This window comes from Quercus lobata, chromosome 4 (genome assembly GCF_001633185.2).
Source record: "Quercus lobata isolate SW786 chromosome 4, ValleyOak3.0 Primary Assembly, whole genome shotgun sequence".
Taxonomy (NCBI): Eukaryota; Viridiplantae; Streptophyta; class Magnoliopsida; order Fagales; family Fagaceae; genus Quercus; species Quercus lobata.
Genome location: NC_044907.1, coordinates 5,477,526 through 5,549,614, shown reverse-complemented (window position 1 = coordinate 5,549,614; position 72,089 = coordinate 5,477,526). Strand labels below are relative to the sequence as shown.

The following is a 72,089-nucleotide window of genomic DNA, read 5'->3' as shown; positions in this document are numbered from 1 at the left end:
TAAGGTCCACATTTTTTCTTCGTTCATGAATCAGCTTGATCAGGTCCGTGATGCTTGGTGCACCAAGTTGGCTTCGATCTTGAAATCATGGAGTACTATCCCATATTTCATCCAATGTGGAGGAATTCCAAAGTGCATGGGCAGCTGTTCGGCCTCCACTCCACAATGTTCACACCTGTCCTCATTCAGAATTTTCCTTCTCATCAAATTGTGCTTAGCTGGAATGGCTTCTTTGCAAACCTGCCACATGAAGTTCCGCACTTTATTAGGAACATTGAGCCCCCAAATCAGATTCCACACCTCATTTTGCTGTTACGGATTATCTGCAGAATCAAACATAGAGTTTAGTTTATTTAGGAACTTAGAGCCCGAATTTACCGTATAGTTACCTGAGGGGGTGAAGGGCCAAATTATTTTGTCCTCCACTGGAGTACGGCTCAATGGGATACTAAGGACCATTGCAGCTTCTTTAGGTGAAAACAGGCCTTGTACTAAATCTACCTCCCATTTTCTTAAACTTGGATTGATGAGGTCAGAGACTCTACCATCTTCAAAACCTGGAACAATATCTGAAAGAATCTGTGGATGCTCCTGTGATGGTAGCCATGCATCATTCCAAATACTAATATCCTCCCCACACCCAACCCTCCATCTTGCACCCTTTAATAGGACGTCTATTCCCTTCAAAATGTTATGCCAAGCGTGTGAACCAGAGCTAGAATCTTAGGCTTCCCATATACTATAGTTTGGAAAGAACTTCATTTTAAAGACTCTATAAAATAGGGAATCTTTATTCTGAAGTAGTCTCCATACTTGCTTAGCCAAGAGAGCATCATTGAAATTGGCTAGATCCTTAAAACCCATTCCGCCTTCTTTTTTTGGAAGGCAAAGTGTGTCCCATTTCACCCAGTGGACTTTCCTTCGTTCTCCTTTCTGTCCTCACCAAAACCTTCTTATTAGACTCTTAATTTCTAAACAGAGCCCTATTAGGAGTTTGAAGCAGCTCATAATGTAGGTTGGAATAGCCTGAACAACTACTTTAATTAATATCTCTCTCCCAGCTTGTGAAAGGAGTTTTTCCTTCCACCCTTGCAATTTTTTCCAAACCCGTTCTTTTATGTAATTAAAGCTTGCTTTTTTGTTTCTACCCACCAACAAAGGTAACCCTAAGTATTCTTCATACTGAATAATTTCTGGAACTCCCAAAGCCAATTTAATTTGGTTTCTAGACTCAACCTTTGTGGATTTACAGAAAAAGATTGTCGTCTTACTACGGTTAATCTGTTGACCTGAGCACTTTCCATACACATCCAGTATGTCTAGAACTCTTTGGCACTCCTCGATGGTGGCCCTGCAAAACAACAAGCTATCATCTGCAAACAAAAGGTGGGTTAGACGTGGACTATTTCTACAAAGAGAGTAACCCTTAATATGTCCTTGGTGGGCTGCTTTGTTGAGAAGCCAATTGAGACCTTTAGTACAAAGTAAGAAAAGAAAAGGGGAAAGGGAGTCACCTTGTCTGATGCCTCTTATTGGTGTGATCATGCCTTTGGGTTCCCCATTCACCAATATTGAATAGGTCACCGTCTTGACACATAACATCATGAGTCTGATCCAGTGATCTGTGAACCCCATTGTTTCCATGACTAATTGTAGGTATGCCCATTCTACTCTGTCGTACACTTTGATCATATCCAGCTTGACGACCATGTATCCTTCCTTCCCTGTGTGTCTCTGCATACTGTGTAAAGACTTAAAAGCTACCAGAATATTGTCAGAAATAAGGCGACTTTTAGTGAAAGCACCCTGATTCTCAGTGATAATATTAGGCAAAATTTTCTTAAATCTATTTGATAGAACTTTTGAGAAAATTTTATACAAAACATTGCACAAACTAATTGGTCGGAATTCAGATGCAAATTCAGGATTCTTCTCTTTAGGGATAAGTGTAATAAAAGTGTGATTTAGGTGTTCAGGTAGAGTGACAGAATTAAGATAATGCAATATAGTATTTGATATGTCATCACCAACTAAATTTCAATAGTGTTGATAAAAGAGAGGAGGCATACCGTCTAGCCCCGGGGCCTTAAGTGGGGCCATTTGATTAATGGCTTGCTTTACCTACAACTGAGTGAACTCAGAAGACAGCTTCGCGTTCATCTCCTCAGCAATCACTGTCTGGATAGAATCAGTAGCCGAGGCACAAAATTGCTGGTTTTCTAAACTAAGAAGTGTCTGATAATATTGCACTAAACGTTCAGCAATCCCTTCATTATCCTTAACCACACGGCCATTGGAGTCCTTCAAATTCCGGATTAGATTTTTCCTCTTCCTTTGTGAAGCTTGGCTATGAAAGAATTTTGAATTTTTGTCCCCAAATTTTGCCCACATGACTTTGGATCTCTGAAACCAGAGTCTATTTTCCTTGTCCACCAACTCAGCTATTTCCTTCTTCAATTCTCTGACCTGTTGATTATTTCAAGATCTCATGGCTCCCATTTCAGCCTCTTTTAACTCCTTTCTCTTTTGACTTAACACCATTCTGACATTGCCAAAACAATTCTGGTTCCAAACTCTTAATTCTTTACCACATTTTTCTATTTTGCGAATGACATGATCGTGAACCTCTCCATCTTCCCTTGATAACCACACCGCTTCTACAATATCTGAGCACCCACGATCCGAGAGCCACATTTCTTCAAACCTGAATGGTTTAGAGAATGAAGGAATATCCAAACCATCCAAAGTAATCCACAGTGGCAAGTGATCTGAGAAGTCTAAATGCAAGTAATGAATTTTGGACCCTGAAAATTTCATGAACCACTCATGGTTGGCCAAACCTCGGTCTAATCTCTCCCACAATGAGTGACCACCAGCAAAATGTTATCTCCATGTGAATCAATCACCCACGTACCCTAGGTCCAGAAAACCACACTCATCTATGACATCCCTAAAAAGTTGCATGATTTTGGCTTCGATTATTACCTCTCAATTTTTTTGAGTGTCTTGTGATTTCATTGAAGTCGCCAGCACAAAACCAAGGGAGGTTGTGTTTGGTATTGAGTAACCGAAGTTTATTCCATTCTTCAATTCTCTTATGAGTTACCAGCTCTTCATAAAAACCTGTAAACCTCCATACTTCATCACTGCCTTTATCGATTATAGAATCTATGTGATACTCTAAAAAAGAATCTACATGTACATCAATAGAGTTCTTCCAGTATAGGGCTAAACCCGCACCACCTCGGAGATTTCTTTCCACGTAGAACAGATTATCAAACTTGATATTTCTTTGAACTTCTTTTAGCCTAGCTTCATCCGCCCATGTTTCGGCTAAAAACACGACAGAGGGATCTTTTGTCTGAATCACTACTTCAAGCTCCTTTTCTGTACACAGGTTCCTAAGCCCACAAAAATTCCATACGAAAAGACTCATTAGGCTTGGTGGGGTTGTTGTGCAGCCTCCACCATTGTATTTTGTTGACAATCTTCCGTTGAAACTTGTAACTTCTTAGAAGGTAACTCAGGAAGAAATTCCATCTCCTCTTCTCTGTTTCTTTTTGTGACCATAGGTCCTTGATTAGTTTTAACTTCCATATTGTTATCACGAGCCAACCTTTTCCAAATGCACAAGGTTCTATTTGCTGGAAGGGGTGAAATATCTGCCACGTGAGTTGCATGCTCTTGAGTTATTTGATTATGAGCTAGCTGGGAGGAAGTTAACGTGGCTACATTTGTGGCTAAGTCATGAGAGGTATCATTTAAGTTGGGTGCCACGTTATTTACTAAGTCATGTGAGGTAATGTTTAAGCTGGGGGCCACATTATTTACTAAGCCATGTAAGGTAGTAGTTAAGTTGAAGGCCACGTTACTTGCACGGCTATCATATGTACCAAGTGCAATGTCTATTTCTTGAACCCGCGCATCAAAATCAACGGGATTAATATGGCAAGTAGATAACGTTGAATTTGGAGTGATTACCTCATTTAAGGTGAGTTTAGTTCAGCTTTTTGTAAAAGTTCATAATGAAAAAGTTGAGTTTTCAAAAAGTACATAATGAAAAAGTGCATTTTCAAAAAACTGAGTGTTTGGTAAAAACTGTTAAAAAGTACTTTTTGAAAAAGCTAAGTGTTTGGTTAACACTTATAAAAGTGACAGTTTGCGGGATAAATTACCAAAAATGACAATGTATATATAAGGGAGTTTATTTCATACTTTTTTTTTTTTTTTTTGGATGTGAGTTTAGTTCATACTTAAAAATCAATTACTTCATCATACTTAAATCAATTTTTCTCTTTCTAAAAAAATTATTTTTTTCTCACCAATATTAGCTAATAATAACCTACCACTTAAGATTTATTGTGAAAATATTGTGATAAAAATTGATACTGATTTTAGTTTTAACGTGCTATTAAAATTTTGTTTTTCTCTTTCTAAAAAAATTATTTTTTTCTCACCAATATTAGCTGATAATAACCTACCACTTAAGATTTATTGTAAAAATATTGTGATAAAAATTGATACTAATTTTAATTTTAACATACTATTAAAATTATTTTTTTCTCTTTCTAAAAAAATTATTTTTTTCTCACCAATATTAGCTAATAATAACCGACCCCTTAAAATTTATTGTGAAAAAATTGTGATAATATTTCATTATTCTTTTTTTCCTTTTTTTTCCACTCTTTTTTTATCCCCCACACGGCATTTCTTTCTTCTTCTTTTTTTTCCTTTTTTTTTCCCACTAAATTTCTCCTCCACACACGTACCCGTTCTGTTTTCTTTTTTAATCCTTCTTTCCTCCTTTTTTTTTACCTTCCCGGCCATTCCTCCAAACACCAGAACATTCAGAGCTCTCCTTCTTCGTCTTTTTTTTTTTTTTTTCCTTTTCTCTTAGCACTTCATCTATTGGTTCTTGGTGGAATCGATAGCATCCCACTCAGGTTCTAGCGACGTAGAATACATCGGAGTGCACGACGAAGATGAGGCGGTGGAGTTCGGAGACGGCAAGTGGCTGAGAGGGAAGGGCTTGGAGATCGAAAATGGGGTCGGAGTCGAAGTCGGAGGGTTTGATTGGGAGGGGTTCGCCGATTTGATCGAAGCCAGAGCTCGGTGTTGTTGACGCATTCGGCTTCGATTTTGTCCTGTAATTCTATCATTTTGCTATATTCTGATGTTTTTTTGTTTTGCATTTTGAGGAATCCTAATTTGCAAGGGATGATTTTTTTTTTTTCCTTAGCTGATTGGGAATTTGTTACAGATTTTTTTGTGTTTGGATTTGGAAATTTGTTGGGAGAGCAGAGAGATGAGATGAGAACTAATGATTTATCAAGGGTAGTTTGGTATTTTTTGGAAGAGCCCAACGGATCAAAATCAAAATGCGTATGAGCTTTTTGTTTATGGACCTCCAGAGCTCCATAAACTCAAACGCGCGTTTCTTCACAAATATAAAACGTAGTTTTTTCCAAAAAGTTGCGTTTTATACTTACCAAACACTATTTTCAGGCTGGCTTTTTTGAAAACGTGCATTTTGGGCTCCAAACGCTGAAACAAACGAGCGCTTAATAGGGTGCTATTATTGTGGGATTTTGGCGTGAATTGTGCCTCTATTTCAACGATTTCCATATCTGAAACGTGCATCCGATTAGCCCCTTCCTTCTCGCCAGAATCAAATCTTGCCATTTTCATTGCTGTTTTCATTCCCGTTGCCCTGTCCGCCATCTCAGTTGGTGTTTTACACTGTTTTGTGGCTCCCCCCAATCCGTCACCCATACCAGAGACCACGGTGAAAAGAATGTTTCCGGGGTTGAAAGGCATCGCTCTCAACCATGGCCGTATTCGTGAGGTTTAGTGTTTCTTATGTCCTTCCTTGCAAGCCAGATGTCGCAGTCCTTCCCGTCGTGTGATATGAGACCACACCAATAGCAGAAGTTGGGTAATTTTTCGTACTTAAAAGAGATCCAGATCTCTTCATTATCATCCAGTGCGACTCTTCGACCTCGACAAAGAGGTTTTGAGACATCAATCTCCACATGAACACGTAAAAAATCACCCCCCACCAACTCATTAGGATTCTCACATGGAGTTACCTGGCCGAGAGTTTCTCCTATTTTGATTGTCTTCTCTGGATCCAACATACGTATCAGCAAGCCGTATATTTGCACCCAGAATTTCAGTCTCGTGAACCTTAGATACCTCGTCGGCATTAACCCATCGAACCTCTGTAGGAGGACTGCATGTTTGTCGAACGTCCAGGGTTCATTAGCTAGAACATGCTCCGCATCTGCTTCTAGTTCGAAGACAAATAGAAGAACATGATCTCCCGCTTCGCACACTTTAAAATCCTTTTTGGCTCTCCATAGGGGTTTGAATGTGTGACCAATTGCTTCCACGTTAAGAGCTCTTTTGGTAAGGAACTTGGCCGCCAATATGTACTCCTTGTTTCTTAAATTTTTGGATCTTGAAAGACTAAGCTTGGCGTCTTCCTCGTCCATCAAGGATAATTTTTTCCAATCATATAAGATTTCTTCCATGAGGGTAAGCAGTATGGAGAGAATAGAGAGAGAAGGGATTAAGCCACGCGTACATGGGATGGAGGTCAGAGGAACCCAACTGCTATGGAGGCTTAACAGAGGGGAGGGTTTATCATTCCGAAGAAGATAAGGAAGATTCTATGCTCTAGTGTCTCAGAGAAAAGCTAGGGCAAGAAAAAAAAAAACAAATCGTTAGATTAAGTTAGAGTAGAATTTCTATCTTGTATAATAAATAAATAAATAAATAAAACTAAAATAAGGCATTAATTGACATTTAAGTATCTTAAATAAATAAATAAATTTCCTTCCAAAAAAAAAAAAAGTATCTTAAATAAATGGTCTCTCTTCCTTAAAAGATCAAACTAGTCAAAATAGTCCCATTTTGACAGAAGAGCCAACCAATATATACATATAAGAATATCCTTAAATTTCTTGTCATAATTGTCCCATTTTGACAGAAACACTATACATCCTCAAGAAATTAGACTCAATAAAATGGCCCCCTCATTTTGTGCCTCCTTGCTCCTCTCTCTTATGCTAGCAATCCTATTGATTTGCCCAACAAATGCATGGCTAAGTGTGAAGGTATCAAAAATATGCTTATCTCTGTGCTCTTGGCATGAAGATCCTACTTTTTGCTTGCAAACTCTCCAATCCAATCATCGTACACCCTTAGTCGACCTTGTTGGCCTCACCAATATTTCAATTCACTTAACAAATGTTGCTGCTAAAAATAACATGGCCCTTATTCGCTCACTCGTCAATAAAACCACAGACCCCATATTAAAAGCGCCATTTGAAGTTTACCTCGAACTCTATAACAGCATTCTTGGTGATCTAGAATATGCAAAAACTGCATTGACAACTCATGACTACTTCTCAGTAAAAGTTGCATCTGATAGTTGCATGATTGATACTGAAAACTGTAGGGATGAATTAACAAGTAGTGCACCCCCTTTCCTACAAGAGAATAATGAGATGCGTTATATTTGTGTAGATTAGGCTTGGAGGGCTTGGAGGGCTTAGGTACATTGAGTAGATTAGGCTTGGAGGGTCTTCTGCTGTTCATGTATCCCAACTACATTCTTTAGTGGATTGTTTACCGCTTGGAGGGCGACGAAGAGGTTTTACGCCAAAAGCTTTGGTTTCCTCTTCGATAATACATCGAGTGTTGTCCTTGTGTTTGCATCTCTCTTCCCTTAATCTTTTCCATTTAATTTCTGTTGTGAATGTGATTTTATTTGGTTTAGATTATTTATCAATTTTGTATTAAGCTTATGTTCATTTTCCGCACATTAATTGTTTGATATTAAGCTTGAATTGGTAATTTGTAAATTGGGAGTCTAAACATTCAAGGTGTTTTATACACTAATTGAACTTTCAAGTTTTTTTATGAAGATGACATTTGAATCCAAAATCTTTTATTTGATGACAACAGACTCTACTAGTACTTTTTTTTTTTTTTTGAGAATGAAAACTACTGCTTTTATAAAATCAACCAGGGTCGGCAAAGGGTACATCAACTAGGTGGGGTGGAACATCCTCCACCCACATTGATAAACCTCTGACATTTCTTGCATGTCTAGCTAGGTTATGGGCTACTTTGTTACCACTTCTATGTACATGGGAAAAATTTAAGCAAATACTTAAGCTAACTAGTATCTAGAAAATATTATATTCCTAATCAATAGTTTCTCATATAAATTATAGAAAAATAAATATGATAAATTATTTTATATAAATAATTAGTTCACCACATATAGTAAAAATGTGAAATAAATGCATGTAATTCCTTAAAAGTTTAAACTCTTCTTAATGACATTAATAAACTCCATTAGTACAATGAACTATATAAATTCAATATTTAGTGAGGTGGAAGCCTAAATGAGAAGAATTTTAAGGAATGTGTCACATGACAAAAACTTAAGATATGTACAACCATGTAAGATTTATATATAAACATACAAAATTGTTGACATGTTGTGCAAGGAATTTAAAATGTGTAATTTGTTAATAGAAGATCACATTGCCTCTTTAATTTCAGGTTTTTCCTTTAATAGCCATCTAACTAAATTGGCGCCAGTACTTGAGGATAGAGGAGAAAGGGTTCGTGCAGTAATTATTTCTCATTAAAAAATTTTAAAAAAAAAAAAAAAAAATTTGCTAGAGGCTACCAAAACGTCAAGAGCACAGCATGCTTGGTTGACAACAAATATTTATCTCACATGGGTGGCTATCAACAGTATCAAAAAGAAAATATTGACCATGTGGGTCTAATCATTCAAGCAAACGGAGAGAGATTTTAAAATTATAGATTTTTTCGTCCTCGTTTGCTATAGTATGGGTTTTCAAACAGGGGTGGAGGGAGGGGGTGGGGGCCGTGGCCCCCACTAGCTTTTTGAAAAATGCCCCTCTCCTCTGTTATAATGTCAAAATTTTAAAAATATGAATAAATTTTAGGTAATGGGAATTCATTTTTTTTTTTTTAAGTTTAAATACTCTTTAATTTATTGTTATCTTCTTTATATTCATTTTAATATTAACTTTTGGTTATATATAAATTATAAATTTTAGGAGCATTTAAAGCATATATTTATAAAAATATATAGGTAATTCTCTTTAGCTTTTTTTTTTTTTTTTTTTTTTTTTTTTTTTTTGCTTTCCAAAAATAAAGTCATACACACTTTCTTTCTTTTTTAGAGAGTTTCAGCTTATGGCGTCTACTCCTAATAATATTTCTTTAAGATCAGACCAAGATACTAATTGGTTTTTGGTGTATGCGGAGATTAAATCTCAAATCTCTTATACAACCATCATAGACTTTACCAGTTAAGCTAACTGGAACTCACAAAGTTATACACACTTATATTGAAAGAATTAAGGATATAGAGATATAATGATATACTTAGCTTGATCATCTTCAAAAAAATTTCTAGATCTGCCACTATTTGTATATTGTGTTCAACTAGTGCTGATAGCAGAATGCAACAAAAAAGAGAGAAATTTGGTAGATTTTGTTATGACTGTTTCCCATGGAAAATTTCATTCCTTTTGAATTGTTCCTCCTTTTACTAAACACGGCATGGACATTCTTTTTTTTTTTTCTGGAATTAATACATGGCTTTTAAGTTTTATCATCTACCATAAATACTCTTTTTTTTTCCTTTTGTAAAGAGAAATTTCATATTATTGTCATCTGTCTTACAAGATATCTTTTAGCAACTGTTCTTATGCAAATATAAAATGTAAAATAAAATAAGCCAAAATTTTAAACTTAAGTGGACAAAATAAAAATAACCCAAAATATAAATGGGTTCAATTTGCAAATTAGTACTGTGAAATAGGGGAGAATGATTTGGGTGATGAGTAATAACCCAAGTCATTCAGGTTTCTATTTGTTGCTGATCAATACATTACATGCAGATATCAGGCCCATTATAGTTGATATCGCCCCAGGTTTGATGGGCTTCAAACTTTTGTCAGCCATCAAGGTAAAAGCAAGTAAAAATAGCCTGGCTAATAAAAGAATTTTTTTTTTTTCAGGATTTTTCTCCAGTGGACAGTTGAGCATCTACAAATATAATATTTTCCAGGATTTTTTTCTAAAATTATTAAAATAGTTTATTGTAGTTAGTACATAATAAAAATGATATTTTGGTAGAATTTGAATGAAAGTGATATTATTTGAATTACAATAAACCGTATTAGTAATTATGAAAAAAAAATGGAAAACATGGTAATTTATCCCAGCAGTATTGTCGTTCTTATTGTTCATTAGCTCAGAAAAAGAGATCAAAAAAAAGAAAATTGATTATATAAGACAATAAACAGTGTACAATCAAATTTTTTTTGTAAAAATCTGGATAAAACAGTCTTGTATATAACATATGTATCACATATCATTAATCATAAATTATGAAAAATAAAAACAAGTATACCATAACCACATATATGAATCTCTTCATTCTCTCTCTAACCCAAAACAAAAAAAAATAAATAATAGTATATAAGAAACAAACGAAATACCCTCACAGCCCATCCTTCTAAACACCAAAAGAATAATCAATCAATCCATCATCACAGATCCAATCTTAGTGCTTCAACATAGCCAGCATAGACAGAACCAGAGACCCAAAAATCATAGCCCCAGAGACTGCATTAGAGTAAGCTGCACCTTTCTCTATTGCCGGTGTTGGTGCTGCTGCTGGTGCAAAATCTTGAGCCATCACACTTGAAGAGAAGATTGCTACCACAGCAAATACAATAGCCAAAGCCTTGAATGTGATTTCTTGTGCCATTGCTAACAAAAAATCAAAGTTAAAATACCAAAAAGATTATCTTCCTCTAAAAAGCACTGTTTGTATGAGATTGAACTGTGATGAATGTGAATTATGAATGAGAATGTAATGGTTAGGAGGGTCATATATATAGTGGTTTATGAAGGCGTGTGGGTCCAAAAGAAAACGAGGACTGTTGGGTTGGAGAGCTGGCCCCGTTGAGGGAAGAGAAAAGATCAAAAGAGAGACTTCTTGAAAAGTCTATAGAAGGAAACGGCAACTTGGTCTCTATGGTTGGTGAGCGAGGTGGTGAAATATTCTGAACACGTTTTTTAAAATTCATGGCTTGTGAATTCGAAGGAATGTGCATATTCTGTCTCTTAAACTTTTCATATAGGCTATAGGAAAAATTTGCCTAATTTTCATTCTTTTCATATAGCATCTTTCATAAGGGAGCAAATAAAATGTTATAATCGCATTGGTGTTACAATCTTACTTATGTGAAGTAAATGATACCCAAATGTCAATAGCATAAAAAGAAAGTTAATAATTAAATTACTTAATCTCTAAAATTAGCCTTGTGAGTTGTTTAAGAATTTTGTTGGATTTAGGAGTATTTTAGAGATATTGCTGGACCCAATGGTGTGACCCATATCAACTTAATTAGAATTTTACCAATCTAAACAAGATTCAAATCATTTTTGGGGTTTCTTTCATTTTGACAAACAAAAAATTAAGTTGTGTTGACTTGAATTGACATGAGCCATTGATATTGTACTTTTGTGTTTTGTGTTTCATAACAATTACAGAATTTGTGTTGGGGATATTACACAAAGTAATAATGAAAGCACAAGGTTAACACTAAAGACAAATAGAAAATAGATAACTTTGAGATACTATATCGTTTTCCTTAGACAATATTTGCCCCCTACACTATTGTTGCTAAAGGGTTATCGCAAATTTGTCCCCAGAATACAACCAAAATGTTGGGTTCTACAAATAGCAATTCTAGAGAATGACTATAGCAATTCAAGTGAACATAAGCCTCTATTTATACCCATAGGGTTATATTTCATCAAAAGGCATGTATGGAAAGTTAAAATTTTTCATAAAAACATCAACAATGCTTGAAACCTCTTCAACCTTTCTAAACAGTCACCTTTAATTCTGTTTCACGATTTTCAATTGATCAAAAATTACTTTCTAAAGGGTTATCGCAAATTTGTCCCCAAAATACAACCAAAATGTTGAGTTCTACAAATAGCAATTCTGGAAAATGACTATAGCAATTCAAGTGAACATAAGCCTTTATTTATACCCATAGGGTTATATTTCATCAAAAGGCATGTATGGAGAGTTAAAAATTTTCATAAAAACGTTAACAATGCTTGAAACCTCTTCAACCTTTCTAAACTATCACCTTTAATTCTGTTTCACGATTTTCAATTGGTCGAAAATTACTTTCAATCGATCGAGTGCTCTTTTTGATTGATCGAATAGGAATCGAACAGCGATCAAGACATCCAAAAACTCCATGATTTTTTCTTTACCATTTTCGATCAATTGAGCCAAAGCTTCGACCGATCGAAAATAATGATTTTCGAATTTTCACTTAGAAAATTCTAGAACTTAAATTTTTAATTAATGAAATCATATTCTCCAAACTCAAACATTATTATTACAACCTATCATTGTATATACCTATATATACAACAATTTGGCACCGACAATCTGAAGTTTGATCTCCAGAATTAGTTGAGCAATGCCATGATGAGTCTTGCCACATGCAATGAGGAACTCACAATTTGAAAAATTACACAATTTTTTACGACATAGATTTCTAAAAGATCAAATGATTAAAATGCTTTGTCATTATTGAATATCACTTATTGCTTTCCACCTAAGCTTGCCTCGTGGTTTTTTTTTTTTTTAATATCTTTTTTTGAGTCGGAACTAAGTTTAATTTTTAACACCCTACTAGAGGAGAAAATCAAATTATTCTGCCATTGAACTAAACTATCCGAATACTCTGCTAGAAAAGAAATGTGGAAGTCCAAGAACACCAAGCCATGTACTTACTACCCCCAAGAAATGATTCAAGAGATCAAGAATTTCTTTTACAATAGTACATCCATCTTCTTCCATAGCATAGAGCACAACAGGAGGAAATTGAACAGAATAAATAACAATATTAGTCATTAGAAACTGTGAACCTTATACTTAAATCAATAAATTCTTTTTAAAATTTATTTATTTATTTAATGAAAAGACTAGTAACTTTATTAAAATGAAGATAAATTCCTTACATTGTGAGCTAAAGCCGACTCAATGATAACTAGATTTTTCTTTATCCAAGCTACATAACTATCTAATCCCTTAGCATATTGAGCTAAAATATGCGTTGGTTTATTCCCTGCTTGCTTAACGTGCGAAATCTGCACAGAGTGAAAATCAAACAAATGAGAGTTTTTAAAATATATCATCCAATTGAAGTGGACATTTTTTTTTGGAGAAACAATTGGAGTGGAAAATTAAACGAGAATCATTAACAGTACAATTCTGTATTGATAAGTGTTGGGAAAGTGAGGGTTAAATTACAAATGATTAAATGTACCAATTTTCGTTAGTGGATTTAATCGTGTTTAGTTGCATGGGGTGAGTTTAGTGGTTTTTTTTTTTTTTTTTTTAAAGGAAGATGTATGTACAATTCAAAATTAGTAGGGAAATTAGTGTAGTTAGTGTAAACCTCAAGAAATGTCAATGCAATTTTCCCATAGATTTTAGAAGTTCACCTATTTGATATATAAAAAATAAATAAATCACTTGTGGACTCCATCCTCTATTCTCTCATTCTTAAAATTCTATAACTTAAAAACTCGTAATCATTTTCCCAATACTACATTACCCTTAAATTTGAACAAACAGTTAAAATGTGGGGGACTTCTTTTTTTTTTTCCTTTTCTTTAGTGTGACTTTATGATAGATTTTTTTATGAATGTCACCTATTGAAAATTTAAAATTGATTTTTTTTTTCTGTCGCTTTAAATTGCTCCTCCTTTTACTAAATAATTAAAATAAGGTATACCACCACGCATCTTTGGCGCAATAGTCACTCCACAAGTATAAGTATTTGTAGGGTATGGGGTATGGGGGGCAAGGACCAATATTCAAGTCTCCAGAAGAGAGTTTTACACACATATATACTTAGATTAAGTTAGAATAGAATTTCTATCTTGTATATAAAAAATAAATAAATAAATAAATAACTAAAGTAAGGCATTAATTGACATTTAAGTATCATAAATAAATAAATAAATTTCCTTCAAAAAACATATCTTAAATAAATGGTCTCTCTTTCTTAAAAGATCAAACTAGTCAAAATAGTCCCATTTTGACAGAAGAGCCAACCTATATATACATATAAGAATATCCTCAAATTTCTTGTCATAATTGTCCCATTTTGACAGAAACACAATACATCCTCAAGAAATTAAACTCAACATAATGGTCCCCTCATTCTATGCCTCCTTGTTCCTCTCTCTTATGCTAGCAATCCTATTGATTTGCCCAACAAATGCATGGCTAAGTGTGAAGGTATCAGAAAATATGCTTATTTATGTTTGCTCTTGGCATGAAATCCTCCTTTTCACTTGCAAACTCTCCAATCCGATCATCTTGCACCCTTAGTTGACCTTCTTGGACTTACCAACATTTCAGTTCACTTAACGGATGTTGCTGCTAAGAAAACCATGGCCCTTATTCGCTCACTCGTCAATAGAACCACAGACCCTGTATTAAAAGCACCATTTGAAGTTTGCCTCGAACTCTATAATAGCATTCTTGGTGATCTAGAATATGCAAAAACTACATTGACAACTCATGACTACTTCTCGATAAAAGTTGCATCTAATAGTTGTGATAGGCCATAAACTGAATGACCCCTTGTGATATAAATTAATTAGCCAAGTTATTAATTAATCAATTTATCATGCAAACGCGTGGTAGCACAAACAAATCGCCAATAGACTAATTATGCAGCGGAAAATAAATAACACGGTGATTTGTTTACAAATAGGGAAAACCTAACGACAAAAACCCCACCGGATGATTTTCAGGTCACCACTCCCGAAACTCTACTATTATCACAACAAGCGGTTACAAGTAAAAAAATCCCAAGTACCTTACCAACTTACAGTTAAACCCTTACCCCAATACCCAATTGGACTTGTTCTGTAGTGATAGTTCCCCTTTCTGATGCACGACTCCCAAGTATGTGACTAACCAATTGCGCGAATCCCAGTACGCAACTTCAATCACCAACTAAGAAGGTTGTTGGCTGTAAAGTTCTTCAGTTCATTCACACGATGAAGATCAAGAAGATGCTTGGTTACAAAACCCTACGATGCACATACACAACAACTTCTTCAAAAGAAAGAGATGAACTAGGGCAAAAACTTCGTCTCCGGTCACAATTTGCTTGAACAGAGTTTGCTCAATGCTTGTATAACTTGTGAACTGTTTGTCAACTAGGGCAAGAACTATATTAATTATGTCATCTATTTCTTGTCATAATTATTTCGAGAAAGACAACAAACTCTACTACTTAAGCTAACTAGTATCTAGAAAATATTATATTCCTAATCAATAGTTTCTCGTATAAATTATAGAAAAATAAATATGATAAATTATTTTATACAAATAATTAGTTCACCACATATAGTAAAAATGTGAAATAAATGCATGTATATCCTTAAAAAAAATTTAACTCTTCTTAATGACATTAATAAATTTTATTTAAAAAAATGTTTCTAATTAATATATGATTTACTCCATTGGTACAATGAACTACATAAATTCAACATTTAATGAGGTGGAAGCCTAAATGAGAAGAATTTTAAAGAATGTGTCACATAACAAAAACTTAGGTTAATACAACCATGTAAGATTTATATATAAACATACAAAATTGTTGACATGTCGTGCAAAGAATTTAAAATATAAAATTTGTTAACAAAAGATCACATTGCCTCTTTAATTTCAAGTTTTTTCTTTAATAGCCTTGTAACTAAATTGGAACCAATACTTGAGGTTAGAGGAGAAAGAGTTCGTACAGTATATTATATTTCATTAAAAAAAAAATTAAAAATTGCTAGAGGCTACCAAAACGTCAAGAACACAGCATGCTTGGTTGACAACAAATATTTATCTCACATGGGTGGCTTTCAACAGTATCAAAAAGAAAATATTGACCATGTGGCTCTAATCATTCAAGCAAACAGAGAGATTTTAAAATTATAGATTTTTTGTCGTTGTTTGCTATAGTATGGGTTTTCAAACAGGGGTGGAGGGAAGGGGTGGAGGCCAAGGCCCCCACTAGCTTTTTGAAAAATGCCCCTCCCCTCTGTTATAATGTCAGAATTTTAAAAATATGAATAAATTTTAGGTAATGGTCTACTTTTTTTAATAAAAAAAAAATTAAATACTTTTTAATTTATTGTTTTCTCCTTTATTTCATTTAATATTGACTTTTGGTCATATTATATAAATTATTAATTTTAGGAGCATCTAAAGCATAGATTTATAAAAATATATAGGTAATTCTTTAGCCTTTTTTTTTTTTTGGGCTTTCCAAAAATAAAATCATACACACTCTTTTTTTATAGAGAATTTCAACCTATGGTGCCCGTTTGTAATGATACCTATTTATCATTAGATCAAAACACTAATTAGTTTTTGGTGTAGGCGATGATTAAACCTTAAATCTCATATACAGCCATAAGAAATTTTACTAGTTGAGATAACTGGAACTCACAAAATTATACACACTTATATTGAAAGAATTAAGGATACAGAGATATAATGATATATTTAGCTTGGCCCTCTTTAAAAAAAATTCTGTCTCTGCCACTATTTGTATTTTAATTGTGTTCAGCTAGTGCTGATAGCAAAATGCACTCAAAAAAAAAAAAAATGGTAGATTTTGTTTGACTGTTTCCCATCAAAAATTTCATTCCTTTTGAATTGTTCCTCCTTTTACTGAACCTGGCATGGACATTCTTTTTTTTCTGAAATTACTACATGCCTTTTAAGTTTTATCATCTACCATAAACACTCTTTTAGCAACTGTTCTTATGCAAAAATAAAATAAGCCAAAATTTTGAACTTAAGTGGACAAAATAAAAATAACCCAAAATATAAAAGTATTCATTTTGCAAATTGGTACTGTGAAATAGGGGTGAATGATTTGGGTAATGAGTAATGACCCAAGTCATTCAGGTTACTATTTTTTGGGTAGTGACCCGTCCTTGTGATTAGTACATTACATGCAGATCTCAGGCCCATTATAGTGGATATCTCCCCAGGTTTGACGGGCTTCAAACTTTTGTCAGCCCTAAAGGGAAAAGGAAGTAAAAATAGCCTGGCTAATAAAGGCTTTTTTTTTTTCTTTTTCTTTTTTTTTTCTTTTTTTTTTTTCCGGAATGTTTCTCCAATGGACAGTTGAGCATCTACAAATATAATATTTTTCAGGATTTTTTCTAAAAATTATTAAAATAGTTTATTTTAATTAGTACATAATAAAAATAATATTTTAGTAAAATTTGAATGAAAGTGATGTTATTTGAATCATAATAAGCCGTATTAGTAATTATGAAAAAAATATGAAAAATATGGTAATGTATCTCATCAATATTGTTGTTCTCATTGTTTATTAGCTTAGAAAAAGAAATCAAAAGAAAAGAAGAAAAGAGTTAAATATGACAATAAACAGTGTACCATCAAAAATATAAAATAAAAAAAAATCTGGACAAAACAATCTTGTATATAACATATGTAACACATATTATTAATCATAAAACATAAAAAAAAAATATAAACAAGTATACAATAACCATATATATGAATCTCTTTTATTCTCTCTCTAAGCTAAAACAAAATAGTATATAAGAAACAAATGAAATACCCTCACGGCCCATCCCTCTAAACACCAAAAGAATAATCAATCAATCCATCATCACAGATCCAATCTTAGTGCTTCAACATAGCCAGCATAGACAGAACCAGAGACCCAAAAATCATAGACCCAGAGACTGCATTAGAGTAAGCTGCACCTTTCTCTATTGCTGGTGTTGGTGCTGCTGCTGGTGCAAAATCTTGAGCCATCACACTTGAAGAGAAGATTGCTACAACAGCAAATACAATAGCCAAAGCCTTGAATGTGATTTCTTGTGCCATTGCTAACAAAAAATCAAAGTTAAAATACCAAAAAGATTGTCTTCCTCTTAAAAGCACTGTTTGTATGAGATTGAACTGTGATGAATGTAAATTATGAATGAGAATGTAATGGTTAGGAGGGTCGTATATATAGTGGTTTATGAAGGCGTGTGGGTCCAAAAGAAAACGAGGACTGTTGGGTTGGAGAGCTGGCCACGTTGAGAAAGAGAGAAAAGATCAAAAGAGAGACTTCTTGAAAAGTCTATAGATGGAAACAGCAACTTGGTCTCTATAGTTGGTGAGCGAGGTGGTGAAATATTCTGAACACGTTTCTTAGCTATTTGGTTGAGACTGTTAACCAACTAGCAATTTGGTCTTCTTTGCGTCGAAGTAAAACTATATATAACTAGGCTAAGCTTGGTTCTATTTGGGCTAGACATACGTCAGGTTGTGGTATGTGACACCAAGATGATATGTACATGCGGAAATTGATGTCACACCTTTATTTTATTTTATTTTTAAGAGATGTAATAGGATTTGAAATATATCACATCAATTTCATTACCTAGGTGAAGTTGATAAACATGATGAAATTTGAATCATCATGTGAATATATTTGTTTTTACGATGACGGCTAATGTCTATCACGTGAATTTGTTATTAAGAATTAAGGCACTAGGAAGTTTCTTTTGATATAAATGAGATTCAAATTTAAACTTCATATTCAACAATAAATTTTTTTTTTTTTGTAAATGAAGTTAATTAAAATCCATGTGTCTCACACTATTATTATTATTATTATTATTCAGAAAATATAAATCCTGGTACAACTATGACTTTCGGTTTGGGAGAAAGAAATTTGCTTTTAGTAATAAAGGACCTTTAGCTTGTAATCTATATTGAGAGTAGCTTTGTTGGTTTCATCTTTAATTTTGATTTAAAAATTAAAATTAAAAGACACTCAACGTTTATCCTTAAAATTACTACATGCTTAAAAAGGATAAAAGATTAATTAAATTCCACTAATATTTCATTCAATCCATAAAGTCAAAGTAATATTTGGGATTATAGTGATAGCCTAGTAGTAATGACATATTTTTTTAGTATCTCATGTATCTAATCCAAATCCTACCCTCACCTCCCTACTAACTACTTATAATCCAAAAAAAAGGGCAATGTTTTACAACATTGTGGTCATATTTTGCATGAAGAGTATTAACATGCCAATAACATGGCAAATGTTTCATGACTTTGGAATGATGATCGGGGGATTAGCGCAAAGGAACAAATTCAATTGACACATAAAGTTATTAAAATACACAAATACCAAATTAATGTTTGTACAAAGAAGTGGCCCACTATTGTGGTATTGGAAGAAATTAAAATTTTATTATCCAAGATCATTGGTGTATTCCTCTTTCACTTTTGAGATTTGTAATTCAACTTAATGTTTAAAGGAATTTTGGCATGTGAATATTCTTCTTCTCAAGTGAAGAGACCAGTTACCAACAACCCTTAAAAAACTCTCTATAAAGAATTGTCCAAAATTGGAGCCAATAGCAGATAAGTTGTAAAATAATGTGTCTCTTGAACATTTTGACATAGAGCATTGTGAAAAGATCAAAATGTTCTTCGCGGCGGGGGTAATGAAATCGACATTTACAGTTGTTTCAATCTGGTTTCCTTCCCTGATGGAGGTTTGCTCCTAACCAGCTTGAAAGAGCTTTCGATTTGTGATTTCAATAAATTCAAGATCTTGCTTAACCACATGCACAACCTCACATCTCTTCAACAATCGATTATCGGTGAATGTTGACCAAGAATCATCTTTTATTTTTTTTTCAAAAGAGAGTTACCACATCTTTCTATCACAAGTGACTAGGTATTGCATATTTGCATAGACTCACATCTCTTAGACATCTCCATATTTCTTATGTACTTCCACATTTGTTGTTTCCTGAAGAGAAAAATGGGAAATTGATGATGCTGCCAAGCTGAATGTTGTAAACTTTCCAAATTTAGTATTCCTATCTTCGAAGGGCTTACAAAACCTCTATTATGCACTTGAAATAATGTATATTAGATTCTATCCTAAACTTGCATCCCTTCCAAAGATTGATCTGCCTCACTCGCTTCTAAAACTTAAAGTACTTTTTATTTATGATTGTTCTCTGTTGAAACAACACTGCATTGCAAAGGGACGAGATGTTTGTAAAACAAGAGGAGCAATAATTTTGCAAAACAAAAAGGAGATGTTTGTACAATAATTACATTCACAAGATGTCAATTTAAGAATTTGTACAATAACGAAAGAATATAATGTAGACAGTTGAATACAATAATATGCCTAAATGAAAGAATATGATTTTAAATTTTGAATCTTAATCGGTACATAAAAAGTCAAAATTAATGGAACTGATTTTGAATTCTAAGAGATGACAATTGGGTCAAGTGGGAAAAAAATGATGGTTTAAATAAAATTTGGAAGTTTTAAATATTAAAAAAAAAAAAAAAACTACATGGCACAATAAATTATGTATGCATGTATATAATTTTGAAATATATGATATCAACTCATAATGACTGCTCACATCTATCAAGATAGAATTTGTTAAGACATTAATAAATTTCTTTTTAGTATAGGTGAAATTTATATCTAATTTGTTTTTATTTGATAATAACTAGCTGAGAGACTTCAGTAGTTGAGTTAATTAAAACTCAAGTGTCACACATTATTATTATTATTTCATTAATAATAAAATAGTTGTAATAATATTTGGTAAGAATTCTGTGTAACAAGAGTGTGTAAGAAGAGAAAAAGGGTTTATGGGTAATGTTTATTACGCAGATAACACGTTACTTCATTAAAATTTAACCATTACTTGAAGTCAATTTTAGTTAAAATAATGTGTAATAGGAGTGTAGGAAAAGGAAAGTAGATTGCAAGTGCTTTTCATATACACAGTTTATGATTGACATTCGTTGAGCTGTATCTATCAAAGTGTAGACAGTCGATAAGTATTCAAACATTACATGCAATGGCTGCTTTTGCTGGCATATTTCTTGGTTATTGGTTGGCCGCGTTATATTATATACATCCGAGTAATAAGAATTCTTAATGTGAAAGAGAAAGAGACTGCTGGCCCTGCGGTTTGTCATTTGTGCTATAGTTGTCGGCCAAATTCAGCCCAAGACCAGAAGAAAGATAGAGATAAAACAAACAAAACAGAACAAAAAGCGTTTAGCCATGCACTCTCTCTCTCTCTCTCTCTCTCTCTCTCTCATTTTCGGTTTTTTTTTTTTTTTTTTTTTTTTTTAGTGTACAAATTAAGAGTGTCAATATATATTTGATTCGACCTGTGAACATGATAAGATTTTTTGCAAGTTTGTGTCCAGTGTCAAATGTTCATGTTAAAGCAAGTTCGTTCACTTTGACACGATTAATAAATTGGCAAATTCTGTGTTTACTTGTTTTACCTATAAGATAACTCAAAATGACTCCGTTTGAAGACTAAAGCTCGACAGGATTAAGCGTACTGCGGTGGCATATTCTTGGACAAAACGTAAAATACAAAGTGCTTTCTATAATACTACATTTGATCTATTGTGGCTGAGATGGCTTCTTCATTTCCTGCCACTCCTATCAAATGCAATAAGCCAATAATTGAAGCAGAATACAGAACAGACACAATAATGCCTTTCCTGAGCGAACCAAGGACAGTGTGAGCTGTTGTCACTTAATTTATTCAATTTCATCGTCACCTACTTTAGAGTACCTAACAGTTGCAATATATTCCCTCTCATGATCAACTGCCCGAAATGTTCGCCAAATTTCATCCATTTGGCCAATTCTATGATCTTATTCTTTTATCTAAACTCAAGTTGGTTTTCGACAACACATCTTAAATTTGAATGGGGCTGTTAAATTACAAGTTTTAGGTTCATCTAGAGCAAGGAAGTCAGTTTCGTACCGTACCGGCCGGTACGGCCGAAATTTTCCGTTCTGGCACCTTCTCCGGTACAAGTACACTCTCATTTCGTACTGGATTTAATACCGGCCATACCGAAGCTATTTCGGCCTTACCGGGATAAATCTTTGATTTATTTGTAAACCTTTTAAGAAAAGAGAGAGTTGCTTTGTAAATTTTGAGAGGGGGAAGGCTGACAAGAAGAAGAAAAAGAGGAAGAGGAAGCAATAAAAGCAAGAAGCAGCACCGGCACGCCATTTGTTGCCGTTGTTGATCACCAAGCTTCTTAAGCTTCTTCTTCTTAACAATCAGTTCATCTGTGGTTGTCTCCTCTCCTTTATTATTGTTGCTTTTTGCTTTTACCTGCTCAAGACCTCAAGCCCATGTGAAAATCTGACACTAATTTGAAACGTGATGGGACTTTGTCACTGATATTATTATTATATTATTATGGAGAATTTTAGAATTTATTTTTTCTAAAATTGAAAACTGAAGACACTGTAGTAAAATAATTTTTAAATGTGTAAATAGTATCGTGAGACTCATTTTTAATGAAAAAATTGCTAAAAAATGTAATTTGTGAATCTGTAAACAGTACACGTATACACTGTTCACTATAAAAAGTCAACATTTGCGATTACTGTTCAATAAACAGTGTATAAACAGTAACCGTACTACACCAAAACGCGTGAAAACAAAAAAAAAAAAAAAAAAAAAAGAACGGAAACGCAGCTTCAAATCGCATACGCAACTTCAGTGGAATCCAAACAGCCACTAAGAAAAAACAAAAAAATGTTTACCAGAAAAAGTAAAAAAATACCCTAAAATAGCACTTATAAATTGAAAAGGTAACATAAATTAAGAAAGAAAACAAAATTTTTTTCAGAAAAAAAGTGTGCTTAATGGGCATCACACCCGTTAACACAAAATACAAAACTCAATTTCACCACTTTTTATTTTAGTCTTCTAATTTTATATTTTATCATTTCAGTCCACTAAATTTCAGTCATTCTCAATTCAGTTTTCATTAACATTTGTCAATTACTACCGTTAACTTACCCAAATTAATTTAATATTTAATATTTATTTACTTCTTAACTTTTTTAAATGTTAATAAAAAAAAAAAATCAGAACATCACTCTCTACTTCTGAAGAACACAAGATTGAAACCCCACCCACCAAAATATTAGGGAAAGAAGGAGAGCTAGCAGTAGTAGAGGAAGGCAAGGCAGGCACTAGACACTAATGAAAGAAAGAATTAGATGGGTTGCCAAGCCTTCGCCAAGCTAATTGGCTCGATCTCTAGAGCTTCTTCTTCTTCTTCATGGACTCAGACTCAGAAATATGCCGCTGCGGCTATGCATCCTCCGCTGGTAGTTTTCATGGATAAGAACACTCGCGTCATTTGCCAAGGCATCAAAGGAAAGAATGACACCTTCCACACCAAACAAGCCATCGAATGATTCCAGGGATTTGCAATGTCAATTCTTTCTTTTCCAAAATTTATTTATTTTAAATTTTGCCTTTCCTTTCATGACAGATACATCTTTTTATTTTATGATAAAAAATAATGATGATTTCATTATGGGTGGGGTATCAATTTTGAGTTCTTCGGATGTGGAGACTGGAGAGTGACCTTGTTTGAGGTATTTAATTTCTGGTTCTTTTAATTAAGATTTTAAAAAATATATATTAAATAAGTTAATGGCAACAATTGACAGAAACTTAATTGAGAATGAATGAAATTTAAAGGACTGAAATGATAAAATAAAAATTTAGAAAATTGAGATGAAAAATTGTGAAACTTAGAGAGTGAGTTTTGTATTTTGACATTATTATTATTATTATTATTATTATTATTAAAAAGATTCAGAAAGTTAGTTATTATTTTTTTTTTCTGTCAAAAATACCTCTAAATTAATTAACCAACGACTTAAAAATGTAGTTAAAATAATAAATTGGTAAAAAAAGTTAATTATTGTTTTTTTTACGTTGAAATGCCTTCATACTTTTAATAAACTCCTACTTTTACATTAATTTAAATTCCTACTTTTACTTACTAACTCCCTACAAAATAGATCACTCCTTTTGTTAGTTTCAAAACTTTTCTAATCTACAAAACTTGCCCCACAATTTTCTTCTTTTTTTTTGGTAATTGAAAAAAAGTAAAAATCTCAAATTATAATAAATATAAATTATTAATTTTTACTCAAAAAATTGAATAGCCACTCCAGTACTCAGAGGCTAATTATTATTAAGTAAATTGATGGTACTATTTTTTAACTTGCCACTCCAGTACTGACTCAACCACAGTAGCGTAGAGGGATATAAAATATATATATATATATGTGGGTCCGAGAACTCTGCCGTCCGGCCCAAACCCTGTCTGGGCCCAAGGCCCGTGCCGAGGAGGTACCTTGCTGAAGACGAGTGATCAATGGCCGAGGTAGCAGGGGAGACGGCTGAGGACTTACCCTGTCCTCGGCATTCCATAGCCTCAACGGGAGGACCAACATTTTGGTATAGGCAATCCCCGAACAGCCCCCTCAAGGGGATGTGAACGGAAAGGGGCCCATAGGGAAGCAAGGCGTGAACTCAAACCAAGGAAGGCGCGTCCCACCCCCTTCAGTAAATGCGCCTGCCAATACCCAGAGCTGGTTAATGGGAAAGGACGTTTGGGCGGTGCAAACATCGATCCATGCAACTAATAAAAAGTTAGATGGGACAGTTGATGGGATGGATACCGAAGTGAGCTCCTGCCTGACCTCCAAGTGGAGGGTCAGGATCAATCAAGACGGATATATAATAAAAAGGAAGGCGCACCAAGGAGGGGGTTGGGAAAAATGGCCAGAAACCAGAGCCTCCCAACCCACCTCCAGGAGAAAGACTCCAGGGGTGAAGGAAAACCGAAACTTGTATGTACACCACGAATAGCCCACCGCCTGTCAACCAAGGCCTAGCCTTCCAAACCCACGCTCTACAAATGATATTGTTAGGGGCCTTTTCACGCGCGAACCCGACGCTGTTACGGTCCGCCACGAATCGCGTCCTTACAGTTATATATATATATATATATATTATTTAACTACAATGGTACATACAAAAATGTATTTACGTTGTTGGTTTCTCTTCTCTTTTTTTTTTCTTTTTTTTTTTGATGAACTTGTTGGTTTCTCTAAAGTATATATTATTATTGTTGTTATTGATTAGATGAGTGACATAAATTTATCATTTTAAAATTTTATATATATATATATATATATATATTAGTGGTAATTTTGAAACGGTACACTGGTATTAATCGGTACCTAAAATATATCGTATCGTTGGCCAAACTGGTACAGCCTCCGATACGGTATTGACTTCCTTGATCTAGAGACTCAGTCCAACCCATCTTAAATTGTATTGAATATTAGAATTATGTTTAAATAATTAAGTTCACCATTTTCTAACTGTTTAAACTTTTGGACGAATTGGTAATTTAGGCACAGAACTCATGTTTCATTTTTCTTTTTTTAATCTAAGATAGAATTTTACTCTAACATAATCTAAATATATATGTGTGAAGCTCTCTTGTGAAACCTCCACCCTAACAAACACTTGTACTTATGAAGTAACTATCACACCAAAAATTCATGGTGGTGTTTCTTTTGTGGTGATGTTTCTTCTAATCTACGCATAGAGTGTGCGCTTCTATATAGACTCTTTTCTTTTTCTTTTTTTTGGTACAGTTTATACATAGTTGAATAAAATATAATTATTCTAACCCAAAGCAATGGTGAAAGATGAAGCATCTCCGTCAAAAGGCAATGCCTATTTGCAACATGTCGTTAGCATAATGTGATAGTTTACCGATTGAGATACTGAGGTTTGGCAAAGGGATTCGTTATATTTGAATGAAATTAAAATTGAAATGGAATATATAAGAATATGAAAATGATTTACAATCGCATTTCTGTTTATTGGAAGAGTATGAAAAGACTTTTCAAGAGGAGCTTTCGGGTGGAAAATATTGTATTAATCAATACATTTTATATGAATTAATTCAACTTCAAATCTACATAAAGCTAGTGGATTCCAGTTAACTCAACTGGTAAAGTCTCTAATAGTTGAATAAGAGATCTGAGATTCAATCCTCGCCTATACCAAAAACCAATTGGTGTCTTGGTCTAATGACAGGGGTGGCTTAATGCAATTTGGGACTTAAGACATAAATTGATTATCTTGTTTTAGTTGCAAAATTATTACTAATTAACATGAATTATATTGAATTTTTTTTTTTTTTTTAGAAATTTTATAGATAGAAAAAATTTCACAAAATTTTTCATACTTATTGATGTGATAGATTAATAATGGTAAGTTGGTAAGTAAAAGAGTGGCGTTAGTGATAGACTTAGATGAAAACTAATAAAAGTTTGTTAACTAAACTCTTATTATTATTCATATTTTTTATTAGAAGTGCAACATTCACATTATTTTTTACAACAAATCCTAGGTTTTAAGTTGTTTTTTATTTTCTATTTAAAAATATCACTATAATTATTTTTTTACCATCAATAACAGGCTATAACAACCTATTACTTAACATAATTAGTTATAAAAATGTTGTAAAAAATATTATGGACGTTGCATTTTTCTCTACTTTTTATTTGTTTTTCATCTGGTAAAAAAATATTATTTTATTTATTAATTATAAATAACCCTATTGTTTAAAATTTGAGGGTCTTTTTTTTACTTGGAGCCTTAGGCAACCGCATCTCTTATTCCTCCATTTAGCCGGCCATGTTTGATGATAAAGAACATCATCAGAAGAGGATGATATAAATTGAGACTCTCAAAAAAAAAAAAAAAAAAATCTACGCAAAGGTACCTGAGCTTTAAAAATATATATATATATATACCAAAAAAAAAAAAATCAAAACGAAAAAGAAAAAGAGTCACTAAAAACGAAAATATCATCGTTGATTACTACGAATGGTTAGAAAAAAATGGTTAGAAACAAACAAAAAAGCTTAAGGATTTCTCACTTAAACATTAATTATGAATCCAACAAGTGAATTCTTTAACTAGAATAAATCATGGGTTGCTTAAAAATAGATAAATCATGGAAAAGCCCTGAGACCTTGGGTGAAGAAAGTGGTGAAAGCATCCATTTTAGTTTTGTGTAGAGCTAGGCCTACCTCAATGCCACCCTCCACATCCCTACTCTCAGTGAGTGAAATAGCTCTCATGCAATCAATTGAAATCTCCTCTATCTTCTTGGCTCTTCCCCACCCAAAATCCGTTTCATAAAGATCCAATTTTGGTGACCCGGCAACCATAACATTGAGATCCAACCCGAATAACACCTTCCAATCCGAAATCCACTTCTTTGCATCTCCAAAAATTGCCTTATCCAAAGTCTTTACAGTGCTTCCAATAGCTCTTGCCGCGACAACAACCCCATCTTCTCCCATTAGCTCCTTCCTAATTGCCATCGATCGACCAAAACCAACACAATTACCAAAATATGAAGCGGGCACCGGAAAGTCCAAACGGGTAATACCTCCCGCAATGAACCCGAAGTAATTTGGATCCTCCCCACAACATTTCTCATTGACACCGTCTTGGGCCTTAACCAAACAAATCCATATAAATGCACATGTTAGGACATAGGCTGATAAATGAACCGGGTGTGACTTATTTTCCTCATTGCATTTAGCAATAATCCATGATTTGATCCTATTCATGTCACTCAAGCCCACCACAAATGTTGCTCTCACCATGTTGGACAAATCTACATTATCTTCACTTCCTATAGCAATCTCTTTTAAAGATTTTCTTCTCCGCCACTCCTTCAAGAAAATATCCTCTAGCCCAAGTGCATCCACAATGACCTTCCTATCATAACTAGGTAATGATTTCATAGAGAAAGAGTCACCAAAGCTACAAAATGAGGCCCAAGTCTTCATGAAGTTGTTGAAAGTCCTTCCATCAGCTACAACATGTTGGTAAGCAAGTCCTATACAAATGCCAGCCTTTGGAAAAACTGTAGCTTGAATAGCTAGCAAAGGAATAAGCACTTGCTTATCATCTAGTTGGGGCACAAGTGAGTGAAACTCATTCACGTCTCTTGGATAATTGCTACAGAGATGGTTAAATTGCCCATTTGACTCAGCAATAGTTAATGAAACCGAGTCACCTTGGCTATATATAATCTCTGGCTTGCATGGTTCAAAGGGTGACATTGTGAGGTTCCCAGCTAAGGGATAGAAGTGTTGAAGAGTGAGGGAAAGGGAGTTCTTGAGGTTTGGGAGGGTTGTGGATGTGAAATGAGAAGTGGTGTAGGGATAATCATAGAAAAACAATGGTTGGCTTGGAGAGAAAAATAGCCATGGTATGTCTAAGAATGTTAGAGGGAGTGAGATTGGTGGAGCTGAATTGAGTGGGGGAGAGACATTGCACTGCTCAAGAACTTTGATTGTGGAGGATTTTGCCATGGATGAGAGAGAGAGGAATGACTGGTTATTAAACGTTGCAAAATGAGTCAAAATTTTTTGATCCGACCCGAAAAATACCTAACTTGAACTTGATTTTTTTGACCCGAAGCAAAAACAAGTTGACCTATGACCCAACCCATGTTTTTTGCAGGTCAACCCAACCCGACCCGCGACCCGAACCATTTTTTAAAACTTTTTTTTTGGTAAAAAAAAATTGAAATTAAGACAGTATTGGTTTAATTGTTTGTTGTGAACTTTAAGGAAACAATTGAAACATTTACATAACTATATGTAAATTAATTGAAAGATGAATAATTGAGTATTCTGTAATAAATAAAGATTTTTAAATATCAAATAACAAAGTACATGCCAAGATAATCTGGTTACAGTATTATTAAAAACATAGATTTAAAATTGTAGACACATATGAAAAACATTCACAAGTGTGAAAATAGTGAAGCCAAAGTATCAAATTAACATAAATTATGAATGCTTAGACCTTTATTTTAACAATTTATGTCCAAAATAAACGGCTTTTCAAAATAAATTATGATATTTTGTAAAGTGTGTGTTACTTAATAATAATATGATATTCATAAAGGAGATCATGTATAAATAAGTAAACAATTAAATTTTAATATATATCTCAAATTGAAATAGAGTGTCAATCACAATTGACAATAGATTATAAAATTAATTTTCAAGATTGTAAATTTCTTATATGTTTTTATTCTTTGTCAAATGAATTATCCAATAAGTCATTTGTAATTTTTTTTTTTTTTATATTTTGGGATGTTGATATTATGTAGAAATAAAACTTGTGTATTTTGTGAGTTTCAGTTAACTCATCTGATAAAGTCTCTAATGGTTATATAAGAGATTTAGGATTCAATACCCGCCTACACCAAAAACTGATTGGTGTCTTGATCTTATGATAAAAAGCTATCAGCAAAAGTGAACGTCATAGGTTGAAACTCTCTCAAAAAAAAACTTGTGTATTTTTTTTTTACTTATCTTTATGTTATTTTGTTTTAGATAGTAATGCTAGGATTTATATAATTTTAAAATTATTGAATAAGTGTAATTCATTCTTGATATAAGTGGTAAATTTAAAATAATGTATTTTACATCAAGTAATTTGTTGCATGACATTCTAAATGGCAAATACATGTTATTTTCTTTTTTTTAAAAAAATTCATGTGAAAAATACGAGTCAGTCTTACCCAACCCACAACCCGATTGACCCAAACCCCTTTTTAACCCGCTTAAAATGACTCATTTTTAACTTGCAACCCGTTTAACTTGAACCCGACCCGACCAGACCAATTTGCCATGCCTACAGGTTATTGCCTAGTACACACAACCAAAGTTTTGAAACCCGAACCAGACCGTTACGGTCCGATCGGGAAAACCGCAAACCTCTCAGTTTTGCAATTTTTTTAGCTTCAAGAACCGCTCTATGGAAAAAAAGCAGGGATCCGTGTGAACCGTGACCAGACCGTACAGTTCTAAGAACCGTGATCGGTTTTTGAGGTTCGGACGGTTCCTTTTTGGGCAAAGTTTCTGCCAATACTTCAGCAGTACTTTGGGTTTTTTTAGATCTAGAACCAAATGAAAGGGAGAAAAATAAAAATAAAAATAAAAATAAAAAATAAAAAACAGAGAAGAAGAAGAAGCAGAGGAAGAAGAAGACAATGAAGAAGAAGGAAAAAAGCAAAAATGAAGAAATCAACCCTCACAGCAAGCAGCCTTCATCATGTGAACCCAAGCATGTGACTAACTTCCAGATGACTAACCCAAACATCTTACTCTTCCTCTTTGTTTCGTCCTCACCTCCAGATACTAACTTCTCTTTTGCTTTTATTTTTTTGGCTCTCTTTTGTACTGATTTTTGGTTTTATGAACCCAAGCATGTGACTGCATTGGAAATGACAAAGGATAGCGGAAAAATGAATGGTCGGAGTTGAGAGTTTCAGACTACATGTCATTTCTATTTTGAATCCCTCCCTAATGCCCACGTGATATTGATATACTGAGGTCAACGAATTCTTGTTCTTTTTTCTTTTCTTTTTTTCATTGTTTTTAGGTTCATATATTATTATTATTATTATTATTATTATTATTATGCGTGTGTTTGTATAAAAGGTGGGAAAACTGAGAACAAATTTGGGTCCGTTTGGATTGAGCTTATTTTTATTGAAACTGAAAACACTAAATAATTTTCAAATGTGTAAATAGTATTGTGGGACCCATTTTTAATGAAAAAGTTATAAAAAAGTGTAATTTGTGGGTCTTTAAACAGTACATCTAAGCACTATTCATGGAAAATCTGGTCAACAACTGCGGCTTGGAAAAAAAAAAGAAAAAGGAAAATGCAGAAATAGTGAACGTGGACGCGCAAACGCGCAATCCAAACACAGTCAAAGAAATAATGGGATTTCTTGATGATTTAAGAAATGAAATTAAAAAATAATATATCAAAAAGTTCTGACTGAGTCACTGACCAACTATCCAAGTAAACTTTGTCACGAACCAAATCCATCAAGGGTGCCAAGGAAACCCCATGTCATTGGTTACCACGCGCAAAGTACTTTTTTTTTTTTTTGGAGAATGAACTTATGAATTTCATTAACGTAAATGAGTTACATCCAACTGTAAAAACTGAACAATATGGGATGGAACATCCTCCATCCAAACTTGAAAATTTGGTATGCGTAAAGCATATTTGGCCAGATTATGAGCTACACTATTGCCATTTCTCTTAACATGAGAATACAATACTCTTCTAAATTTTTTTCCATACTCTTTCACATCTTCAACCAGCAGACCCCACGGCAGTAAGTTTTGTTCTTGTGCCTTCAACGCTTGAATTAAGTTCAACGCATCACCTTCAAGGATAATATTCTGGAAGCCCAGCTCATGTGCAAAGGATAGAGCTTTCAAAGTACTTGGACATTAAAGTGTGACAGTATCGCTTGTAATATTCTAAAAAATTTAGGTGTTATTATTATTATTGAGAAGTAGAGATTTGGGTTTGATATTGGTATATTAGTTGAATTATCTTAAAAAAACTTATATGGATTTTAACTAATAATATATAAAGAAATATATGTTTTAATATTTAATTGAATTATTTTAGTTAATTTTTCTATATGTACTAATTTAATATATTTATTTATATTTTAAAATAATTATGACGTCATCATGATTCGATCTAGATTTAATCTCGGTTCGACCTTAAAAATCTTGAACATCTCATTTTTACGGTTTAATGAACGGTCCAGGTCTAAAAACCTTGCATACAACAAAACTGACTCAATAAGTCATACTATAAAGGACTTGGTGGGACCCACGGTTTGTCTATATCAAAAAAAGGAATTGGATCACTTCTTTTTACATATATAAAAATGGAAAGTGCAGAACATGGTGCATATAAAATTGATGCCAACCAGGTAGAAGGAAATTATATAAAAATAAAATTGATGCCAACTAGTTAGATGGTAACTTTGACTTGGGAAATTATTAAATTAATGTCACATTTTTCATGTAGGAAGCGTGATTAAGTTGGGAAATAATTAAACTATGCTTTATGTACAAAGTACTTTTTTCTATTCACCTAAAAAAAAAGTACTACTTTCTTCTATTAGAATAATTATATTTTAAACCCTATAATAAGGAAGTATGACAATTCAAACCCTATAGTTTTAAAAATAATAAATTAAACTATACATTTTAAAAATAAAAAAAACAAATTAAATTTTATATTTCAAAAAATTAACAAACTAAACCCAAATATTAACAAATTAAACCCCTAGCCTATGTTAAATTCCTAATACAATGTCGTTACACTTAAATAAGCTTACGTTTCATTTGAAAATTCTTTAATATCAGGGATTAATTTGTTGTTTTTAAAACAATATGCTTAATTTATTACTTTTTAAAACCTCAATGTTTAATTTGTTTATTTTGAAATTATTATAATGTTTAGAATGTAATTTTTTTTTTATTCTACTTTATTTTAGCTAAAATGTACAGAGTGATTCTATTGTGAGATAATTTCAAACTCTAAATGTACCCATGCTACTTGAGTTAGAGCATAAGTTAGTGATGCTTTCGACTATCAGTTATTGGACTTTCACCCATCAGCCATGAGGTTTGTATTGCTCTCTCATAAGATATTCATAATTTTGGCTACTCCGATTTTGCTTGCCACTAGTACATAAATCATTTTTGCTTTCTTTTCTTCTTGATAGGTACTAAGATGTGGATACCTGGCATGTCTGCCCCTCTTTAGGTCCATCACAAGGGAAACAAAAATCAAGATTTATTTTATCTAATATCAAACGCTAGTTACAAGCAAATAGAGCACCTTTCAGAAATATCAAATACTGTTGCATGAATTGTAAATACATGGATGTAATGTACTTCTTTTACTCCCAATGGAATAAGCAACAAAGTAACTCTTCCGCCCATTACAAACTCCATCAAACTCTCCAATAAATATCAACAAACAAGTAGTCCTGACCGGTTAGATTTGATATATATGGTTTTGGATACTTATGAAATTTAGAAAACTACATGACCATGTTATTATTAGTTTCTTTCTTTCTTTTTTCTCTTTTTAAATATAGTAATTCCTTTATATTAAAATGTGGTTTTGCTTATAAAGTGTAAAGCAAAAATAAGCCAAGGTACAAAATCACACATTAGCAAAAGTTGATAAGGTTTTGCCTTATACTGTGACTGCAAGTATCACATTTTGATAAGTGAGCGCATGAGGACCCATAAAATTTGTTCGATAGTGAGATATATGGCTATATGCCTTAAAATTAGAAAAAGTTTTTACAAATGAAATAAATTCATAATGGCTCACATGAGATTAGAGAAGAGAATCTCTAGCAGATTCTTCAAATTTTTATACTGTTTGAAAAGTAAATAATTACATTACCTTTACACTTTCTAACAGGTTCTTTATTCATTCTTTATCTTATTTAAATATTATTTCTTCATTTTTTTTTTATTCTTTCTTTATTCTTTTTTTAATCTTTCTTTATTCTTCCTTTATTCATTCCCAACAGCTATATTTTTTTAATTTCATAACAACATTTTCAAATTTTGCAACGATCATATTTCTCAACTATTTTATTTAACCGATCATATATTTCAAATGATCATACATTTTCAACAATCATTTTGTTCAAATGATCATACATTTTTCAGTATAAATAATATTGCAATGATCATATTTTTCAATATATATATAACCTTCTAATGCAAAGTTTAAATAACAATAGCATCAAATCTATCGACTACTCACAATATAAAAAGAAAATTTTCTAATACATCAAATAATAGTAGATAACAACTACTATCCTTAGTAAATGGGATCACATTGCAGCAAAAATAAAATAAAATAAAATAAAATAAAAATGAGTGACCTTGTATATTCTAGTCAGTTTTATCACATTGCAACAAAACATGTTTAAAGTGCTCTCCTAATTATACAAAACAAGAGCACCCCATGTCAAGCTAATTCCTTCGCTTTTCAAGGATTTCTATTTGGCATTAATGAATATATTCTTGTTGCATTGGTGGCAACACACTTGCATCCATCATCATAATTTTTTTTCCTCCTTCATCTTCTCCAATCTCAATTTTTCCATTACCCTATCCTCTTTCAATTTTTCTATTTCCAATTCCATTTTCATTTGTGCCGTTGTAAGTTTTTTATCCTCAAGATGAATTCGCACCATCTCCTACTTATGGTTTGCAAGACATCTTTTTTCAATAGTAGCTATTTTCATCTCATTCATTTTTCTTCTTTCCTCCATTATGGCATTTAATGAGGCTTCCATATTTAAAGATATACCTTATTTGCTCTTTTGTTTCTTCAATCTTTCTTTCCCAGCCTTCTTGCCTGGTGGTCTCTCCAATACATTGGGAACATGTGGGATATCTTCATCCTTTAAATCTATTGACTCTAGATTAGAAAATGAAGATGTTGTCTCAAATATCCCTCCTTTTGGTCTATGCTTTTAAATAGTATGCAACCATTTTGGTGAGTGCTTCAAAAGATTCCAACAATATTCATATGGAAATGTGGAACCATGAAATGCTTGATACCATTGTCTTGCCTTATTAAGCTGAAAAATTAACAAATATATTATAATTAGTATCTTGAAATAGTTTAAACAAATTATCAAACTAACACAAATTTCTTTGTAAGATGTACCTTGTCTTCCTAGGTCATACCACTTTGATTCATTGAATCGATTTGTGACAAATACCCACAAAACTTATTGGTGCATTGTTGAATTGTTGACCATCGATTCGTTAGAGAAGTCTAAGTACGCATAGACTCAAAGGTCTTCCACTTGTGGTAGTACTCTGAAATTCTATTCCAGTAAGTTCCTTTCTTTTGGTTAGTACTTTGCACTGAATTTTGATTAACATTGAGAAATGCAAACACAAGAAGATTGTCATCTTGGACGGAGAAGTTGGTGCCACGTTGTGTTTTCTTAGCTATGGATTCAACCTGGGGTGGGGACATTTGGCTAACTACTTGAGCTTGTGGAACACTATCTTCACCACTTATATGTAAAGATCCTATCACATATTCATTATTAGGATCTTCTAAAAAGATTAATGAAAGATACGGCTCTTAGAATATGCAGATCCATCCAAGCAAGAAAATTAATAATGTTATAAAAGTATTATAAGATCCCACAACAACTATATAGAATAGTATAATAAAATATCATTTCATAAACTTTTGACTTGAACAAATTAAAACAAACGCACTTAAAAGAAACTGAAATGAGATAATTTAATCCTTGTGATAATTCAATAGTTTTCATATAATAAACAAGACAAAAAGCCTACACACTTTGATAAAAACAGAGCCAACACCCTCAGGCAGATTTCACAACCTGCAGAAACCCCTCAGGCAAATCAAATATTGAGCTGAAAAGACCATAACACATGTAGAAACCAATGGTAAATTAGGTCCTGGTATCACTTATCTATTGGCTCAAATACTTAATAGTTAAGCTTTCTCTAATTGAAACTTTGGACCATTATTTCCTCAAAGAAATGCTTATTATAGCATGAGTTCCATAGATTCTTCCATGCTACACCAACATATATAGGACATAGGCCTTTTAACCATTATAGCAAATAAGGTCCCTACTGTCAGAGTCTTGTAACATCTTTGAGTACTACACAAACATATTCACATGGAAACTGATGACATCTTTTTTTTTTTTGAGAAAGAATTGATGACATCTTTGAGTACTGTATATGCAGCCAACTTGTCTGGGCCACATCCTCTGTGGACTTTTTATCTTGCCAATTGCCTGGTCTATATCAAAAAACTGTGGATATATATCTCAAATGGGCATACTACAAAAAAGTCGCACTTAACGTGCAAGATTTTTACTTTAAAATAAAAATTCACAAGACACATTAAATTGAATTCATTGCTTCATTGAATCCTCCATAGAATTTGTTTTAATCATTATTCAATCACTTTGTAAGGAAATGATGAATTGTAGTAATGCTATTGATATTAGTTTAAGTTATTAAACATATAAGATATAATTTGACTAGGATATTTGCAAGTAATAAAATAGTTTTTCCTTACAATTTTCATAATATTGGTTATGTAAAGTTTCTCATTACATTGTTACTATATATATAATTTTGAAAATCACTGTTAAATACTACATTTACAATATCAATTCACAATTATTGTATGTGATATTCTATTAAATATAACACAAAATAAAATAATAAATTGGTGAAATAGTATCTTTTAAATTGAATAAGAATAGGTGCATGGAATCGTTAAGCTCAATTACAATTTGTCACATTCAATATCTTCACATACAAAATATTTGAATAGAAATAATATAAAAAATGTGTTCATGAGTTCAGAGAAAGAATAACAACAAAAATCTTTAAAAAAAATTAGTTTGTACGAAAAGCTAACAAAAGCAAAATTCTATTTTGATTCTAATTGAATTTTCTCTAAACTTTGGTTTTAAAAAACAATAAATATATATATATATATATATATATATATTGCCTAGTTAATAATGGACCGTATATAGTCATGATATATTATATAAATTACTTATAAATTTGAATTGTTTTTAGTTATACAAAAAAAAAAAAATGCTCATAAATATAAAACCATTCAAACTCTCTCTTCCTCTAATTTTATATGTAAAGTTAGATATATGATTATGTTTTTTATGATTTATTTATATTAGACTTCTCATTTTCTACACTAAATTAACCCATTTGGTACAAAAATTAAAAAAAACTAGTCGCTAACCCATGCGATGCACGGGAAATGTATTGAGTACAATATATAATTTAATCTTTGTTTATTTTACTACAACACCAAAATTGAATTTGTAAAATAAAATCATATAGCTAAAACATTTGTTAACAGCTATACGTTTCAGACATTTATTAAACTATATTATTATTATTATCATCTTAACAGTATTTTAATATATGATACCAACATGCTTCAAGAAAATGTCCAACACTGAAAACAATTTCGAAAACAAACTCAACTAAACAATTTGATGAATAAATATATTACAATCTATAATATAAGCCAAGAAATAAACTTTGAAACCAATATGAACAAAATCCACGTCAAACAAAACCATTTCGATCATTAAGAATATGACTCACTAAAGTCATGAAAAACACAAGATTCATTACAAAAAAAAAGAAAAAGAAAAAAAGAAGAAGCATCTTTAGTCTTTATAGATTTTGCCTAAGTACCCAGATACGATGACACATACTCACACAAAAATCATTAAAGAAAGAATCAAAGAACATACACAACATGTACATACGCTATGAAAGTAAAAATAAGAAAAACAAAAGAGACGTAAACACGGACAATTAAAGAAAAAATATAGGAAAAAAAAGTTAGGAATAGAAATATAAGATAAAAATGGGTTACCCTCAAAAATAATAATCCATGGATATTCATTGAAATCTTCTAGATAATTTCTGATAATAGAAAAAATAAAACCCAAAAGTTATGATGTTAAAACTTCCAAAAGGCCAAAAAAAAAATTTAAAAAAAAATCAGAAGATTCAAAGCTTCAAAAGTATTGAAATAAAACAATATATATATATATTTATATAATTACACAATAGAGAAATACAATAGAAAGAAGGGACTCCATGATTATAGCTTTTCTACTATTGAAATTGGCCAAACAATTAAATGTATTGCAAAAAATGAACTTAAAAATTCATATGTAAACCAAACAATTAGAAGATTTTGAGCCAAGAATTTATTAAAACAAAACAAAAATTATGTGACTACACAATGGAGAAATATAATAAACAAAAAAAAAAAATGTCTACACAACATAGAAATATTAGAGAAATATGAGTTACCTTTTAAATGTTAAAATTCAAAATATTAAAACTTTTAAAAGGTTAAAAAAATTTGAAGATTTAATTAAAAGATTCAGGCCCAGCAATTAAATAAACAAAACAACAATTGACAAACTTATAAGAAAAAGCAACAAATCTATAATTTTTATTGAACAAATTAAATAACCCTAACCTTGATGCATTGACCGAAGAAGGAGAGGAGTCCAATACATAAGTGGAATATGTGAATTGTGAAGCATGAGCCGCCCTCAAAAAAAATCTTGAAAAAAAATAAGTTTTAAGGAGAAAATTGTGTTGCGGCAAAAGAAGATAATAGCAAATTTAATCATAAAATCTAAAATAAAAATAATTTAAAATAAAAAAAAATAGTGGTGACCAATGGCCATACATATAAATATAAGATATTGACCAACCTTTATAAAAAGATGTCAGTTTCAATACTCACTTTGTGGTGAAGGTCCTCAAACATCATCTTCTCCACGAATAGTTTTTGGGGCTTAGGTTTTCTACGCAAGCAATTCTTAAATAAGAGAGAGTAGAGGCGGTGGGAGAGTGTCCTTATTTGGCTAGAAGTCTAATTTGCATTGGAAAAAGAAAACAGTGATGAGGTAGAAAATTTAATTTAATTTAAATATTGTGCTGACGTGAAAAATTGTGGGAGTTTCAAAAGTTTCGGTTTTATATATATATAGATTATCAGCTACAAGAAGTTGGTAAGCAAGTCCTATACAAATGACTGCCTTTGGAAAAACTGTAACTTGAATAGCTAGCAAAGGAATAAGCACTTGCTTATCATCTAGTTGGGACACAAGTGAGTGAAACTCATTCACATCTCTTGGATAATTGCCAGAGAGATGGTTAAAATACTCATTTGACTCAGCAATAGTTAATGAAACCTAGTCACCTTGGCTATATATAATCTCTGGCTTGCATGGTTCAAAGGGTGATATTGTGAGGTTCCCAGCTAAGAGATAGAAGTGTTGGAGAGTGAGGGAAAGAGAGTTCTTGAGGTTTGGGAGGGTTGTGAATGTGAAACGAGAAGTAGTGTAGGGATAATCATAGAAAAACAATGGGTGGCTTGGAGAGAAAAATAGCCATGGTATGTCTAAGAATGTTAGAGGGAGGAGATTGGTGGAGCTGAATTGAGTGGGGGAGAGACATTGCAGTGCTCAAGAACTTTGATTGTGGAGGATTTTGCCATGGGTAAAGAGAGAGAGAAGAATGACTCGTTTTGCCTAGTACACACATCAGGACTGACTCAGTAAAGTCATCCTATATAGGACTTGGTGGTACCCATGGCTTGTCTATGTATATCAAAAAAAGGACATGGATAGCTTGTTTTTACGTAGGATAAAATATAATTTTGGTTACTAAATTTTGTTTAAAGAAATTTTCATCCTTAAACTTTAAGAAGTTTATTTTTGTCCATAAACTATTAAAAAGTTTATCATTCATTCTTAAGCTATTGAAATCTTTTTATTTGTATTCTTAAACTTTACCAAAAGTTTGCTTTTCATCTATAAAACTATTGAAAAAAAATTCTTTTTTCATTCCTATTTTTGTCCCTAAATTATTGAAAAAATTCTTTACAAAGTTTAGGAATGAAAAAAAAAAAAAATAAGTTTAGAAATGAAAAACAAACTTTGAGCAAAGTTTAGAAACCAAAATAGTATTTTACCCTTTCACATATATGAAAATGGAAAAATGTAGACATGATGTGTCCGTTTGGATTGAGCTTATTGCTACTGAAATTGAAAACTAAAAACTGAAAAAATTGTAGCAAAATAATTTTTAAATATGTGAAAAGTACCATGGGACCCATTTTTAATATTTTTTAATGTGTGAACGGTGCTGCTACAGTACATGAACAGTGCTGCTACAATGCATAAACAGTAATTTGTCTCTGCACAGTAAATTTACTGTTCATGCGCTGAAAAAATAAATGACAGAAACGCGGAAATGAAAACATGGACGTTGGTTTCAGCTGAAACCAAACGCTCACGATGCATATGAAATTTATGCCAACCAGCATTCGCTCTTAATAATAATTTTTTATCATCAAACTAAAATATTAATTAGTTTTTTGTGTAGGTAGGAATTGAATCACAGATCTCTTATACAACGATCAAAAACTTTATCAATTAAACTAACTAAAACTCACGATGCCAACTAGTTAGATGGTAACTTTGACTTGGGAAATAATTAAATTAATGTCACATTTTTCATGTAAGAAGCGTGATGAAGTTGGGAAATACTAAACTGTGCTTTATGTACAAAGTACTTTATTCTTTCACCTCAAAAAAAAAAAAAAACAAAACAAAAAAAGTACTTTATTCTATTAGAATAATTATATTTTAAACCCTATAATAAGGAAGTATGACAATTCAAACCCCATAGTTTTAAAAATAATAAATTAAACTATACATTTTATATAAAAAAAAAATTAAATTTATATTTCAAAAAAATAACAAACTAAACCTAAATATTGACAAATTAAATCCCTGGCCTATGTTAAATCCCCAATACAATGTCGTTACACTTAAATAAGCTAACATTTAATTTTAAAATTTTAAAATATCAGGGATTAATTTGTTGTTTTTAAAACAATAGGCTTAATTTGTTACTTTTTAAAACCTCAATGTTTAATTTATTTCTTTTGAAATTATAATGTTTAAAATGTAATTTTCTTTATATTCTATTTTACTTTTGCTAAAATGTACAAAGTGATTCTTTGTGAGGTAATTTGAAACTTAAATGTACCCCGTACTACTCGAGTAGAGCCTAAGTTAGTGATGCTTTCAACTATTGGCTATTGGACTTTCGACTATCAACCATGACGCCTCGTATTACTCTCCGACAAGATGTTCATGATTTTGGCTACTCCCATTTTTTGCTCGCCACTAGTACATAAATCATTTTTACTCTCTTTTCTTCCTGATACTAAAATGTGGATACTTGACATGTTTACCTCTTCAGGTCCATCACAAGGGAAACAAAAATTAAGATTTATTTTATCTAATTTCAAACGCTAGTTACAAGCAAATAGATCACCTTTCATAAATATCAAATACCATTGCATGAATTGTAAATTCATGAATGTAATGTACTAAAAAAAATCTTTTATATTATAATGTGGTTTTGCTAAGCGCTAGCAATAGTAGTACTAAATAACTATATAACTATTTTTAGCATCACTAAATATCAAAAAGTACTCTATAATAGTGGAGCCAAAGCAATATTTTTTAACTCCATAACTACAGTGCACAACTACAGCCACTGTAGCTGAAAGGTTAAAAAAAAATGTTTTTTTTATTTTGTGTTCACATTGCTTTTGTCTCTTTCCATACTACCTTTGTGTCTCTCCCAATGCCCACCATGCATTCACACTACTTTTGGTTGTAGTTGTATTTTAGTGGTTGAATGAAATATTATTTTATTGTAGTATTTATATTATTTTATTGTATTAAAAGTTAAAATAAAACCACTGCTGTTAGATGTGAGAAGGTAAAATAAATAAAGTGACTTTTTATGGTGCTAAACAGTTAAAAATTTAGCTCCATTACTATGGATGGTCTTATACAGTGTAAAGCAAAAATAAGCCAAGGCATTAGTAAAAGCTGACAAGGCCTTTGGCATTATATTGTGAATAGCAAGTCGCAAGTATCACGTTTTGATAAGTGAGTGCATGAGGACCCATAAAATTTGTTCGATAGTGAGATATATGCCTCAAAATTTTGAAAAAGTTTACAAATGAAATAAATTCATAATGGTTCACAGCCTCACATGAGATTAGAGTACTTGTTGGGGCCACCTCCTTGGACTTATCTTGCCAAGTGTGTGATTTATATTTAAAAATTGTGGATATCTCAAAAGGATAACAACAAAAAAGTGGTACTTAATGTACAAAGATTTTTACTTTTGAGGGATAGGCTATGGACTACGGATTTCTCTAAAAAACAATTCACAAGACTCGTAGTAAATTGAATTCATTGCTTCATAGAATCCTCCAGATGATTTTTTTTAATCTTTATTCAATCATTAGCTTACAAATCTATATTAATTTTTTTCCTCCACATAACTAGTTTAGGCATTTCATTCACCTAACATTCCCATACATGTGTGACATTCTAGTTTTTTTTTTTTTTTTTTTTATATGATGACATTCTAGTTAATAAGTGTGTTTGAGGTCTTTTTTTTTTATTTTAGTCTTAGGCCATGTGGCATAATCTCATTAGTCAACTTAGGCTATCTCAAGCATGATTATTTTTTTTTTTTTTTAAATGATAGGTTTTGGGCCAAAGCTCGTTTGAAGCCCAACATTCATCCAACTACATCAATTGGGCCCAAGATTCTTCATTTAAATGATTCCAGTTATGGGCCAAAATTCCATTCATTTCATGAAACAGGCTCACTGTTCATATTTTTTTACATCACAAGATGGGCTTATGGTTTATATTATTTTCTTTCTTTACAAATTGGGCTCACTGACAAATCTTTTTTATTGTTACATGGATGACTTGACTTATGGTCCATTTGTTTCCTCAATAAATCAAGGCTCACGGCCCATATTATTTATCTCATCCCCTCATGTTCTATCACATAAAACTACCTTGTTGTCCAAGCTCAAATGCACTAAAAAAAATGAAATAAAAAATAAAAAAAACCACTCATTTTCCTTCTTTCACTTCACTTCCCTCAAAACCCCTTCAAGCAAAGAAAAGTGTTCATGTGGGAAAAGCCCACTCCACTTTGGCTAGTGATTGACAATAGAAACTAACCAGTTTACTCTTGTGCATCACTGGTAGTCATGCCCTTTCTCTTTATCACACTCAAATTTACTCTCATTTTATAAAAAATTTATGCTAACAATTTACTATCTCTACTGTTGGATCCATATGTTTTATTACTGCTGGACTAATATATCGTGTTATTGTTATTCTATTTCATTTTATTTTATATAATTATTGTTGAACACAAGTTAATTTAATGTTGTTTTACTGATATTAGCAAAAATAAATAAAATGTTGTTTTACTGACGGATCTACGCTATGTTGTTATCTGCTTTACCATTGGATATAAATCAAAGTACCTTTGTCTGCATGCCCTTGAAGTTTAGGCTTTAATTCCTTTTTAGGCTTAAAAATGCAATGATAAGTGATAAACTCGGTCTTCTTTGTGTTGGTATTGAACTCCGAATTTGACTCTAAAAACAATCTCAAATCTAACAAGACCAGCCTCTAATGACTGACAAATATGGCTATGTACAACAAAGCATAGTACTTATTACAAGGTCCTTGAGTACAACAAATGTTCTCATCCACAAATGATAAGAAATAAGGTAAGAGCATTTTTAAAGGAGGTGAAGCTAAAAAGTAGATTCTTATCTTAAAATAGTGAGAAAATTTTAAGGAATTTGACATGGATCCTCCTCTGCCTAACCTTAGAAAATACTGCTAAGCTATTTTCAAAAAATAAAAAAATAATACTGCTAAGTTTTTCCAATGAATAATAATGGTGAAAGGAACATAATTATTGAAACTTTGTCTGGAATGTGTCTTCGTGGGGTCCTCTTTTTAAAGTGTATTCCTAAATGCAAATATGGTCAAATTAGAACATGTTAAGCCTCTTAGCAGAAAAGAAATAAACATGTTACACACTCAAGCCAGAAGAAAGAAGAGCAATGCTAGGATACAATTTTTTTCACAACTCATTGATTATATGCATGAATCACAGTAGGCACAAGCAATTGAGAAAAATTTTGGTGATCCTAGACTTACATTGAATCTAGAGTGAATCAAGGAAGGGCCTCAAGACCTTCAGTGTACGAAGTAACAAAAGCATCCATCTCAGGTTTAGGTAGGGCTAAGCCAACCTCAATGCCACCCTCCAAATCTCTACTCTCAGTCAATGAAATGGCTCTGGTAGTGTCAATTGAAATCTCCTCAATCTTTTTGGGTCTCCCCCACCCAAAATCAGTCTCATAAAGATCCAACTTTGGAGACCCAGAAACCATAACATGGAGCTTGGATCCAAACATCACCTCCCAATCTGAAATCCACTTCTCTGCCCCTCCAAAAAATGATTTGTCTAACCTCTTAACAGTGTTTCCAAATACTTCAGCTGCAACTATAATTCCATCTTCTTCTAGTAACTCATTCATCTTTGCCATTCCCCTGCCAAACCCAATGCAATTTCCAAAATATGTTGTGGACACTGGATATTCCAAACGAGTAAGACCTCCAGCATTAAAGCCAAAATAAATTGGATCCTCACCAACACATTTCTCATTCACACCCACTTGGGTTTTAAGCAAACAAACCCATACAAATGCACAAGTTAATACACTCGGTGATAAATGTATTGGTTGTGACTTATTTTTCCTTTTGCATTGAGCTAATATCCATTGCTTGATCCTCTCCATATCACTCAAACTCATCACAAAAGTGGCTCTAACCATGTTGGACAAATCTACATTGGTTTGAGTACCAACAGCAACAATTTCTTGTGAAGAGTTTCTGTTCCACCAATCCTTCAAGAAAATAGCCTCAAGCCCACATGTGTCAATGATGACTGACCTATCATAACAAGGTAGAGACTTGATGGGAGAAGGGTAATCTCCAAGAGGACCAAGACCATAATACCAAGCCCAAGTCTTCATGAAATTGTTAAAAGTCCTTCCATCACAAGCAACATTGTGGTGTGTGAGTCCAATACAGATTCCAGCATTTGGGAAAACAGTAACTTGAACAGCAAGCAAAGGAAGTAATTGTTTTTCACCTGTGAAACATGTTGGCAAATTTGGCACAAGTTGGTAGAATTCATTGACATCTCTTGGATGATTACCTGAAAGATGGTTGAAATCCCCATTTGACTCAGCAAGTGTGAGCTGAACCTTGTCACCTTCTGTGTAAACAAGCTCAGGCTTGCCAGGTTTTGGTGGTGACTTGAGGTTTCCAGCAAAAGGGTAGTACTGCTGGAGGGTCAAAGAGAGGGAGTGCTTGAGGTTTGGAAAGGCAGTGGATGTGAAATAAGTAGTTGAGTAGGGATATTCATAGAAGTACAAAGTTTGGCCAGGAGAGAAGAAAAGCCATGGTATGTCAAAGAAGGTTAGAGGGAGAGAGGTTTGTGGAGCTGAATTAGGTGGGGGAGAGAGATAGCAATTATCAAGAACCTTGACTGTGATGGAGTTAGCCATGAGATAGAGATGGGAAATGAAATTTATGCTAGATAGCATGTGAAATGAAACATTCAAGTATATAGGCCCAAGTCAAAATTCCAATTTCATCTTGTTTCAACAAAGACTTGGGAATATATACTTATATAAGTTATAAGAACAAGAATTTTACAAATTTATCATGCCCAAAGGTGCAAAATTGTGGAAGTTATCATGGAAGTGAAGAGGCAGAGAAAAGAAATTGTTCTTATATGAGCACAATTCAATTATTAATCGTACATTTATTGTCTTTTATGATCAATCAACCAATAGGATATTGAGCTGATAAAGATATGTCGGGGTTGGGGGTTTACTTTCAAACAGTGGTGCGGATTAGGCTGGAACAAACTTATACAACTACCATTTAAATAATCCTAGAATCCTTTAGTAGAGCTTTAAATTATGGGAAAAGTTAATTGATACCTAAGGAAATTGAATTAGAAAAAAAAAAATTGAGAAAGGTATTAGAAAATATTTTAAAAAATAATTTTGTTAAAAACTATAATTTCTATTTTTTATACCATATTTTAATTTAATTTATACTTTTTCAATTGTATCATTTTGGTCTCTAACATTTCAATATCGTATCAATTTAGTCCATCTAAGAGATAACAGTAGGGACTAAGGTAACATGGTATTGAAGGTTAGGGACCAAATTGACACAGTTGAAAAGTTAGGGACCAAATTGAAATATGGTGTAAATGATAGGAATGAAATACGCAGTTTACCCAAAAACTTTTATAGAAAATTTTTAAAATTTTTCACAACATTTTATATTTTCCATAAAAATAATATCAAAACTTTTTTAAATAATCTATTAACAAATGCCTTAAAATCACTCATTCTCATAACCTTTAAATTAGTCTAACTATAAAATACAGAATATGATGTATTAAAATTTATGCCAATGGGTTCGAACAGAATCTTGTACATATAAAATTGATGCCAACTACCTAGATTGAAAACTTTAAAAACAATTAAACTCTTTTTTTTTTTTTTTATGTGAATGAAAACAATTAAACTAATGTCACATTTAGGAAACGTGATAATTAAACTATGCTTTTTGTACGGAGTATTCTATTCTCTTTTGTTTTTGCTAAAATGTACATAATGATTCTACTGTGAGGGAATCTCCAATTTTATATATAAGCGTGCATCCTAACTCCTAATTAGTTTAATTAATAAAATTTTATGTGGTTTTTAATAACAATAAATCTTAATATGTTTTGTCCTTTCATAAAAAAAATAAAATAAAATAAAAAGTTATTGTGATCAATCTAAATATAGCTCTACATTTTCTCTCAAAAAAAAATAATCTAGCTCTACTTTTTTTTTTATATTTTTTTTTATGGTTACAATAATAGAAATGATGAAATGAGAAATTCAAAAATGGGCTCTCTTAATAAAGGAGAATTACTATTTCATTAAATTACAAACCTCTTGACATCTAAATAGCACTCTGAATATCACATTAAATTGATGTGATGGTAGAAATAGAGATGTCATGTGCTTGTTAAGAGAGTGCAAACAAATGTGTTCAATAGTGGTGTCAACTGCAACATGATATTTAACCTTAGTACTCGATCAAGCAACAATAGTTTGCTTCTTACTTCACTAAGAAATCAATTTATTCTCTAAATAGAAGCAGTACCTAGTAGCGGAACGACAAATTGAGTGAGATCTTTTGCGTAGTAAAATACACTTCAATTGTCATTTTTTTCATCACCATTTTCTTTAGGGTACCTTACAACTGCAATCTATTCCCTTTGTTGATCAACTTATAAAAGGCATATGACTTAGAGGACTGTTAGAGATATATCAGCCCATTAACATAGGCTTAAGGCTTATACTAATGGACTAATATAACTCTAACAATGACATTCTCTAAGTACAAATCATCCCCAACGAAAATGAAAAAAATAAAAGCACGATATATAAGTAATTAGCCATGGTGAAAACATATTACTAAAATAGTTATTTATATCTATTTATTCTTATAGATTTTTTTTTTTTGGGGCCCATGCCCATTGTTTATATATATATATATATATATATATATATATATATATTGGCTCTTGAGGCCCTATGTCATTCTTTGGAGAGTCTAGTCATCTCAGCATTGGACATGACCACACAAAATAATTGATTCATGTAATATATATATATATATATATGCAGTCCCAATCTCACTTGGATGCTTCAAACAACATGGTTCACCTCTTCGCCTTGCCTTAAACATGCTTTCTATGTATTATGGAACTCTCACCAACTGTACCCTGCTCTCATGCATGGTTGACTTCAATGACTGTCTAAATTTTTCGTCTAGAATGTTGTTTTTAATTCACTCTTAATTGGACTTGGATCGGGTATTGCACTCATTGCAATTACACCCTTTTCACTCACAACAGATTTTTACTACTTTTACTTTTTTCACTTTTTTATTCAATAGTTGAGAATCAACCCTCAATTTCAACGATCTAAAGTTTTACCCTAGATATTGTACCTAATCTCAATCTCTCTTAATCATTTAATTCTCTATTCCACCCATTTTGCTCTAACAAGCATTACCACGAAATACGCTTAAACCAATAAGCTAAATCACTTTCATTTTAACATCCTCATACATGTAAAAATAGATTAACATCCTCGAAATTTGTTAGGGTAAAGCACCATATAGTTCCTAAAATTCTATCAATTCATTTTGAAGTGATTGGGTTTTATTTTGTCATTTCATCAATAATTTAAATACATATTAAGGGTCTATTTGAGAACAACTTATTTAACTTAAACTAAATTTTTTTTACTAAAAGTACTGTAGATAAAGCAAAAAAGTAGCTGAAATAATACAGTTTGACCCATGAATAATACCTAAAAGTACAATGAAACCCCTGAATAATAACAAAAATAGCTAAATAATAAAAAAAAAAAAAAATTAAGCCAATGTCAAATGCACACTAAATATTAACGACGTAACAAAATTTAATCCACTCATTTTACAATAGATGAACAATATTTTAAGAATTTCATATAGTTACTCTAAAAATTCTAGACGATTCTGATATGTAAAAACAACCCGCGTAAACGAAGTCCTTCCAAAACAAAATTGTTAAAAATAGAAGGCTAAGAAATTAAACCACAACCTTTCATTCCAAAAAAAGCTCAACCCTCTTCCTATATATGCCTCTCAACCCCAACTCATTGAATAGGCTGCGAATTCCAAAGGCATCAATAGGTGAAAACTCTTCAAATCTGTATCTGAGTTTCTTGCCGATCACGCTTCACCACAATGGAGATGAAGAAGATCGCTTGTGCTGTGCTCTTAGCCGCTGCCTCACTTAGTGCAGTGTTGGCTGATCACCATCATCATACGAGCTCACCAGCTCCTGCACCTGCACAGGCTGCACCTGCACCTGGACCAAGCAGTGGAGCCTCAGCTGGCTTGCCTGTTGTTGGTCCTTTGGTTGGTGCTTCTCTTGTGTCATTTGTGGCCTACTACTTGCACTAGATTTATACATTTATGAAAGAGAGAAAATGGGAAATTGAAGAAAGAGGGAGCTTCAAGAAGACGAATATTTTACAAGATTAATGAGAATACGTTACTAATTTGTTGGTCTTTTCTCTTTAGATTTCCTTTTAACTTTTCTTTCTTAGAGTTCTTATATATTTCTTTTATGCACGTACTATATATGAATGATTTGATACTATGGAAAAGCATTCTAATAGGTTATAAAATCTTGGATTATGCATGACTCCTTTTAATTTATTTTTTGTACAAGTTGTGCATGCTTTTTAAATGTTGTTAAAAATCATAGATTTTCAGAAAATTCCTTACTCAACATTTGAATGCATTACTCATGAAAAGTAACTCCTAAAATTTTATTCATCCATTGTAAAATTAATGAGTATATTAGATTTTATCATGTTAGTTAAGGTTTTAGGAATTTTATAGCCTATTTGAAGATCTTAATCCAGTTAAATTATCCAATTTATAGATTTAAAAAAAAAAATCATGGTTAATTTACTGTTGGGGATAATGATTAGGGAAGACTCCTAATTGAGTAATTAATATAACATTACATAACATTTTAATTCAATACTCATATGAACAATAAATCACAAAATTGTATTCAACCATTGTAAAAATCAGTATATTGGATTTTATCGTGTTGATTAAGATTTTAGGAATTTTATAGCCTTCTTGAGGATCTTAATCTAAATTATCAAATTTATAGATTGTTTTAGGGACACTCCAAAACATAATATATATGAACATCATTTAATGCAAAAGCTTAAATCTATTTTTGTTTGGAACTAACTATGTTATATGGGTCATGTTAACGGTGCTCTTTGGACAATTATTAATAAATTATTTTAGAAAATTTTTGACACCACTTTCGTAAAAAAACATAAAAATAAAAAAAAATAGTCAAAAAAATTAATTTTTTTTCTTTTCCCATAAAATTTATAAATCAATGTCCTTAAAACATCCATTAACTTTTTTTATATTATATTAACTACTCACACTTGTCATTATCAGATATTTAATGTGAGATTTTACTCACATGTGTATGCACAGCATTTATCCGACTTCTAAACCTGTTTGTTATCCTCTTTGTTGGATAAGTGGCTGGCTAGCATAGAGTAGACAAAGACTAAGCCTCAGAGCAAGCATTTGGTCTGGGGAAAAATTTGAGAGCAAGCATTTGGTCTGGGGAAAAATTTGATGACCCATGCTAATAGGCTGCAAAACACTCCATTCTATTCAGCCTTTTAAAAGTGCAAGAACACAAAACATATGACACTTCCCAGGGAAATGCCCCAATAATCACATAAAGACTATTTTTATTATTTTCTTAAGTTGTGATCTTGGAAGTTGGAACAACCATTACGAATGAATTTAACAACTGGAAAAAGAAACTTCAGTACAAAATCAACTATCCAAGTAACTGTGTTAGTGACCAAGAGACTTTTGATTTAGTGTTATCATAGAAAAGCTTGGGTTCCCTCCTCCCTTGTTGTAAGCAATAAAATTTTAAAAAATAATAATAATTAAAAAAAAAAAAAGAGTAACTAATTTGTTAATTTTAAAAAAAAAATTTTAAATGTTACTTTTAAAATTACGGGATTTAATTTATTTTATTTCTAAATTAGAGGTTCAAACTTTAAAGTATAATTTTCCACACGAAAAGAAAAAACAATGTAAAGAGACAAATAGGATATCTAAAGTACTCCTGGCATCTTTTAGTTGTAATTTTTTAGAATAAAAGCGTAATTTTAAACGGAATTCTCTTCATAGCTTATTGGAAGAGAAAAACATGTCCCCACCAAATTAATAAAATAAAATAACCCACGTGAAACAAAGTGAGTCTAATGAAATAAAGGCATTTTTGCCATCCGTAGAAGTTCTCATAAATAGCTTAATCAACACCTACAAGGTATAATTATCTTATACAAATTATGTGATAACCGTCTTTTTTTTTTCTTTTTTTTTTTAAGAGTTTTAATATATAATTTCTGATTTTAATAATTATTTTTTATCATTAAACTAAAACACTAATTGGCTTTTACTTATATAACAATTGTCTTGTATATCAAAGGAATTCACATTCATGAACGACCCAAACAGATACATATGAGATGAAATTCACATCCACAAATCCCAAATGTAAATATGAGGAATGTTGTACATTTATTACTGAGATACCACTGAAGATAATTAAAGGCATACCGCACACCCACCAATTTTTTTTTTCTTGTACAAAATTTACCAGAAATCAAGTTTAAAACCTCAAAATTACCTATTTTTCTTCTCAAAAAAATTTTTAAAAACCTCAAAAATCATTAATTTAAATATCTTTTATATCCTTGACCCTCTTACCAAACAAAATCAAGTAATCATAAGCCTACCAAATAAAATGTTTAAAAAAGGAAACTTAAAATCAGCTCCTTTTTTCCTTCCAAAAAAAAATCTCAGTTATCTCCTATAAAATTCCCCTCAATCCCAACCCTCATTCAACAGCCCCCAAATACCAAAGGTGAATTGTTGGTGATATAATCCTTACATTTATTTGCAAGATTTTTGCCTTTCACTCTTGCCTCAATGGAAATGGTGAAGATCCTTTGTGCTGTTCTTTTCTTTGTTGCCTCAATGAGTGCAGTGTTGGCTCATGAAGGCCATCATCACCATCATCATCATCATTACTCCCCAACTCCAGCTCCAGCTCCAGCACCAGGACCAAGCAGTGGTGCCTCAGCTACTTTCCCAGTTGTTGGTTCTTTTGTTGGTGCTTCTCTTGTGTCACTTGTTGCCTATTACTTGTACTAGATGTTTAATTAAAGCAAGTTAAGGTATAGAGCTTAAGTGAAGGAATAAAGATTACATCTTTTTTGGGTGTTCTTGAGTTTTCTTATATTTGTATTTCTTTATTCTTGGATTTCTAATTCTAATTTATTTTATGCCTTATGTGAATGATCTGATTTATTAGAAAAGAAGAGCATTTCGTGCACGTTATTTGGATTATATATTTGGGTTGTGCATGGTATTCTTTTTTGGAACCAATCGTGTTTGATGATTTTAGATGTGCCTATGGTTTGTATATTGGTTAAGCAAATTCTTCTCAATATTCCAATTTAGACTCAACTTGAAAGAGAGATGGCAATTGTGATTTCAAGTTAGCTAAATAGTAAATAAGTTTTTTTTAATGAAATTTTTGAGAATTTGACAATAATATTCTTTCAAATTCCAATCACTAGTGCAACTGTTCTGTAAGTCTATAGAAAGAATTTTATAGCTCAAAATCTTTGATATTGTGGACTGAATAATCATATCCCATGATGAAAGGAATGCTAGTATGGAAATCGGAAATCAAAATTCAACTTTAAATTAATTATATACAAATGTATCTGGCATACCCTTGGTACGATGGTCACTTTATAAGTATAAGTGCTTGTGGGGTATGAGGGGCAAGGGCCGGGGTTTAAGTCTCTAGGAGAGAGTTTCACATACATATACACTTAGATTAGGCTAGAGTAGAAATTTTATCTTGTATAAAATATATATATTCATTAGGCAACATCCCATTTATATCAAATCCCTTGATTCTTGTTCTCCAATTAATATTACTATATAGAGAATCGCTTCAAGTTCCAGAAAGATCTGTTTGTTTTCTAGTTTTATTTGGTCATATAACTAAAAATCAGCTCTGCCTCTCTGCCGTATTATTTTGGCCTACAAGAAAAAGATGAGAAGGCAAAAGAATTGACAGATTTACTTACCATATTGTTATGTACGTTGGCATAAATGGGAGGAAATTTAATTAGAGCCATAATAGGACTAAGTATAAGGTAGAATGATCTCTCATTGTTTCCTTTTTATACTAAATAGTTGCAGCTCCTCTTATGGTCACATTATCCAAGATATCAAAACTGTTGCTGCTGGTTTCCAGGATATTCTTTTCTGTCCTGTTCGTCAATTAGGAAATTGTGTTGCTCGTATAGTCATATGCTAGCTAGAAGAGCCTTGGAGTCTGACCCATTTGTAGTCTGGATGGAGACTGTTCCTCTAGACGTTTCTGCTATTTACAACTTTGATTTGAATAAGATTTAATAATACTCCCATAGTTGGGGCGGTTTTCTCCCAAAAAAAACTAGTTGTAGCTATGCATGAAAAAAAAAAAAATATATATATATATATATAATTATTTTGAGATGTAGTATAATGTATAATTTATTCTCTAAATTTTATTGTAAATAATTTTTTCTTCCTAAAAATTAAACAATTTTTAAAAGTAATTTCTATCTCTCTATTTTTACAAATATATATTATATAATTTTATTATTTTTAGTGCTTTTTATTGATATTATTCTTTTTGAAGTGGTCCATATTCTTCTAAATATTATTATTATGAATTTTTTTCTTTTTTTGTACAACTAAAACTTTTTCTTCTAAAAAAAATAAAAATAAAATTTTTAAGTTTTAAATTTCTCATTCTTCGAATGGGACTTAATAGACCGAATTAGATTTAAATGGACCGAATACTTCAAAGTGGACTGAGGTGGGACTATTTGCACTAAATTAGAACGAATTAGACCAAATAGGACCAAAAGGGACCGAATATTATATAAATGGATCAAAGTGAACCAACTAAACCGAATTGGACCAAAGTGGACGAAAATGGACTAAAGTGAACAAAATGGATCGAAGTGGACTGAAATAAACCAAAGTGAATCGAAATGTTATGCAATAATAGATGTTATACTTCCATTTTAAAAGGCTTTAAGATGTTAATCGATTTTTTTTTATATATATATAAGCAAAACTCGAATTCTATTTCTAGGCAATTGAGCTAATTGAAACCCTATCTTCTCACCAACTTAATGCTTTTCTAGTTGCAGCATTGGCCTATTGGTCATCATGATATTTAGGGCATAAGGAATCTTTTAAACACATTCTAATATTCTCTACACAAATCACAAATGTAGTATGAGTCTATGAGACACAACGTGGCATATGAGACTATCTAAATGAATGACAACCTGAAGCTACATGCACTAATCCTCACAACACATGTCAACCATGCATTCTCCTTACTTTTTAACCCTTTTAATAAATCTTTTTCCTCTTTCTTTTAGCAAATCACACTATAAATTATTACTAAGTCCAAAAGTTTCACCCACATATATATATATATATATATATATATCTCAATTGCTAATTAAGTTTTGTGTCACTGCCATTATTGCTTATTGGCCTTCATGATGGTTTCCTTGGTTACAGCCATTTGGCTCAGTGCAATTGTTTGCTCACAGTTGATGAGAGCTTGTGCTTATGAGGAGGAGATTGCTCCATCGCCAGCCATGGATGATGGATCAGCCTTTGCTTTCTCAGCTTCTATTGTGGCTGTAGGGTGTTTTCTTTGTTATGTTGTTAGTGTTTGCATGCATTAATCTTGCTATAACAGAATTTCAATATGTTGTGCTGATTTTTTTTTTTTTCTTTCGAAGAGATGTTGTACTGTTAGCACTATGAATTTTGTAATGATGAATTATTATCTTTATATTATTCAAGTAATGTATTAAGGTTAAGATTTCCCATTGATTTTCTTTGTTTGGCTCATATATGTGTATCTTTATGGTGTTTTTGGATGGCAGGGTTTGGTTGATTAAAATCCAAATACCTTGTTTGGATAATTTGCAAAAGGTTAAGGATTTGAATTTGACATATCATAAATTCTTATCTCATAAAATTTTAGAAATCCATATGACATATTTAAATATTTATGGATTTAGAATTAAGACATTTCAAACCCATCACTTTAAAATTCAAATTCAAATCTAAATTCAAGCATCTAAACGCAATTTTAAGATGTTTATATATTTTCTTTGGTAAATGTTCGATTTTTAAGTTAATAGTGAATTTTCTTTTAGGAACTTGTTGTATAATGAGCAACACAACATTTTTCACCATCTTGTTCACCACATTTTAACATGGTAAATTGTGATTGGAGCAATATCAACCCATCACTAACATTATTTTCATTCTTATCAAAGAACATGTCAACCGTATATAAAAGGGGGGAAAATCATTTCAACTGTTTTGTAATAAGTTTGAGGATTGGAGCAAAGAGGGGGGGAAAATTAAAGAAAAGATCAAGGCAAGGTCCGCTCATTACAATTTGAGGTTTAGGACAATAAGTTTAAATAAAAATATTCTTATATTAAAAAAAATTAAAGAATATATATTTCACTTTCTATATAATGTTTCTCAAAAAAAAAAAATCCATATTATAATTCTTTTTTTGGTATACATAATTTTTAATTTAAATAAATATCTTTTGTCACTTTTTGGATGCGGCATTAGTAAATTTTGGCATTTACGTTTTGTTAATCTTAGGTAAGATTTTTTTTTTTTTTTTCCCCTATGTAGAAACATATGTAATCACATTTGGAATTATAATATTGTTCTTATATAATTTAGTTTGCCAATTTTATTTTAAAACTTTATTTTTTTAATTTTTTAGTTTTTTCATATATAGACAATTAAAAGAAATGTGATCTACAATACAAAACTAATATAAAATAAGTTTCACACAAAGAACCATAGGACTTAATTTATAAAGTAATATTGTAGATTAGTTAGATTTTGATCCTTTTACAAGGGGCAAAAGTAAAAAATGAGAGTAGTTTTTTGATACTCGAAAAGGGTAGGAGCTATTAGAGTGACTTTTTTTATATTTGCAAAATGATCATTCTAGCATCTTATCTCCTAGGTTCAAGCCTGCAAGGAAGAACATCAGTGAGTCATAGCTCTTATTTCAGTCCCAGATGGTGACACGTGTCTTCCTCTTCTATTCTTCTCAGGACTTGGTTTAGGTCTAGTGCATTGGATCCGGTCAGATAATGACATATGTTCATTTTTAGACATGTATCTAAAAGTTGACACATGTCATCATCTCAACAAGTTCAATAATACCAGACACTAGAACCTAAGTCCAACCCTTCCTCTCATGCAGAGGTGAGTGAGAATAGAAGTGAGTCTCACTCACCGCACCCAATAATAACCCCTGTATACTAGGGTCTGTAACAAAAGATTCATATCCAAAAAAAGAAAAGATGGAATGAATACAACCAAAGTCAAACCGACATACCAAAGTTTTAAGAGAACTCTTTCAACAAGTGCTACAAGTCGTTGCGCTAAAACATGGTAGTTGGCCAAACCTTGTGTCTCCTTACAAAAACCTTGTCCCTTGTCCCTCTCTCACACACAAATGGCCGCCATGATTTCACGCAGGTTTAGCTCTAGGCTTCTAAAAACACCTCATTTATTCTCATCATCCACGACTTCCCTCATCTCTGCCAAAACACTTTCCAACCCAAGCTTCAATCTTATTGAATTTCAATCCCCAATACAGCCAAACCCCCAAAGTTCCAATCTTGGTTCCATTGGATCATGGTCAAGCTCTGCTACCAATTTCAAAAACCCTGATCTTTATTGGTCACCAAATGAAAAACCCAGAAATATTTCAGCCTATGATTCATTGATACACACTGGGAAACCCCTAAACCCTGTTAAAAACCCTCAAAGTTTCAAGCTTGATTGGTTTCATGGAGGAAAACCCAGATTTTATTCAACCTCTGAACCATCCTCAGAATCTGAGAAACCCCAAAAGCCTAGTGAATACCCAAGTCAAAACCCGGATTTCAAGCACCAAGAAATTGAGGGACCAACAGTGGAGCGTGACCAATCTGCTTTAGCCAATGAGACCCGAGAAGTTCTAGAAGGGACGATGAAGACCATCTATAGTTTGAGTAAAGCTGTGGCTTTTCTGGGTCTGGTTCAGCTTGGCCTTGGAGCTTGGATTGCTTATATCACTAAGTCTTCGCCTATTCCTGAGGTTTCAATGATGAGTGCTGTGGCATTTGGGTTTCCTTTCTCTTTGGCTTTCATGTTGAGGCAATCATTGAAGCCAATGTACTTCTTTAAGAAGATGGAGGAGCTAGGTAGGTTACAGATTTTGACTCTGACTCTCCAGGTTGCTAAGAATTTGAATACATTATTTGTTCGAGTTCGCGGAATTTCCTTCATTTGTATTGCTGGCTTGTCAGTTGGATTATTGTTCACTCTGCTGTCAAGATGACTTAGCTTTTTTTCAAAGATTAGTTTACTAATGATATAAAGTTATACATTGGTTTTCCATTGAGTTGGATTTTCATGTATTAATGTTTGATTCTCCTTGGATGGCATATGTTTTTCTTTCATTATATAAAATGACCATTTTGGCTGAAAAGTTAGCAGTGTCTTCTTATTTTAAGAATTAGTCCAGCGGTGACTTTTGAGTTTTGATTTGATTGCTAAATCAAAATGTTATGGATGTATTTGTCTCAAGGTCACATGACTCACATGCTAATGTTTAATGGTGATTTAGTATTAGCCATAGCATTTGACACATTAATTATTTTACTTGTGAAGTGATAACCTAAAAGCAGTTTGGTGGAAGAGAATCTTCTTATGCATTCCTTTAGAAGAAAAAATATTTAAACTTGACATCAATTTTGTTGTTTCACAGGGTTGGTAGTATAATGACTGATAATTATTAATTTTCATTCATTTTATTCTTCTTTTGAGTCATCATATTTGTCCCACTAGAAAGATGGGTGATTGGTTGCAATAGCAAGTTGGATGGTATTGTGAATGGGAAGTTGCAGAGATTAAAGCAAACATTTCATTCAAATGGGAAAGAACAATTCATATACAGATTTAATATGGCACATATATGATTAATTAGTTGGATTAATTAAGATTTAAGAGGCACTTGAGAAAGTGATTATTGTGTGAAAGGATATAGGAGGTAGTAGAATTCATTAATTCATAGTTTTCCATTGATTTCAACACCAGTACTTTTCTGAGAATCTGAGATGCTCTTTCATGTTGAGTATAATACAGTTCTGAAGAAACGGAACTTCTGTTTGTTATGTGCCAACATAGAATGTATCCTGTTATTTAGCTCTTAGTTTGATAGAGAACTCAGGGAAGTATGCTTCAATCTTCTGAGAGCTCTGTATAATTGTATGTGTATTCAGACATAGGGAATTTTCAATTCCATCAAAGACATGAAACTAATAAATATCTTGAAGCAAAACTTTCTGTCAGGAGGTAGACACTGTAGTGGTGGTGTCATCCATTGCCCATTGGGAGACATGAGGGGTTAACTGAGTTTTTGGCTTTTCTAATGGCTAGAAAACTAGCAGCTTTTTGCAATTCTCAAAAGAAGAAAGTTTATTCAATAGCAATTAAGAATTCATGAAGGCATTGTGTGCACTGTGTTAGATTGCATTGTTTGGGAACCCATCATTGTCATTCTAGAATTATTTGGAAGTACCAGGATGTGTTTTAGAATCATCTTTGGGATGCTTATAGTAAGGACAAGTGGAGCTTCAGCAAGCTTTGTGATAGTTAACTTATATTTGTATGGTAGGGTGACAAAAAAGCGGAGAAATAATTTGAATTAACCTTTTGTTGTGCATTGAAACTGACACGCTATACACCCATCAGGCCTACTTTCTCATTAGTGAGATATTCTCTGCGACAAAGAGAGCTTAGGAGGAATAACATTACAGAATGACCACTATTTCATTTGCTATGAAATTTTTAAAACTTTTTATGTAATATAAATTATATAATGTTGAGCTGCTGATGGTCTAATTTGCAACAAGCAGAAGCCATACAAGGCATTGCAGATGTGCAAAGGAAGCGTGTTTACCGACTACCACGATTCTGTATACGCTCTCTATTTGTCATAGCTATATAATGGAAAATTAGAAGTTGAAGTAGAACAAATGATAATGCGTTTAGGAAATCTGGAAATGATACTCATCGGCAAAATGCTGGTGATACGGCCTTTGAAACCAAAAACAAAACTACGAATACTCAAAAGAATACACATTGGGAAGTCTTTGTTAAAACACCACAAACCAGGATGTGCCAGTTGAGCCAAGACGGACTCTTTACAAGTATGCAGAGTCAAAACAATACATAGAAGGAAAACATTTTTCACAACAGCTAACATAGCATGTTGTGATTGATGCATAATAAAAGTAATGTCAATAATGAATTTAAGTGAAAATAGTGTTGCGTCATGTTAACCATTGTAAAAGATGTGCCTCTAGTATTACTATATTCAAAACAGCTTAGCTCTTCAAATGTGGCCGCCAACAGTAATCAGATAGTTAACAGTTTACCATTCAACTTTCTTTCTCGTTTGATTTAGAAGAGCTAGACGCATATAGAAGAATCCATGGTATTCCTGAAAGTCCTTTTAGGTCCAAGCCTAAGAGTGTGTATGTTTGAAGGTGAAATAGAGTAGATAGAAAACTTTGGAGAGAAAATAAGAATGAAAACTTTTTAAAGTGTGTTTGGTTAAGTGGGGAGGAAGGAAAATAAATAGTGAGACATGAGTGTTTTCTCTCCGATCCCACCTAAACGTTCCCCCCCCCCCCAAAAAAATGGAGAGAAAACTGAAGGGAAAAACTAGGACAGCTTCATGGACAAAAATGCCTATATCTAGTTTTTCTTTTCTTTTTTCTTTTTTTTTCTTTTTTACTAGGAAACGTTGCCTCTTTCTTCTTCTTCTTCTTCTTTTTTTTTTTTTTTCTTTTCTTTCCTGGACGTTCCCTTATATATATATATATATATATATATATATATATATTTCCTAGATTGTGGGTGTGATAGTTTTTTTTTTTTTTTTTTTTTGGGTGGGACATGATTTTTATTTTTAATAAATTGGGTGATTTTTTTTTTTTTTTTGGTTATTTGTCACTTTTTGTTTCAATTGGCCATCATTTTTTAACAAGAGTGTATGAATAAATTTATACAAACTCACTTTTTCCATCCCTCCACTTTTCCACTCCCAACCAAATAAAAATAAGAGAACTTAAAATTTTTTCTATCTTTCAACTTTTCCATCTTCTCACCATTTTCTATCCTCTCACTTTTTCATTCCTCCATCCATCGGACCCTAAGGCTGCATGCCTTCTGTATTTTTACTGCTAGTGAACATGAAGTGAGTAAAAGACAAGGGGCTGTAATTGCATCTTGAAGTGGTTTTAGCACTTCTCAGCCTAGGGTTCTAACACTACCAGCCCCTCACCCTTAAAAAAAAGACAAACACAAACAAAAGAAGAAGAAGAAAAATGCATCTTGAACGCTTACTCTCTCTGCCTAGGAAAACCTGGCACTCTGATGGACGAGATAAAAGGACTAAAGAACATACAAAGGACTAATCTTTTTTGAGCCTAAATAAAGCATGCGTACATATATCTGATTAACTCAAAGACAATTACCATCAAGTGTGCAGACTAAACGAGAGAACATGCACAAACAGTATATAATATCAAAAACTCAAAATGATAGAAGGCACATACCCTACACACACACACACACACACACACACATATATATAAGATAAAAGGCACACCAGGATGTACATAACGAGGCAACTGATCCAAATCTTTCCTCTCTTTTTTCTTCTTTTCTTTTTTCTTCATCTCTTTTTTTTTTTTTTTTCCTCATTTTATCATTAAAATAATAGTAACCAATACAAAACAAACAAAGATATTCTCCTCCCAAATTAATTAATATTCCATCCATCCACCCTATTCACAGATTACAACCATAGGCACCGAAAGAAATTGGTCCAAACCATTTTCTCTAAACTTCTTCCCATCTTGGATCCACCAGAACTATATCCCAAAAAAAAAAAAAAAAAACCCTGGTCTTCTCCAGCCAAAAAATTAAACCAAGAAAATTATTACACTTCTTCAGACCTCAACCCTTGAAAACATTCATGTACAGAAGAATGATATTCCAAAATATAGAGAACTGGTAGGGTCTCATCTGGCCTGCAAGTGCACTTTGGTACATCGTAGTTGAGAATTTTGCAAAAAGGGGAAGGCTGTTGAACTAGGTTGTACTGGGATTCCCATCTGGCTTCGGTTCTGTTCTGACGTAGGTGAGACTACGAGCAGTGGGTGACGGAATAGCATTTCCATAGACAGAAGCACCGCTCTCAGCTGGTGTAGCCTGAGCATCCCGCTTCCACTGCATGCTCCTAGCACCAAGTTTTAATGGAGGGCGAGCCCTAAATGCACCAGACATGCCTCTTGGAAAAGGAACCCTGGCAAACCTAGCAGCAGCAAATGGATTGCCCCGAGGCCATGTCATGATCGGGGCAGCTTCTTGATTGGCAGCACTTCTCCTCACAACCTACAGTAAGAAAAGTGGAGACATTGCTTGCTTCAGAAACCAAATGTTAAAGGAACAACCAGAGAACATCATGGATTTCATAGCATTGTACAACTATTCTGCCAGGGTTTGGCTTGCATGATGCACCTATTAGCCTCATTCTCCAATATAAATGTAAAGCTTAATTTAGCTTTTTATAAGTAATAAAAATTTTGCTAATGAAAGGAAAGCTCAAATGGGAAAGCTTCCTAGACAATTACACAGGTAAATTTCAAATGATCCATAAAATCAACTAGAGAGTTGCAAGAAACCCAAGCCAACATCCTTATCCCAAAGAGAGAAAATAAAAACCAACCCAACATAGTGCAACATTTAAACAAAAGACACAAAAATACTTAATTTGGGACTAAGATCCTCTACAGTTCTTAGGGTTACTCCACTGTAGACTTCCTAAAATCCTATCCATTCATTGTGAAATGAGTGAATTTACCTATCAAAAAAGAAATGAATGAATTGGATTTTTGCCACATTATCAACCATCACAAATTTAATGTCTATTTATATTACTGATGATGTGACAAAATTGAAAATCCAATCCACTAATTTCAAATTAGATGGATGGGATTTTAAGAACTCCAGTGTTGTTATCCTAATAACAATGTTACCCTGCTTTGAGCCAATAACAAAACTTTAACAGATAATGATGATTTCAAAAAAATTAACAGACTGTTGATCCTTCCAACTTCCTCAAATGATGTTTTCAATGTATATTAAATCTAATGTCAATGCCAGATGGGAGAAATACGACAGAACATACACGACTTAGAATGTTCCAGAATTGGACCCATTTAAATCTCTAATTATTTATCAGCTGCTTCTCTTGACTTTCCAGCTTTCATGCAGTTGTAATTCACATAAGCTTAAAGAGTCACTCAGATTGCAATCCTATACACTAATATGCCAGGTTATGAGGCAGCATCTATGATTCCATTTCTTAAAACAAATATAGAAAACGAAACATGACAAATGCAGAATGCCACAAGTGACATTCACTGGAAATATTGCAAAACTTCTTAACAACATTGAACCACAATGCATGAAAAGCCAGCCTAAAATGGGTCCCATAATACAACTTGAACTCTGAAACAGTTTAACATATCTATCAAAAGCAATGAAGGTGTACCATATATGGCCTTCTTGTATAAGCACCTCCATAATATCACCAAATCACATCTTATGCCTTACCAGTAAATAGTAGCAAATTCATGATGCCGGGCAACCAAAGCATTTAGTGCAAGCTCAGCCACCACTCATGGAAGGAGATGGTAGGTGTTATGAGTATTCTAACAGTCTGACCACTTAACACAGCTATCTTCTATCCAAATGCTATACCATAATTTTCTCTTTTTTATTAGTATATGCAAGACCATAATATATTGTTCAAACTTTTGGACAACTGCTATCTAGTAACTCATTACAATAGTCTCAACTTATTGGTATGTTACACAAGCAAAAGGAAAAGAAAAGCCACTCATGCCACAAGCACACCCACAGAAACGCAAAAAGAATATCATTTCAAGTAACATAAGAAAACCAGCTTCTATAAGCAATATACCTTAAGAATCCGTGACATGAAGGAGGTCCCGTCCAAAGATAAAGCATTGTCTGCTGCCTCTTTTCTCATGAACTCTACATAAGCTGACCTGCTCAAACAAATGTTATAGTAAAATGTTATTAAAGAAGAAAAATAAACATCTTTCCCAAGAATAATAGAAAAGATTTGCACGAGCAAATGAGAAAGCAAAGCATCTGAAATATCTATACCCTTTTGGTTGCCCTGTTGCTGCATCAGTCAGTATAACCACTTTTAGTACTTCCCCAAATTTATTAAAGTGCCGAGAAAGACTATCCTTAGAAGCACCAAAATGGACCTGTTAAGGACAACAAATGTAACATGTGAGGAACAGAGCTACCCTTCTATCCCAGAAGGACACCAGTATGAAATATTACATTGCTAATAAAGATGGTTCGAGAATCAGCATCCTCTAGAGGTCGACCAGCAGCATATAAACCTGCAAATACCACGCAATAGAACATTTTAAAAGGCAAGTACAACAGAGGGATCACATTGAAGAGAGGAAAGTCATCAAGGAGTTCGTAACTGAAAAGGCTAACAATCATAATACACCCCAATAAAGGAGAAAAAATAACAAAAAGTAAATGTGTTGTATATCAACTTAGAATCTTAAATTTTAGGAGCGTTCATCACTAACCAGGAGTGGCTGACAGTGTCTTCAGGGACTCTTTCTGAGCATCCACAGCAGGTTTTGCCTGTTTATCATCAACAACTACAAGTTTACTTCTAGGAACCCAGTATAAAGAATAAAGAAAAATTACAAATTGAAGACAAGCAACATACACACACACATTAGATTTTAAAATTTTGAATTGTGTATTCATGCATGAGGACATATATTTATGCACACAAGCATCTTACATTTCCATTACCAACTTTGGCCGGCTCCGTCATAAGACGCACACCAGACTTGCCAGATCCTGTGTCGCTCTCCAATAGAGATTTCCTATTATCCACTTCTGCAATCTCCCTAGGCTCCTGATAATGAGGCGGCTTCCAAGTGTTTACATTCACAGAGATGTTCACTATCTTACTACGAGAAGTATTTGCTGCTGCCACGGCTTGATCATGATCCTTATTTCGTCTAACAACATCATCAGCATTGTTAGCTACACTATACTGCACCATCATTGAATCCTCAACCTTGTTTCCAGCAGACGTGCCAGTCTGAGAAACATCCATCACTCTACGGCCCATGACATTGACATCATCATATCCTTCATTGTCAGATGTAGAATCAGATGCCAAGCCAGTTTCACTTTCTAACATACTCATATCGCCAACATACTGTCCACTGTAGTTGCTTCTTTGATGATAGCTCGGCCATGTTTGTTGCTGAATTTGGTTAACATCCCCATATTCTCCATCTTCAACAGCAGCTTCTCTAAATTCTGTATGCTGGACACTGGTCTCTGATACATCCATACCACGACCAAGTCGGTCAAACACACTTCCAGAAGGTTTAACCTTTATTACATCTTCTGCAGCCTCTGCCACAGCTTTAATAACAGTTGACATGGGATTTAGCACTCTGGCAACAGACTGAATCCGCTGAGGATGATCAACAAACAATGAGTCCCCAGTGGATGTTGAAACCACAGAACGAAGTCGCTTCAATCTGGGTTCCTTTGCCAAATTGGAAGGCCTCGAAGTTCCCACTGCATCTCGAACTGCAAACTGAAGTAGACGCCTTGGGGCATCAATATTTACTTGAGAAACTGCCTCCCTCTGCCAAAACGTTCATTAAGGATCAGAAGGTTTGGAAGAAAAAACAAAGCACATATGAAAAAGGAATAGCAAGAAATAATGCTGATCTGCAACACCATTTGTCTGACTACAGCATAATTTCTTATTCTATTTTTTTATCTCCTAATTAAGTACAACGTCATAAAATCCTTAAGAGAGGGAGAAAAAAAAGTAAAAACAGAAAGCATAATACCTTCCCAACAAGATTGAATCAACAAATCATATATTAGATAACTAATAGTAAGATATGAAGATACTAAAATTAACAAATATCCAATTAACTAATAGTACCTTTGATTCCATATATCAAACTACTATATTGTAATACACATTGACATGAATGAGTTAAAACTTCAATTCTTGTGCTTTTGGATATAAACATCGTAGTTATCAAAACATGAATCATATCATTAAAAAAAATAAAAAATTGGTGGATAAAATAAAATTTATGAGTGATTTGGCTAAAATTTGTATTTCACTGTTTAAAGATCTAAAATTCACAATTTTACTTGAATCGTAACAATAATTGAATTGTGTGTATCATCCAATTAATAAAAATTTGACTTTCTTTTGCGCGTGTACAAATTTATGAGATTGAGCCCAACACATGTACACCATAGAAAAAGCTACAGATCATAATACAACTTTTTTTTGTAAGTAAAGAAAATGCAGAAAAGCAGGAAGCCTACCAGTACACAAGCTGTGTACTGGTAGACAGCCTCAAGCTGTCACAGCAATCAAGAAAGTCTAGAAAAGGAGAAGAGGAATGGCATGGTAGCAAAGCATGTCATTCCTCCATGTGAACACCATCTTTTTGTTCTCTTTCTCTCCATCCTCTTTCTCATATGTACAACATAGAGAAAGATTTGAAGTGAAGAGAACAGCGATGGAGAGATTGAAAACAGAAGGACCACTTTTTTTTTGTTGATGACATGGAACCTCACCAAGGCAGGGCCCTTTAGACCCACCCCAAGTGAGTAAACTACGGACAAACAACCCCACCTGCCAGAACCGTGTGCCAAGCAATCCAAGGAAACTCTTCCTAAATCACTTTCCCATTAATCCTCGACAATTAGTGACAAAAACTGGAACAAAAGATTCTACTGTATTACTCCCACATAGAACTACCAAAACAAAATATTTCCTAACAATAAATGTATCTAGTAATTAGCAAGCAAACTGAAATTGAACTGAGGCAATACATTGAAACTAGCCTGACAAGCTCAAGCAAGACGTGTGAATAATATCAAAATTTCTATTTGAAATTTAAACCAATGAGCACTAGAGCAAATAGCACCTCCTCCCATGGAAGAGCAAGTTGGAGGGTGAGGTCATGGGTCCAAGACCCACTAGATGCGTGTAATTACTAATAAAAAAAAATTTTAATTTCAGCAAGAAAAAGAAGAAGAGGAAACCAAGTGTACATAGATGTTTTGTAAAAGAAAGCTACAGAGTAAGAAAAGCGCCAAACATGATAAGATTTAGTGGAACGAAGAAATATTAAAAGTTTATTCGTATAAATTATCAAATCACTTTGTTTTTAATCGTTTTATTTAGGAAGCTGCTGAATTTGTACATACATATAGTGAATTGCAAATGCTCAAATATACAAAGAAAATAACATTCATTTTATATTCAGGAAAAAAATAGAAATTCAAACCTTCTTGCTCTCACGCTCATCCGGCTGACTCCTTTTCTTCTGAAAAGAACGGGGAGAAGGAGACCTCTTTGCACGACTTACTCTGCGATGAGGTTTTTCTTCATAATGAATTTTGTCAATATCAGAGCTCCGAAGAGGAGGGGGTTCAGCTGCATCCCTCACTAGTCCTTTCCATTCCCTATTGTGCCGGCTTCTAGATAACATATTAGACTTCTCTTTTTCTGATTCAGAATCTGAACAATGAGAATCATTTTTTCCACCTTGGTCCCACAATGGGGGTTTTGTCTTGGGAGCTTCTTCCATATAAGACTCTTCATGTTGTACATACAAATCCAAATTTAAAGCAAGATGATCCCACAGCCTGTTAAACAAGGAGGCATATAAATAAATAAATAACATTAAAGCTAAAGACGAACAGAGATAAGTTGTTGAAAATTTGTTTAGGCCTCAACTTTGCACATAAAAGGGACTAAGTTTTACCAAGATACAAAAGAATCAGTGTCCCCATCCAAAAACACACGCAACTCATTCCTTGCATCTTCCTTGCGCTTGCCATTCTTTACTAACACAATCACATATTCCTGCCCATACAAATTGGAGAATCAGGTCAATTTTGTAGTTGCAATACCAAACCCTTCTTTTCAAACAGATGATGAAGGGGTTAAATCTACGTCAAATCATAGCATCATGCAAAATCTTCTCTTTTTTTTGGTTGAGTAATCATGCAAGATCTTCAAATATGAAAATCATAAAGCAATGGCAATACATCAACATGCATTTCTGCAACCCACTAAAATTCAACAGAGATGGAAGATGTTAAACACAATATAATATAGCAAAAACATGCACAGAATGAAAACAGAAAATGATAAGCAAAAGAAACATTTAGAAGCACTGAAGAGATATACGAACAAACATAGCTTTAAAAAGCTTTATAATCATCACATTACATTCTGATTGTGTTACTTTGTAGTACAAACCTTCTGGTTTCATCACATCCACCATAACTAAAGCACACTTTTGTCCAACACAAGCAAAAACATGATGACAAACTCTAATTACAATGACTACCCAAACTATTAGAAAAATGGGTTTTTTCTTTAAATCCCAATAACAAAGCCTGATGCAATTTTTTAATCAATTTCACACCAGGAAAAAAATTATTCTATGAATAGCCCAACCAATAAATAATACTAACAATTCATAGATATCCAGATCCTAAATTACAACCAATTATTCATTCATGAAAGAACTTACACGATTACAACAAATTTTATAATATGAATGCACATATAATACACCAGAAACATGCTACAAGGTGCAATGTGTTCTGTGATATAAAGAACTTCAGTATGGGATCTCTCCAGCCATTTTCTCATCATTACAGGTTTACCAGAGCAAAACAACACATCATACCATTATCCAAAAGGTAAATGGTCCTCACGGAACCAGAAGTTGCTTCCATCTTAAAATACCAAAGCTTCAAGAACTTGCTAACTTCTTCAGCGACACAAAGCTCAGACTTTTCTCAGAAATAACAATAATTTTCTTCGTGGAAGAAAGAACAACTACCACACCAAGTTCTGTACGAAAGAAGGAAAACAGCCCAGGGACCCAATAACCTGATCTATGTTAGACAGCACCTCTAAACCTCATAATCTACACAACCAAATCTCCGTTCCACGAGCTCTGCAAACCACTACATCAAATGCCAGACCTCCATACAAACTATGTCATCCAAGCCTACCAAATCCCTATTCTGATTCACCTCTGCCAACCAAATGTCGATTCGCCTACCCTGTCAGTAGCAACTAGCAAGCCTAATCCAACTCAAGTCAAACCTATGCCCAACATAAGGCTCAATCCAAACATGCAAAACCCAAGTGACCCTATCCAGCCACCCCAAAATAGATCAAAATATCAACTAAACCCAATCAGATGATATTAAACAAAATTCAAATGTGATGCAAAGTATCCCAATTGAGTGCACCTACTCAAGCCATTTAAAACCATCTAAGCTTTGGCAACAGCAGCCTAGTCTCAAACATTCAAGTACCCATTTGGGTAAAACCTAAATAAAAGAATATTAACTAAATAGAGAGCAAGTAGAAACCCCATGGACCAATACTGTGGTGGATTGACCTAGAACCTCTAGAGCAATGAGCCCACCACCGGGGTTAACTCTCAACAATCTTGAGCACACTCATCTTGCCCTTATTCCAAATACACAACAACAAACATACTGGAAAAACCCTCACTAGGCAGCAACACCCATTCTTTTCCGACCCACCCCTCTCCACGTTCCAAACTCCTTGATCACGAAATTTGCTATAAACAACAAGATATACCAATAGCAAGTAGAAAATAAAATTGAGTCACAAAATTGCTAAAGAAATAGTTGAACAACCATTCACCTCTTCTTCACACCTCATACTCGGCAATTCTATTTTTTTTTTCTTAAAACCAGACACTGAAATAATACATAACTTCTTTAGTCTCTCTCAAGTTTACAGCATCTCTACTCTACATTCCTTCCCAACAGTATATTCAAATGAATCAAACCCTCACTAGGCAGCAACACCCATTCTTTTCCGACCCACCCCTCTCCACGTTCCAAACTCCTTGATCACGAAATTTGCTATAAACAACAAGATATACCAATAGCAAGTAGAAAATAAAATTGAGTCACAAAATTGCTAAAGAAATAGTTGAACAACCATTCACCTCTTCTTCACACCTCATACTCGGCAATTCTATTTTTTTTTTCTTAAAACCACACTGAAATAACACATAACTTCTTTAGTCTCTCTCAAGTTTACAGCATCTCTACTCTACATTCCTTCACCAACAGTATATTCAAATGAATCAAACACAATATAAAAACATAAACAACAAGAACCAATCCAAATGCCCATATCCCAAAACCAATCAAAAACCAAATTTTAAATCACAAATTCTCTAAAACACACAAAACCCAATAGATAAACAAACCATTACACATCTAATACAAATTTTCTAGCATACCCAGATTCCAAAAAAGCCTAATAAACAATAAAAATTGCTCATACCACAAGATGATCATCGCTGAAATCCGTGAACTCCATCAGCTTCTCCTTCACTACCTCCCTTAGCTTCCCAACGCCATCGGTAGTGAAATTCACATTGAATGTCTGATCATCGACGCTTCCCATCTCTAAAACCTTTCTCAATCCAAAAATAAAACCACAAAACCCTAAATAATTTTGCCCTAAATTCCAAAAACCAATTCAAAAATTTCGATCCTCCACAAAACCCTTAAATCTCCGCCACGGATTCAAACCCCTCTGAAACTCGGCAAAAAGCAATTCAAATATATATATATATAGAACCGTTGAGATTTTCACCGAAAGTGGAAAACAACAAAACCTAACTAAAATTGCCCAATACGATTTTGCTCAATGCGAAAACGATTCCAGGGATTTTCTCGGGAAAATGAAAAGAGAAAGTGTGATAGAAAATATTTAAGGGATTTTGTTTTTTGGGTTTTTTCTACAAAATTAGGTTAATGGAATTTTGGGTACAGAACTAATGTCGGTGAAGGATTTTTAGCAGCAGAGAGACGAGAAAGTGAGTGGAGATATATTGTGGGTTTGGGTTTTGGCTTTGTTGTGGCTAAGGTTTTTGGGCTTCATGGAACGGGAACAAAAGCTTTGTTGAGAGAATGAGAAAGAAAAGGGTTTTGAAGCTAATATATACGTTTTTTTTTTTTTGCAAAGTCAATATATTAATACAATTATTATTATTATCACAGCCATATTTTCCATATCCATAATTATTTGTGTGTGTATATAGGCAATGTAATATAAATGGAAAGCTATTTGTTATCACATTAATTGTGAAAAGTTACTGCCAAAATAAGAAAGAAATGTTGAAGGGGACAAAATCAAACCAAATTATATGAGAAATTTATAAATATTACAAATTTCACGACTACTAATGTGATAGATTATTAGTGAAAAGTAAAAAAAAAGTTAGTAATGGGTTCAGATGATAATCAATAAAAATTTGACTAAACACAATAGTCTTGTTATAAGCTAAAACTAGCAAAATAATTTGACTAATCAACCAAAAAATGCTCCACATCATGATCAATGTAATATTGAGAAAAGTTGCAAATGAATAGTATCACACGAGACTTAACTGGCATTGTTCATTGCCAGTGCTAAATTAAATTATTCTCTCTCCCTCTCTCTCTCTCTCTCTCTCTCTCATGCACAAATCTGTTCAATGATGGTGGTGGATGGATTTTAAAGGCAATCGGTGATTGGTGGGTTTGGTAGTGCTTGTTGATTAAAAGTGGTGTGATTGGGTTTGGTGCTTGACGGTGGGTTTCATAGATGATTGGGTTTGGTTGTGCTTGGTGGTTGAAGTTGAACCTGGGTTCGTGGCGGAGCAATGATGGTGGGGTTCATGGTGGAGCTCACAATGAAGGATGTTGATTGTTGATTTGGGTTGTGATGGAGTTATGTTGAGAGAGCAGGGTTTTACAGTGGTTTAGAGAGAGAGAGAGAGCAAAAATTAGCGAGTATGGAGAGAGAAACATATTAAATAATGATAGAATATTACATTCAATGTAAGTGTATTTGCAAATTAGTTAGCTAAAATAACTTTTTTGACCAAATTTAACTAAAAAGGCTCTTAGTCTGATGTGAATGCTCTTATACTTCAAATGTTAGTTCATGGGGATAGCAAAAATTTATCAACCCGCTTAACTTGTCTTGTCCCGCACGAGTTTTTTCGTATTAGAGAGGTGAGGAGGTCGAGGTTTTCCTCTCTATGACCCATGTCCTATTTCACCCCACCGCAAATATGAATATATATTTATATTCAATATGTATTGCAAATTATTTATATTCACAAGTTAATTTTTTTTATACAAATCTTAATCATTACTATTTTTTACATATTCTATTACTATCTCCTTAAACACTTTTTTCTTCTCCCATTTAGAACTTTCACGACTAGTAAAACATTCCCTTTCATCTCTACTTCATTAATGTATAAAATGTTTCATTATGAATGACAATATCTCCAACTCACCCCTCTCTTATCCCGCATAGATTTTCTTTGTCTCAAATAGTGCACAAGACAAAGACAAGGCACCCTTGATCTAACTCTATCCTGCCTCATTGTTATCCCCAAACTCTAGTTCAATTAAACTATATGCTCTTTTTTCTTTTCTTTTTTTCCTTTTTTGTTATGCTACACATATATCTAGCATGTGCAAGGCAAATATCGCACAAATCATCAAAGTGAACAAGGAGAGAGTTAAACGGAAAAGGTGCAAATTTCATTGGTTTGTGTATGGTTTTGGGTTTTTTTTTTTTTTTTGGAATAGTGTATACTTTGGGTTTTGAAAAGCAACTACTGGTTTCCAAATTGTGTTACACCAGTAACTAGGATCTTTAGTTTTTTCCAATTTAATAAGTCTAGTGACACGAGTTTTCACAGGTATTTTCATAATCAATGTTATGCTTATGCTTAAATTAAAAAATGTTATGCTTATGCTTTGTGCATTATTAAATCATACTTATTATTCATAAGTCATAAGCAAATAAATTAAAATTCCAATTGTTCCAATGAAGTCATTAAAAGCCAAGAATGATTCATAGTTAAAAAGGTACAACAAAAAGTTGTTTCTATTTTTTATTAAACACTCACTAATTGAAATCAACAATCCAAACTCACAAGACAAGAGGAAAAAGGGTAAAAGGGAGAAGCATTATTTTAGCATTAATCTTTTATTTTATTTTTTCGATTAAAAATAGACAAGTTGTTTTTGTTTAAAAAAAAAAAAAAAAACTTTCTTCTTTAAGAGGGCCATTTGGGGGAAAAAAAATTGAACTTTGGGCAGCAAGACCTTTTTTTGGAGGCGAACTCTCTTTTTCTTTTTCTTTTTTTCTTTTTTTCTTTTTTTCAATTGAATGCTTAAAAGTTTATTACAATATATATACATTATAAACTTTTTAACAAATTGTGGGGAATCCCCTAAGTCCCTAACCCAGCTCCGTTGTTGCATTAAAAATTAAAATTTAAGTATTGGAAATATTATCATAAGTTAATAATTCATGATTTTCGTTATTGTGACAGGTTTTTCCACATGTAACAGACTTGGAAAATATAGACACAAATATTATATATGTATTATAAAC

General features: G+C 32.9%; 7 protein-coding genes across 7 annotated transcripts; 4 read left to right on the top strand and 3 right to left on the bottom strand.

The window, feature by feature from the left end:
• Positions 1-7,028: 7,028 nt before the first annotated feature.
• LOC115984451 (pectinesterase inhibitor-like) lies at positions 7,029-7,535 on the top strand. The gene has a single exon (XM_031107472.1). The coding sequence runs from the start codon at positions 7,029-7,031 to the stop codon at positions 7,533-7,535; it is 507 nt and encodes a 168-aa protein (XP_030963332.1).
• Positions 7,536-27,016: 19,481 nt separating this feature from the next.
• LOC115987363 (anthocyanin 5-aromatic acyltransferase-like) lies at positions 27,017-28,478 on the bottom strand. Its single transcript, XM_031110885.1, has one exon. The coding sequence runs from the start codon at positions 28,467-28,469 to the stop codon at positions 27,093-27,095; it is 1,377 nt and encodes a 458-aa protein (XP_030966745.1). The 5' UTR covers positions 28,470-28,478; the 3' UTR covers positions 27,017-27,092.
• A 15,088-nt stretch (positions 28,479-43,566) lies between these two features.
• Positions 43,567-45,277, bottom strand: LOC115987200 (anthocyanin 5-aromatic acyltransferase-like). The gene has a single exon (XM_031110703.1). The coding sequence runs from the start codon at positions 45,133-45,135 to the stop codon at positions 43,696-43,698; it is 1,440 nt and encodes a 479-aa protein (XP_030966563.1). The 5' UTR covers positions 45,136-45,277; the 3' UTR covers positions 43,567-43,695.
• Positions 45,278-48,128: 2,851 nt separating this feature from the next.
• Positions 48,129-48,816, top strand: LOC115983517 (arabinogalactan protein 23-like). The gene has a single exon (XM_031106226.1). It carries the CDS (start codon positions 48,401-48,403, stop codon positions 48,617-48,619), a length of 219 nt encoding a protein of 72 aa, XP_030962086.1. The 5' UTR covers positions 48,129-48,400; the 3' UTR covers positions 48,620-48,816.
• Positions 48,817-51,155: 2,339 nt separating this feature from the next.
• On the top strand, positions 51,156-51,439 carry LOC115984365 (arabinogalactan protein 23-like). The gene has a single exon (XM_031107382.1). It carries the CDS (start codon positions 51,215-51,217, stop codon positions 51,437-51,439), a length of 225 nt encoding a protein of 74 aa, XP_030963242.1. The 5' UTR covers positions 51,156-51,214.
• Positions 51,440-55,699: 4,260 nt separating this feature from the next.
• On the top strand, positions 55,700-56,904 carry LOC115986956. Its single transcript, XM_031110392.1, has one exon. It carries the CDS (start codon positions 55,881-55,883, stop codon positions 56,748-56,750), a length of 870 nt encoding a protein of 289 aa, XP_030966252.1. The 5' UTR covers positions 55,700-55,880; the 3' UTR covers positions 56,751-56,904.
• A 3,275-nt stretch (positions 56,905-60,179) lies between these two features.
• On the bottom strand, positions 60,180-69,587 carry LOC115986669 (protein gar2). The gene is made up of 9 exons (XM_031109901.1): positions 68,967-69,587; positions 66,379-66,479; positions 65,899-66,259; positions 63,354-64,220; positions 63,130-63,187; positions 62,867-62,928; positions 62,681-62,787; positions 62,472-62,559; positions 60,180-60,877 (listed from the first exon to the last, which is right to left on the bottom strand). Exons 1-9 carry the CDS (start codon positions 69,087-69,089, stop codon positions 60,575-60,577), a joined length of 2,070 nt encoding a protein of 689 aa, XP_030965761.1. The 5' UTR covers positions 69,090-69,587; the 3' UTR covers positions 60,180-60,574.
• Between the last annotated feature and the right edge of the window lie 2,502 nt (positions 69,588-72,089).

Coding starts and splice junctions, on each gene's coding strand:
- LOC115987363 (XM_031110885.1), bottom strand. CDS start 28,469: ATGGCAAAATCCTCCACAATCAAAGTTCTTGAGCAGTGCAATGTCTCT.
- LOC115986956 (XM_031110392.1), top strand. CDS start 55,881: ATGGCCGCCATGATTTCACGCAGGTTTAGCTCTAGGCTTCTAAAAACA.
- LOC115986669 (XM_031109901.1), bottom strand. CDS start 69,089: ATGGGAAGCGTCGATGATCAGACATTCAATGTGAATTTCACTACCGAT. Junction 63,188..63,353: donor CCAAAGTTGGTAATGGAAAT/GTAAGATGCTTG, acceptor GATGATAAACAG/GCAAAACCTGCTGTGGATGC. Junction 62,560..62,680: donor GCAACAGGGCAACCAAAAGG/GTATAGATATTT, acceptor TTGTTTGAGCAG/GTCAGCTTATGTAGAGTTCA.
- LOC115983517 (XM_031106226.1), top strand. CDS start 48,401: ATGGAGATGAAGAAGATCGCTTGTGCTGTGCTCTTAGCCGCTGCCTCA.
- LOC115984451 (XM_031107472.1), top strand. CDS start 7,029: ATGGCCCCCTCATTTTGTGCCTCCTTGCTCCTCTCTCTTATGCTAGCA.
- LOC115984365 (XM_031107382.1), top strand. CDS start 51,215: ATGGAAATGGTGAAGATCCTTTGTGCTGTTCTTTTCTTTGTTGCCTCA.
- LOC115987200 (XM_031110703.1), bottom strand. CDS start 45,135: ATGCTATCTAGCATAAATTTCATTTCCCATCTCTATCTCATGGCTAAC.